General features: G+C 36.6%; 1 protein-coding gene and 1 pseudogene across 1 annotated transcript; both read left to right on the plus strand.

The window, feature by feature from the left end:
• The first annotated feature begins 21,857 nt into the window (after positions 1-21,857).
• On the plus strand, positions 21,858-30,595 carry LOC149159272 (cyclin-dependent kinase B1-1-like; annotated as a pseudogene).
• Positions 30,596-31,866: 1,271 nt separating this feature from the next.
• LOC149159273 (E3 ubiquitin-protein ligase Os04g0590900-like) lies at positions 31,867-32,461 on the plus strand. Its single transcript, XM_089434245.1, has 2 exons — positions 31,867-32,010; positions 32,231-32,461. The coding sequence occupies exons 1-2, from the start codon at positions 31,867-31,869 to the stop codon at positions 32,459-32,461; spliced, it is 375 nt and encodes a 124-aa protein (XP_089290371.1).
• Positions 32,462-72,089: the final 39,628 nt, after the last annotated feature.

Here is a 72,089-nt window from a genome sequence, read left to right on the forward strand (position 1 = left end):
TCAATTAACCATGTTTATAACCAACATAAAACCATGGAAATAACAGTGAGATAAGAACCATTAAATACACATATAAACAATTACAAAAGCAAGAGAACTTACCTTTTTTTAACCATAGTCAAATCCGACCAGGTTCAAGGCTTCCACATACAACCCGACCGTAGACATGGCTGAACCAAATCTTTCTTTCAGCTAGTCACCCCCATGCCATATTCCAAGCATGAATGTGGGATCTCATGGATAAACCAATCCAAAAAAAACCAAGGGAATCCAGAGGTTAAACCACCTCCACCCTCACCAAACCGTGATCACACCAAAACTGGTGCTCCGATCACAAAACCGAACCAAACTTGGAATGCCATTCAGAATCCATCACTATCCTTGAGGAATTGTTTGTCTCCTTGTCTCTCAGGTTTTACCGCAATCTAATCATGGATCAAAAGGCCCTAAACTAAGACACCAGCCTCTTAGGCTTTACTGCAATCCACACTGGATCACTATGCCCTAAACCGAGCCTCCTCCCCCATTCTTTACCGTGTATCCTGTCAAAACTGGTTAAGGGATTCCTAGGCCTTTGGGAATGAACCTTGGGACCACCTCCGCCCTAGATTTAGAAATCCATCCGGAAATTCCAAATATCAAAACCGAGATAAACATCCCAACACACCATGCCATCTGGAAAGGGCAAGGCTAGGCTAAAAACCAATGTCATAACTCGACAGAACCATGCCACCAACAATAAGAGAACCATACACCAACATGCAAAGTTATGCATGTCAAAACTAGCTAGGAAATCACACATGCAATATGTTACCCGCAAGTATTCTTTTTGAAGTTGCTTCATCCTACTCTTCCTTCCTTGATCCTTGCTTTCCTTCCTTCCCCTTTGTTTTCTTTTCCTTCCTTGCTTCAAATCTAGAGTGCTCCAAGAAAACTTTGTGTCCAAGAGTGAGAGAGAGAGAGAATAATGAGAGAGCTCTAAAACTAAACTGCCAAAAGGTTTTCGAACTAATCCTCATAAGCCTTTTTATTAATGAGGCCTCTATTTTCTTCATTTTCCAGTATTTTCCTTCATTTTCCTCCTCACATGCAACCTGTGACATTTCACCTTACTTTTCTCCTATTTTTCTTTATTTTCATAAATAAATGTGCCAAAAATGCCTTTTTGCCTTTTTATGCCTTTGCCTTTTCCTTTGCCAATTTAGTTTAGCCATAAACACATCCAGTGATGCCCACTAGGATATCGTTGCCCAACATTCAACTTGGAATATATGTACATTACTCATGGTCTTATTTTTCCCTTTATTAACTTTTATGATATGGAATTTTGACCAGGGCTATTACATTGATTTTTCAAATTTGCATTTATCACCTCCTTATAATATCTTAATTTTCCTTTTCCCTCTAATTCCTTATAACACCACAATTTCTACTTAAACTTTGAAATAATAATATTTTTAAACTTTACGGTAATAATATTTTTAATTATTCTTATTCTACAAAATAATATCTTCCTTTACCCCCCAATGGTCTAGCTAAGATTGGGCATCCTTATGCCATCCCCACTAGAGTTGAAGGTGTTGGCGGTGGAGTTTGATTATCTTATTTATTTAGAGGCGTCGCCACGTTGGACCCTAGTTCGTAATGTGGTGGCAACATCGCCCATAAAATGTAAGTTGCAAGGGGGGTCCAGGGGGACGGTTGCGATCTTTGGGAGCCCCCCCCCCCCGGCGGGGGACTAGGGGCAACACCCCCGAAGCTAAAAATAGATGTAAAGTTGCCTTGTAAAATGTTGTAATTTCGTAGTCAATCTGGGTCGTTCATTAGGCGGAGATTTGACGGTAGAAGTTATGTTTAATTTAGGGTTTTTTGCCCTAATAGGCGAATCCTCACTATATATGACAGAATTGTATTGCGTCTATGTAGATCTATATTCTGAGCGAGAAAGAGAGAGGAGATTGTGTGAGAATGAAGAGGGAATTACAACGGATCTGTTGTAGGTTGTATCTCTTCATTTTGCTAGATAATATAAAAGGAAGGACTAGCTGATTCTCCATGGAAATAGCTCAAATTGGGTGAACCACGTATATCTGTGTCTCTCTTGTTTTATCCATTTTATGTGTTTATATTTCTGCAATATTTTATGTGTTCCATTTCTCTGTAATATATAATTTTCTAACAATTGGTATCAGAGCCGAAGGTCTATTTGCCTGATAAACTCACTGGAGAGAAGGGTTCCTAGTTCGAGTGGGAGAAATGGTGGAAGATGGTAGGTTTAGGGTTGAAAATTTAACGTCCAAAAATACTAGTTGTGGAAAAAGCATATGGAATATTACCTGTATCAGAAAGATCTGTACCTACCATTGGGCGAAAAGGCAAAGAAGCCGACGAGTATGACAGACACAGAATGGGATATTCTCGACAGAAAGTTACTTGGAACAATACGGCTATGCCTAGCAGCGTCAGCAACCTTTAATATTTCAAAGGAAACGACAACAAATGGTTTAATGTCGGCATTGGCCAAACTATATGAAAAACCTTCTGCCTCAAATAAGGTATTTATTATGAAGCGTTTATTTAATATGAAGATGTTAGAAGGTGGATCTGTTGCTGATCATTTAAATGAATTTAATACAGTTTACCAGTCAGCTAAGTTCTATAGGGGTAACTTTTGATGATGAAGTTAGGGCTCTTTTATTTATATGCTCATTTCCAAAAATTTGGAATGGTTTAGTTATGGCCATTAGTAACTCTGTCTCTGGATCTAATACTTTAAATTTTGATGATGTTGTCGGTGCAATCCTTAGCGAGGAAATGAAATGGAAAAGCTCTGGTGAGACATCAGGTAATGCTTTGACTGAAGAGACAAGGGGAAGAAAAATGGAAAGAGGAAAGACCCCAGGATATCGCAGTAAGTAAAGGAAAGGAAGATCCAAGTCCAGATCTGGGACAGTGTGCTGGAAATGCGGGAAGAAAGGACACCTGAAAAAAGACTGCAAGTCTTAGAAGGGAAAAGAAGGACATGCGCAACAAGAAAACAATCATGAAGCGAATGTGACAAGTGATGTGTTGCAAGATGCTTTGATTCTTTCATTAGAAAATATTATTGATACCTATGTGGTAGATTCAGGGGCATCATTCCATGCCACACTTGATAGGAAACATTTTCATGATTATGTTCAAGGAGATTTTGGACAGGTTCGATTGGGTGATTATAAACCCTCTAAAATCATTGGAATGGGTACAGTTTTCATAGAACAACAGAATGGAAATCAATTGATATTGAAGGAGGTAAGGCATGTTCCAGATCTTGAAGAAAAATATGATTTCAACAGGGCAGTTGGGAGGTGAAGGCTGTGTGAATACTTTTATAGATAAAACCTGGAAGGTCACTAAAGGAACCCTAGTAATAGGAAAAGGAGAAAAGGTTGGTACATTGTATTTATGCAATGGTATTTCTAATTTTGTTAATGATTTAACCTCTACATGAGAAGATATGGCATTGTGGTAGAATAGGCTTGGGCACATGAGTGAGAAGGGGATGCAGATTCTTCACTCAAGAAGTTTGTTTCCAGGTTTGAAGCATGTTGATTTAAAATTCTATGAGAATTGTGTTTATGGAAAATAGAAGAGAGTCAGATTCCTCAGAGTTGGGAAAGAAAAGAAGAGTGAAAAATTAGAGCTTGTTCATACAGATGTATGGGGACCTGCTTAGGTATCATATCTTAGTGGCTCTTGTTATTATGATACTTTTATTGATGATGTAACCAGAAAAACCTGGATTTATTGTATTCGAAATAAATTTGATGTATTTGATACTTTCAAGAAATGGAAAGCTTTGGTTGAAAATGAGACAGGAAAAAGGTTGAAGTGTCTCAGATCAGACAATGGAGGTGAATACTGCAGCAAAGAGTTTGATAGGTACTATTCAGAGAATGGAATTTTCAGAGAGAAGACAGTTCTAGGAACACCACAAGAAAATGGTGTGTCAGAAAGGATGAACAGGACAATCATGGAGTGTGCAAGGTGCATGAGATTGCATGAAGGATTGCCTTTACAATTTTAGGCAGATGTTGTAGATACTACTGTTTATCTAAAAAACAGAGGGCCTTCAAGTTCCTTGGATGGTGGTATTCTAGAGGAGGCATGGACAGGTAAAAAGGTAAACTACTCATTTATAAAAAAATTTGGTTGTGAAGCCTTTGTCCACATTAATAAAAAAAATAGAACAAAGCTTGAGGAAAAATCAAAGAAATGTACCTTTATTGGATATGTTGTTAATGATTTTGGTTGTCGCTTTTATGATTATGAAAAACACAAAATCATTAAGAGCAGAGATGTCATATTCAATGAAAAATTTTTGTATAAGGATCAGATGCAGGAAAAGAAACAGGAAAAAGAAAATAGAGAATACATAGTTCTTGATGACATCACAGAAAAAGTGAAGGTGCCTGAAAATCATACTGATCAATAGTAAGAACAACAACAACAACCACAATAGCAACAAGCACCTCAAACACCTGAAAGTGGTGTTAGAAGATCCACCAAGATAAGTAGACCGCCTGAACGATACTCTCTGTCATTATATTATGTATTGTTGACTGATTCTGGTGAACCAGAATGTTATGAAGAAGCAGTGCAAGTAGAAACCAGGAAGAAATGGGAGCAAACCATGAAAAAAGAGATGGAATCCTTAGCACATAACCAGACTTGGGACTTAGTCAGGTTGCCCACAGGTAAAAAAAAATTGAAGAATAAATGGGTTTACAGGTTGAAGCAAGAAGATGGAGGTAGAAAAAGGTATAAATATAGACTTGTGGTGAAGGGGTTTACACAGGAAAAAGGGTATAGACTTTGATGAGATATTTTCTCCTATTGTTAAAATGACTTCAATCAGAACTATTTTAAGTCTAGTAGGAGCTGAATATTTGCATCTTGAGCAGTTAGATGTAAAGACAAATTTTCTCCATGAGGATTTGGAGGAAGAGATATATATGCAGTAGCCACAAGGATATGAGGTAAAAGGGAAGGAGAAACTAGTGTGCAGGTTGAAGAAGAGCTTGTATGGCTTAAAACAGGCTCGAAGGCACTGGTATCTAAAATTTGATAGGTTTATGTCTAAACAAGGTTATACTGGATGTCACTTTGATCATTGTGTTTATCTCAAAAGGAAAAATGATGGCAGCTATATTATATTGTTATTGTATGTAGATGACATGCTTGTTTCAGGTTCTAACATGTAGGAAATAAATGTGCTCAAAATAAAATTTGCAAACTCATTTGCAATGAAGGATTTGGGTGCTACAAAACAAATCCTTGGTATGAGAATAACTAGAGACGGCAAGAATCGAAAATTAACATTGTCTCAAAGTGAGTACATAGAAAAGGTGTTGAAAAGATTTAATATGCAAAATGAAAAACCAATTAGTATACGTTTGGCTAGCCATTTCAAACTGAGTAAGGAGGTGTGTCCAAAGACTCGGGAAGAAATGGCTTATACGTCTAAAGTTCCATATGCATCAGCAGTTGGAAGTTTAATATATGCAATGGTTTGCACAAGGCTTGATATTGCACATGCAGTGGGAGTTGTAAGCAGGTACATGAACAATCGAGGAAAAGAACATTGGATGGCGGTGAAGTGGACTCTCAGGAATTTGAGAGGTACCACAAATCAAGCATTATGCTTTAGTGGTTCAAACATTGCTCTATAGGGATATGTTGATGCAGATATGGCGGGTGATAGAGATAACAGGAGGAGCACAACAGGGTATGTGTTTATTCTAGGTGGAACAACTGTCAATTGGGTTTCAAAACTGCAAAGTGTTGTTTCACTCCCAACAATGAAAGTAGAGTATGCTGCTGCTATAGAGGCTAGTAAATAAATGATTTGGTTACAAAGGTTTCTGGATGAATTGGGTAAGAAGCAGGAGTTGGGTAGGTTATACAATGACAGCCAGAGTGCCATACATCTTGCAAAGAACTCTGCATTTCATTCCAAGATTAAACATATACAACTCAAGTACCATTTCATACGGTCAGTGTTGGAATATGGACAGTTGAAGCTGGAAAAGATACACACTAGCCAAAATCCTGCAGATATGTTAACAAAAGTTGTAACCAGGGAGAAACTAAGATTCTGCTCAGTTTCAATTGGCCTTCAAGTATGATGAAGAAGATGAGAAATAGCCAGGTCCAAAGTGGAGTCATTGTCCAGCAAATGAAGCAGTGGTGGAGTTGCTATAATCAGTCTCCAAGTGGGAGATTGTTGGGTGTGGAGCCTGATTATCTTCTTTATTTAGAGGTATCACCACATTGTATGCTAGTTCGTAATAAGGTAGCAACACTTCCCGTAAAATGTACGCTGCAAGGGGGGTCTAGGGGGGGTGGTTGTGATCTTTGGGAGCCCCTCCTTGGCAGGGGATCGAGGGTAGCACCCTTGAAGCTAAAAATAGATGTAAAATTGCATTTCAAAATGTTGTAATTTCATAGTTAATCTGGGTCGTTCATTAGGCAAAGATCTGGTGTTAGAAGTTATGTTTAATTTAGGGTTTTTTGCCCTAGAAGGCAATCCCTCACTATATATGAGGGAATTGTATTGCGTATATGTAGATCTGTATTTTGAGCGAGAAAGAGAGAGGAGATTGTGTGAGAGTGAAGAGGGAATTACAACGGATCTGCTGTAGGTTGTATCTCTTCATTTTGCTGGATAATATAAAAGGAAGGACTGGCTGTTTCTCCGTGGATGTAACCCAAATTGGGTGAACCACGTATATCTGTGTTTCTCTTGTTTTATGCATGTTCTTTGTTTATATTTCTACAATATTTTATGTGTTCCATTTCTCTGTAACATATAATTTTCTAACTTGAGGTGGTTTTAGCTACAGTTTGAAGCAATTTTAGCAACCCTCTTACCTTTAATGTCATTTTAACCTCTTCTTATACACTAGATACTTTTTGATAGCCATGCTCTTAATGGGTGAAACAATTGCTTCGACGAGGAGGATAGGATAAGGTGTATTTCTTTTAATTTTGAGATTATGGGTTATGGATTGCTTTTGGATATAGTCTATATTTCTCCATGACATTATAGAGGTACTAATTTGTCAAACCTCACATCAATATAAAATAATAGGATTAATGAGTGTGTCAAAGAGGAGTTTTTTTCTTATCCCATATCCAAAGATTTTGTTGATCTACAATAGTTTTCGGGTCCATAATAAGCTTTCGACCCCCCATTAATCCTTTTCTTAATGCCACAATTCAAGCTAAGCTTGTGATGAATATCAATTCCAAGATATTTGTAGGACAACACTTCCTCCAAATTATTGTTGTCACGTGCAAAAGTATCATACATAATCTTTTTGGATTTAATTTTCATGACTTTTGTGTCGTCAATCTTAACAACATTATGTGGAATATAGTGACTTAGTAATTATGTGGATTATAGTGACTTAGTAGGTATATTTTTCAATACAATATCAGTATGACCATTACACCATAAATTACATTTAAACTCAAAACAATTTGAATTTTCATTGAAAACAAAAAACAAAATTACATTGAATTATAGGCTTTTAGTTAACTAAAAATATTGTAGGTATCTACAAAAATATTTAAAAGGACCCCCATAAAATTTTAGTTTTCATTTAAAAAAAACATTTGCATTGGAATATAGGTTTTTAATTAACTAAGAATTGTAGGCACCTAAAAAAACCTTGAATTTGGGTATTACCAAACAAGATTTTAAATATTTTAGTTTCTCCTTTAAAAAAGAAAATTGGCGTGAATATGATGAAATTTGCACAAAGGTAGGAATATTTGCAAGCTTTCCATTAAAAAGTATATCTAACAAGCATATATCTTGCTATAACACCAACATGATCATGATGACATTTAAAAAAAAAAAACTAGTAGGATTATTTCTTGCTATAATTTTGGCATCGTTGCCATGAAACGAGTTACTTAAAAAATATGGCATTCCAAGGAATTATGGATGGAATTCGTAGTTCTTTCTATAATGTCAGCGTCTTTATCATGACATCAATTACCTAGAAAAAAATAATTTATGTTTCACACTTTATATTGGATTGTGGAATTTGATTTGGGGGACTAACATTCTGGATTCATAATTTTCATGGGATCATTGGTGGGGTGGGAGTTCTTTAGAGCACATTGAGAAGTTTACAACAAAACAAGAACAAGAACAAGAGTCTACTGTACACAAAAATAAATAATTTGGTGGGTTTAGCTGATTGTATTATTTACTTCCAATCCAATTACTAGAGTTGGAGTTTGAAGGAAACACAGAGTGCACCACTTCCTTTCCGAGCACCATTATAAATGGAATGCAAAGTGAAATTACTGGTGAAAATACTAGTAGAGTGGAACTACTATAAGGATCAAAAGTAAGCTAGTGATGATATTTTCATATGGAATGTGGCATTGAGATTAAGGATGGAATGTAAGCAAAGAAAATGGAATGCATAGTAGAGCCGAGACTAACTATGGAATGTAGAGAAAATAAAGTAGATGTTATGTGGAGCCAAGAACAAGGATGTAATATGGAACTAATGGTGAGTAGGGAAACTGGAGTGTGGAGCTAAGACCAAGAATGCAATATAGTATCAATAGTGAGTAAATAAATTGGAATTCAAATATGTAATCCAAAAATAAATAAAAGGAATAAAATTGTGCCAACTTCAATTTGAGAAAAAAAGTATATAATAGAATTAATCGATAACAACAATACTATGTACCTTTGGAGAAAATTAGATGTAATATTGTAAAATTTAAATTCTATTATGTAATACACATAATATGCATCCATCAACATGATGGGAGGGAGGGAGTGCACAAATTTTACATAAATTTTTTTGATTGGTATTAATTTATTTGAACTTTTTCTCTCATGGAAAGGATGGGTTTCTTGAAGGTAATGACAAGGAATGTGCATGTTGTTTATGTTGAAAATTGGTAGTTTCAGTTAATATTTTCATTGGAAAAAAAAAAGAATAAATTATGTATTTTTATGTTGACCAAGTCGGCCTCATTTGTATAAGTTGCCCCCACCACATGAAGGAGTTTGATCCTACGGTCAAAACCCACCTCCTAGTGCACATATATATTGGGAATCCGTTGACCTCATTTGGCATCTCACATCATTCATCCATTCAATCTGAAACAAGAATATTTGTTCACACATGTGAGGAAAATAAGAAGAATATGTGTCATTGTGTTGACCATCTACTTGACTTTTTTTTACTAGTGTTAACTTGGGATTATCTGCTACTATTTAATTGATATTTTAACTGATCTTGGAGGCCGAAATTATCTATGGTTCGTTGACTGTGGTTAACCAAATATTTTCTCATGTTTTGGCTCTTGGTTGAGAGTTCACTGCAGGTCAACTTCTGTGATTTCACTGAGACTTTGACTGTGGAATTGTAGGCAGAATTTCGACCCCTTTGACCAACTACCTCAAGCTGAAATTTAACACTCTATTGCAAAATTTGACAGACTTTGACTTGAACAATGTGTTGATTTTTGTCTCTCGTTTGATTGGTTTGACTTGGCATTTTTTGACGTCAAAGATTGGCAATTTAACTGGAATATTCTGATGTACATTTTGATGAATTGAATTCTCTCTCATAAGGAAATATTATTGGGTTCCCCCTTGTGTGGTTTTGTTCCAATAAATTTTGGTGTTTCTTGTCTCATTGTTTAATGTGATCTTGATTTCTCTATTGAAGAAGTTAGTGGTTGGAATTTTTCATGTGTAACTGCTTAATGATTGGAATGCTCTAAATTGTATCATTGGAATTTGTGATCACTTTCAAAATTTTACTAGTCTTGATTGCACTAGAAAATCAACATGGTATCAGAGCTTTGGTGAAGGGAAATAGCATTAAGATCAACTTGAAGAGCATTGAGATTCTACATCTTTTGTTTTTATTTGTCATCTTCACCATGAATACCTTCATGAAGATAGAGAACAAGATTGAAGGAGCTACAAACTTCAGGGCATGGAATACTAGAATTGACCTAGTGCTTGCAAGGCATAAGATCTTGGGTATTGTTTTGGGAAAAGTTATTAAATCAGATGATCAAGTTGAAAAAGACAAGTTTCAAGAATATGACATCTTGACAATGAACATCATTTTGGAATCTATTAGGGATCATCTAATTCCTTATATTACTGATAGAAAATATTCCAAGGAGATGTATGATGCTCTTATTGGATTATATACCATCAAAAACATCAATCAATATATCTAGGTCTAAGTACTCATATTCATGATGTTAATATGACCAAGAATGATATTTTGGCATCATGTTTTGTAAGAATATCTAAAATAAGAGATCAACTCAAAGTTATTGATGAAAAAGTATCCGACAAAGAATTAGTAGTTGAGGTAATGGGTGGTTTTCCTAACTCCTGGGATTCTTTTGCAGCAAACATTAGTGGTAGAGAAAATCCACCTTCCTTTGATAAGCTATGGGATTCTTGCACTTAAGAATAATCTAGGCTCATTTCCAAAGGCAATATTCCAAATCTAGGTGAAGATTCTCAAGATTTTGAAACCCACTCAAAGAATAGCAAGGGAAGAAGAAACTTTGGAAGATTTCAAAGAAGTTCAGGTAGAATACCTACTTCAAGATCTGCTCCAAGAATTGTTCCAGTGATACCTTGCCAAGTATATGGTCATTATCAAAAGTGTCCTTAAAGGAATGAACCTCAAAGGAATGATGAGAGAAAAAAGAAAGGGAAGCACCATGCTTCTGCAGCTAACCTTAATGAACCATCTCATAAGAGGAGGCCTAGGAAGAAAGATTCTGATGATGAATATTCATTCTATTCTACTTTTACAGGTTCCATTACATGTCATGTTGAAATTTGGTTGGTGGGAAGTGGTGCCTCTAGGCACATGACTCGAAGTCATCGGAATCTCTCTGAATTGGTTGGAAAATAAGATAACTCAAAGGGTTGAGCTTGGAGAAAATGACAAGTACAAAGTCAAAGGCAATGGTTCATCATCCTTCTAATTGGAATCAAGAGGTAATGTCTCTATTAATAATATTTTATATGTTCCTGGTTTGAAGAAGCATTTTTTGTCTATTTCATCTCTTGAAGATAAAGGTTATAAAATTGCATTCGTTGATGGAAAAGTTCTAGTATGGAAGGACTCCTCCTTTAAATTTGCCAAGGAAATTAGTGTATGAATAAGAGGCCTATATCATCTCCTTGGACGCTTAATTCAAGCCTTAATACACAACACATCTGATCTTTGTGAACTATGGCATCGAAGCTACGCTTATATTCATTATAAAGATTTGTCTAGAATGAAGAATTTTGTTAAATGTATACCTAAAATCAAGATTGAACATGATGAAGTTTTAAAGGATGTTATCTTGGGAAAAATGTCAAAGTACAATGTACTATCAGGGATAGTAAATCCAAAGGAATCTTAGATCTTGTGCATTCTGATGTTTGTGGGCCTATGTTTGACAAATCCTTGGGTGGTCATTTGTACTATGTCACTTTCATTGATGATTATTGTTGTAAAACATGGATTTATTTCTTGAAATCCATGGATGAAGTATTTGAAAAGTTTTAGGAATTCAAGGCATAGGTTGAAAATGCTACAAGAAGAAGGATTAAGACTTTATGATCTGATAATGGAAGAGAGTATGTATCCAAAGAGTTGATTGCTTTCTACATGGATGTTGAAATTAAGAGGGAGTTGATAGTTCCCTAGTATCCACAACAAAATGGAATTTTTGAAAGGAAGAACAAAACTATTATGCAAGATGCCAAAGCCATGCTTTATGATCAAAAGTTGTCAATGTTTCTATGAGGAGAAGCTTCAAAGAAAATTGTTTATGTCCAAAATAGATGTCCACACTGAATCTTGGATTACAAGACTCCTGAAGAAGACTTCACATGTGAGAAGCCCGATGTTGAAAATTTGAGAATTTTTGGTTGTCATGTTTATGTTCATGTGCCTAAGGATAAAAGGACAAAGTTGGAGTCTTATGGGAAGAAGGGAACATTTGTTGGCTACAGTGAAAATTCAAATGCTTTCAGATTCTATGAACCAAGGTAACGATCTATTGAAACTTATAGGGATGTAATTTTTTATGAGGATGTTTCTTTCTAGAAGTCCAAGGGATCAAAATTTGACTCTGATGATGAGATGTAGGTGGAATATAAGAATGTGGAATTGAAATCTAAAGAATTTGATCATATGGAACAAGATCCTCAAGAAGAGTTTGATGATCCACATGAATTTATTGATTCACTTAGAGTCACTTTACCTGAGGCAAGAAAGAGACTAGCTTGGCTTGAAATAACTTTGAAAGAAGTTGAAGGATATACATCACCTTGTGGGACCTTCAGAGAAATAAAAAGGCCAAATAAGTATTAATGTTATGCAACATTGATGAGTAAGATCATTGAGTCTGATCCATCCACCTATGAAGAAGCAATCAAACATCAAGTTCAGAAAGATGCTATAATTGAAGAATACTAGTCCATATTTAAGAATGATGTATGAGAAATCATGCAAGATATGAAGGAAAATCTGTTGTGTTTCCCAAGTGGATATACAAAATCAAGCATGTAGCTAATGGAAGCATTGAGAGCACAAGGCAAGATTTGCAGCCCGTGGATTCTCCCAGAAAGAGGGAGAAGATTATGAAGATACATTTGCTCTAGTTTCTAGGTATTCTTTTATTAGATCTATTATTGCTCTTGTTTCTATTACAAGTTAGAAATTTCATCAAATGGATGTCAAGACTACTTTTCTGAATGGAGTCATTGAAGAAGAATTTTATATTGAGCAAAATTAAGGCTTTGAGATTCATGACACAGAGACGCATGTTTGTAAATTGAATAAATCCTTGTTTGGGATTAAGTAGGCTCATCCTGCATGGTACTCTCATATTGATAGCTATTTGTTGAGTATCAATTTTAAAAAGAGCAATGTTGATCCAAATTTGTAGTTCAAAGTTGTTGAAGGTGAGCCCTTGATTTTTCTATTGTATGTAGAGGATTTATTTATGACAGGGGATGAGAATCTCATTTTATATGTAAGAGGGAGATTATTTCTTAATTTTATATGAAGGATCTTGGTCTTATGAATTACTATTTGGGATTGGATATAAGACAAAATCTTGCTGAAATATTTGTTGGGAAAGGAAAGTACATCATCGAGATCCTTAAAACTTTTGGCATGATGGACTGCAAGTCCATGGACATTCCCATGGTGAAAATTTTGAAGAATTTTTGATATTGTGATTCTGATCTGATTGATCCCTCAACTCACAAATTGATTGGCTCATTGAACTATCTGGTGAACATCATACCTGATATTTGCTATGTTTTGAACACATTGAGCCAATTCTTGGTTAAGCCCCGACATGTGCATTAGGTTGTAGAAAAAAATATATTGAGATATCTGTGTGACACCATTGATTATGGTTTGAAACATGTTTCTAATGGAAAATAATAGTTGCATGGTTTTACTTATATTGATTAGGTTGAATGCACTGATGATAGAAAGAGCACTACTGATTTCTATTTTAGCTTGGGATCTACTATGATTTTGTGGTCAAGTAAGAAGCAAACTTTTGTTTCTCTTAGGTTGAAGCTGAGTATATAACTGCTTGTTCAGCATATTGTGAATCTATGTGGCTTCTAAGATATTTGTTGGTTTGTTTGATTGGGCGCTGGAATAAACCATTGTATATTGTGATAATCAAAGCTATGTAAAGCTTTCTGAGAACCCAGTTTTTCATGACAGGTCGAAGCACATTGAGATCAATTATCATTACATCTAGAATATTATCCAGAGAGGATCTGTGAAGATCAAATATGTACCTACTAATGAGCAAGTTTCAGATGTTTTAACGAAACCATTATCCCGGATGAACTTTTCTTATTTCAAAGAACAACTTGGACTCTTTGAGAATCCATTTCTTGGAGAGAGGGAGCATTGATTGTATATCATCATGTGATTGACAATATTCCTTGGGATCAACTGAGAGACCAAAGATTATGTTTGGGAAGATTGGTTCGGTTACTCCCCTAGGTCATTGATTGACTAAGAAACCAATTTGGTTAGGGATTTTTTGCTTTGAGACTTGGAGTGATCCCTTAAGTCATTATGTTTGACTAAGAGACCAGTGGGTTTGGTCGGGGACACTGATTTTATTTCTCTTCCTCGAGTCATTATGTTTGGCTGAGAGACCAAGTGGACTTGGTCGAGAATATTGATTTTGTGTACTCCCTTGGGTCATTGTGCTTGATTGAGAAATCATGGTTGGAGAGGTTGAACTCATTGATTGATCCCATTGGTAGGTTGGGTGCTGACCTTAATGCCATTGGGTTTTGGATTATTGGATGAGTTCGATGTTATGCATATTTCCTTATGATGATACTTGTACATCTGATCTCTCCCTTGGGTTATTACTGAGAGACCAATGGATTGGTCGATGAGATTGATCTTGAGAGAGAGAAAGAGATAATGAAGAGTACCTCCCTAGCTAAGAGGGAGAGTTGAAAATTGGTAGCTTCAGTTGGTATTTTCATTGGAAAAACAAAGAAGAAATTATGTATCTTTATGTTGATCAAGTCAACCTCATTTGCACAAGTTGACCCCACCACATGAAGGGGTTTGACCCTATGGTTAAAACCCACCTCCTAGCACACATATATATTGGAAATTCATTAACCTCATTTGGCATCTCACATCACTCATCTATTCGATCTGAAGCAAGAAGATATGTTCACACATTTGAGGAGGAGAAGGAGAAGAGTTGTCTTTGCATTGACCAAATATTTGACTTCTATTTGACTAACATTGGCTTGGGAATATTTGTTGTTTGATCAAGCTTTTGACTGATCTTGGAGGCCGAAATTATTTATCGTTCATTAACTATAGTTGACCGAAGATTTAATCTTGTTTTGGCTCGTTTACCAAGAGTTGAACGCATGTCAACTTCTGTGATTTGACTAAGAATTTTACTATGGAATTGCAGGCTTAATTTCAGCCCCTTTGACCAACTACATCAGGTTGAAATTAGGCCCTTCATTGCAATATTTGACTTGAGCAGTGCATTGAATTTTTTTTATCTAATTTGACTGGTTTGACTTGGCATTTATTGAGGTCTAAGATTGAAATTTTGAATAGAATATTCGGATGTACATTTAGATGAATTGAATTCTCTCTCAAAAGGAAAGATTACCGGGTTTACCGCCTTATGGGGTTTTGTCCCAATAGATTTTGGTGTCTCTTGTCTCATTGTTTAATGTGATATCTATTGCTCTATTGAGGAAGTTAATGGTTGAATTTTTTCATGTGTAACTACTTAATGATTGGAATGCTCTAAATTGTATCATTGGAAGTAGTTATTAGTTTGAAAAATTGTACTAGTCTTGATTGCACTGGAAAATCAATAATTTATTCCTTGTTTTCATGGTGCAAAATTGTTACAAGAACATCAAAAATGATCTATACATGTGGATTGCATATTTGAGAACGACGGATCATTCAACAATTGATAGATACAAACATAAATAAACATAATGATAGCAACAATGTGACTTATGATTACAAAACAATATAAATCATTATGGAAACTTAGACTAAGATTCAAAATCTTGAAATCACTAGAAAAATAAAGTAAATTCATAACTTTTTAGGAATAATACTTGGATTTGGTGACCCATTTTTTTAAATTTGATCTTTTGAGTCTCTAAGCAATTGTAATATTAAATCACTCCTCAATGGACATCGCTTTTTATTTTTATTATTAAGTAAAGTGAACAATATAATCTAGATATTTTATAAAAGAACACATAATTGACTTATGGTATCAATGACCACGTGTGCTTCCATGCCTTCAGTTTTTTTGAAAAAATAAAGACATGCATGCACTTTTGTTTTTAACTAGTTTCAAATTTTTAACCACTCCCTATATTCTTCCTTGTAAATTGACAATTGTTTGAACCTATGTACACACATGTAATATGTTAACTAGTTTTTTTTATTAATGATTCCCTAGTGAAATGATAACTAAATTTACAAATGCATGTAATACATTAGTTAAAATCTAGAATGCAATTAATCATTGGAATTACACTCTCTTTAGATTTTTTCTTCTCCCTAAATTATGAGTTGTATGAAATTAAGGAATAGAACTTGAAAATGCTAGTTCAATTTGAATTTTCTCTACCCATATGAGTATCCCTTTCAATCCCAACTTTCATGGCAATGTTAGGTGATAACTTTAAGTCAATAAAAAGGCAAAAAATATGTTTAGTTGTATGAAATCAACTGTGGATCTGTCAGTTTAAGAACCTTTAGTTGCAAAGCTACTCATAGATGCACTCATTGAATTGTCCCCAATAACATAACATGGTGAAGCACTAGTTGAATTAGAACCATAAAGATCGATCGACACTAGCAAAACAAAAGGTACCAATGGAAAACACATTTAAGCATGTGTTTCATATATATTCTTTGGAGTCCCAGAGGTTACAAAAGTAAAGCTAGAAGGGAATGTAGTTCCTTGCTTGGTTTTCCAAGGTCAAGATAAAATTGGATTTTATGTGGTTTCATTAACACAAAAGATAGTAGATCCTAATCTTACATCCTAAATAAATGCATGGGTAATCTATTAGCTATCCCAATGTCTTTACTAATAAGGGCTTGTATCTACTATAGAATAGGTTTTGAATGGTTTGAAAAGGGAGTCATGTAGTACAAGAAAAATAAAGAGATATTGCTAAATATTCTTTCTTATGTTCCTAGTTTAACTTATAATTGCAACACCTATGTAACTGGGTTGGAGCATTTGTATTATGTGGGGTAGTTCATTATTAATGAGGTGTATGTGGTTCTCATAAGACTCCGTGAAGATCTCTCTCTCCAGTGAGGAAAAAAAGGCACAACTTGAATTGAATTGTATGGAGAATATATAGTTCTAGGAAATTGAAATCTGAGTATAAGAGGATAACTTCACTATCTATGTTGTGCTTGTCAACCTTATTCTTGGTTGAAAGCAAGGTGGGCTTGTGATGCAACATGATAAGTTGAGGTAATGATAACAAATTGAAATATTGATAGATGGGTAAGAATTATTAAAGTAATTATAAATCTTTACTACAAGAAAGCACTTGTAGAAGATGATTCTAGAGTGTGTTGAGAAAGCAATTTTCACCTCCACATATAATCATAGTCTATGCCTAAACCCGTAATGAAAGGTAAATTGTTGTTATAATTGATAAAAAGTATTATGTCAATAATATTACTTACTACATTGACAAAAAATTATAGGCATAATTTACTATATAGACGAAATAACCTTTTTCACGATATATTTTTTGGTTAATTTTAATTAAAATTTTGCATAGATTTTTAAAAACTTGAGTTCAAGTTGTTTAATCTGTAGAATTCAAATGTCCCAGGTTTTTTCCAGGTGAATCCATTTATGCATTCAAAAATGTTTTTTAAGCAAGAAAAAATCACATTCTTGCTCGAAATTATATTGCTAGATTCAGATGAAAAATATTCTATAAATTAAACTACACCAAAGTTATATACCAAATCAGGGAAGATGTATCGAAAATAGCAAATAACTATCCTAACACACTATTCCTTAAATCTATAGTTTATTTTCTTTCAAAATTCATTATTGCAATCAAATTTAATAAGTTCTAATGATAAAGCATAAAATTTGTATTATTTAAATACAAAATTAATAATTTAACTTATAGTTAAATAATTTAATAAAATCTAATAAAATTTAATTAATGCAAAATTCAATAATTTGACTTATAGATGGTTCCAATATTGTTGAAGTATTGATGGACTCCTCCACATTTACTTTTTACAAGGTAAGGAGTCATGTGAAGGAGAGGGTGAAATGGTTCGTCAGAGAATCGAATAATACCCTTGACAAAATATAAAAACACTACACACTTATTTGTTTCTTTGGTAAACTTGTGTTAACATTGCAAAATTATTTAAAATTTTAGAAAAATGTAGTTGAGAATTCCATTACGATATTATACTAATGTTTTAAATATTATAATAAATAATAATTTTAAGTAAATAATTTTTTGAGTTCAGAGGTTCATTCCACACTTAGTATGATGTGTAATTTTGCTAGTTTGTTAATAAGTCTAAATTTTGTTCATGTTTGCCAAAACAAAAATTTTAAAAAGTCTAAAAAAAAAACTCTACAAAATATTTAAATAATGTTAGCTCATAAAAGTATTGCACCAATAAAAATTAGATCCCTCTAAGCTCATGTTAAATCTGATAATATAAAATATTTAACCAAATAAACATGATCATGTTAGATTAATATTTAAATCTATATTAATATAAAATATTTACCCAAATAAACATGATCTATATTCGAATTGAAATTTTTTTTTTCATTAAAAAACTAGTTCAAATTTCATTATGAACGAATATTCTTTGTCTAATAGGGGCAATGGATAGTGAGGGAGACGTACCGATCTAGTGCCGATGGATATTCGTGCGTCCAAACATGATTGGAGTTTGCTAAGTTTGATTTGGAGAGGTTTCATTTCAAGATTGTTTTTGACCAATTTTGGTAATGGCTATTCCCAAGACCATGCAATGGAAATCAAACTTAGTAGAGATAGTGCACCGCAACATCTAAACTAACGCCAATCACATTATTAAATAAATAAAAATTATTAAATAAAATTGTATCGAGGACAATTTGTGAATCTACATTAAATATCATCATTCCATGTTTATTTTAGACCAAGAATATTAGTTCGTAATGAAATATGGACCATTTTTTTAATGGGAAAAATAATTTTTCCAACCCCAATTCTAATACAGAGTTTAAGTATTTTAGAAATTAAACTGTTGATAAAGATAAGATATTACATTTAGGATGATCAATAAATAACATTAAATAAACTAGTCTAGATCCATCTTAATTCTGAATCTATTAAGCACCGAGATTTGCTTATTAAGAGATTTTAATCCCTTGATACACAACTCTATTTTCACTGTAAAAAAGGTTTGTGTATCAAGAGATTTAATCCCTCTTAGCACTTGGTAGATTTGAAGTTAAGATGGTTCTAGATTGGTTTAATTTCCCCCTTTAAATAAGCTATATTCTACATGAATACCATGTGTCATTTCTATTTTTATTATTATATTATTTTTATTTCTATTTTGATCAAGTTAAAATGCTTACATTACACTATTTTAATTTTTTATTTAATTGTAATTTTTTAATTTAATTTAATTTTTATTTTTATGTAATTTGACTAGTTAACCCCAAGGGTTAACTCAATTGGTCGAGTTCCGTTGCTAAGTACCTTGCCAGTTGGAAGGTCACAGTGGGGTTAGGCTTTGCTTGTTTGGCTGTAGATCCCTTGGGGTTGATATGCCTCTATTTTTCCTATGGATGTAATTTGACTTAGTCAAAATGTTAAACATTACATTACAACATCTCTCTGCCTGGATTTTTCCTTGTTCCTCAATTGGTTATTGCCTTGTTCCGAAGTCATGTGTAAAGCAAGAGATTCAATGTTCAATTCCCCGTGGTTCGACCAACAAAAAAAATAGAAAAATAAAAAAGAAAGATAATAAATTGAAATACAATAGTAAGAAAATAACTTATATTTTGTCTCTTCGGAGACATCTGATAAAATTTGACTTATTCAAAATGTTAAACATTACATTACATCTCTCTCACTTGGAGAGTATCAAATATGCCTGGATTTTCCCTGTTATGCACAATAATTTTAAATGTAATTTTATATTTTATATTTTATATTATTTTTAGATTTATGTAATTTGACATGTTTAAGGTGCATTATAATATCTCCTTCATACTTTTTTCTTTTAAATTTAATTTTAAAAATGTTATAAAATAAAATTAAAATAAAATATTTTGATTTTGAAATGAGTTTTGGTTTTTGGGGATCTAGTATTGATGATAAACTATGGTATTGGCCCATGGTATCGTAACACAATCCATTTATAAATTAATAATATCCATGATTATAAATCTTGCTATATTATAAGTTTATTGTAAGAACTAATTTTTTTATGTTCTTATTAATTAGATCTAAATATGGTTATATAATCATTATTTTACACCACTACAACTGCGCATACCTTTTGCTTTTACATTAAATTTTAAAAATGTTATAAAACTATCAATTGCTCCTAAAGGTGCAAAGATACACTGAAGGAAATGAATATTTGGGAACATCAATTGAAAAACTAAATTATTTTCAAACTTTAGATAAACAATTTATCAATTATTTTCAATGTAATTCAATTCTATATTCCAACCACATATTTTTTTTTCTATATAAATTTTGTAATTATCAATTTTAGATAATGCTATATTGAATAATTATGGAAATTGTCATTTACCGTTGCCAACACCCATAACCAACACTGTCAATTCTCACAAGTGATATGTTGGACTTAACTAACACTGTCAATTCTAGCGCATGATATGTTGAATAGACATACTTTGTTTATATAAAATATAAAAGATATTTTTCATGGAAAAAAAATATTTATAAAAAAAATAAAAATAAACATAATTATAGGGAATAAAATAACATCTAAATACAAATTTGATGTGATCCATACTTTCTTATCTATCTAAAAGTGAGTATGAATGAATCAAATACACTCTACATTCCCATTTCCATTGACGTCAAAACCTGGCAATGGATTGACCATACTACTTCATAATACATTATGATCTATACACTAAATCATTAATGCTACATCCTACTAAATAAAAATTTAATTTGATCCGTACTTTCCCAACTATAAAAGTGAGTATGAATGAATCCAACACACTCTACCTTCCCATTTCCATCCTTGCAAGCATTAGATGAGTCAACTAGATACCCATCCTATATGCATTTGCAGAATCTAGCTAGCCAGATAATCTGGCGCCCAATACTGGGACCTCCTCTTGAGCCCAAAGGCACATCATAATCAACTTCTAGACCTTTTTCAAATAAATATTGCTCAATAGGAAATTCAACTCTTATAGTACCTCTTTGACATAAACTAATAATTTGAGATGTGAAAGTTTTTTATGGGTAATAATTAGTAAATCTACAAATAAACTAATAATTTGATATGTGAATTTTTTATGTGTAATAACTAGTAAGTCTACACCATTATAGTTTGATTCCTACATTACACCATTATAGTTTGATTTCTACATGAGCATCTGATGAAAATAATTACACGGTAAAGCATTTCCCTTTAAAATCAACTTCCCTCTAATATTATCTGTCTAGTATTATATGTCTGATCCAATATTAGACAATTAAAATGTTTACCACCATTAAATAAAAGCTCTCTTTATAACTGGAACTCAGTGATATTCTCCTCCTTGAAACCATATGAATAACAACTTCTGTAGGCTTTCTAAAACATTGCTTTACGATGTAAGTAGATTTCGGAATTTTAATGCATCTTCTGAAACATTGCTCTATGAATAGCGCGACTGTTAATGGTAAGTAGATTTCGAAATTTTAATGCGTTTTTAGCTGTGCTTTTTCGTGTTGGCTAGCTAGAATTAGAGGCATTTTAGGGCTCTCTAAGATTTGCATGGGCGATGGCTTTTTGGTTGTTTTTAAGGGCTCCTGCAGCAACAATACAGGGTCCTTGAAAAACCGTATCTATCTTTCCTAGAGTGTGCGTGGAAGCATCTATATTTGATCTTTTCTCTGCAATTGATTGAATCAAGCGACCATGAGTAGTGTGCGTGGAAGCATCTATATTTTATCTTTTCTCTGCAATTGATTGAATCAAGCGACCATGGATCAGTATGAAAATCTTGAAAAGATTGGGGAAGGAACGTATGGGAAGATGTACAAAGAAAGGGACAAGATCACCCATGAACCAGTTGCCCTCAAGAAGAATCGCCTTAATTTGCAGGAGCATGGCATTCTTGCTTTTGCGCTTCGTGAAATATCGCTTTTGAAATTGTTGTCAGACTGTTTATATGTTGTTCGATTAGTTTTTCCCAGCCTATGAATCTTAGCTTAACAGGATTTAAATCCGGGCTTTAGTGATTTCTGTTAAGTTTTTTCAGAGAGTCTGACTTTTCACTATTTAAAAGTATATCTTATGATATGTTCTACAACAGAAAGGGGATATAGTTATTTTGTTTTAGTGTCTGCTGATTTTCCTGCATCAAATAGCCCGCATTTGATCTTTGATTTTAAATGTCCTAATTGTGAAAACTATTATCACCGTAATTAACAGATTTTCTCCAAATGTTATGTTAATTTGATCATGGAGTCACTGAGATATAATGTGGTTTCATCCCTCAACTAAGATATAATTTCGTTTTTTTGGTTCAGTAAACACTTGGACTGGAATTTTCAGGCTGCTTTCTATGGAGCATGTGGTCAAGAATGGAAAACAACTCCTTTTCCTCATATTTGAGTACTTCTACACTGTAACTGATCATCTTGCTTCTCATGATTCTATAAAACATAATCTTGTGTGTGTGGAGAATTATTTTTCCTATAAGCTCCATGACGGAGAACATGATGATTTTTTTCCATATTATTTAATATTACACATGCCTATATAACCACATTTCCCTGAAAAGTAGGTCACCTTGCTTCTCATGAGTCTGGAAAACATTATCTTGCTTGTATATATGTGTACATATTTAGATATATGGAGAGTTCCTTTTCCTATAAACACCATGAATTTTTTTCTCAACTCACCATTTTGTTTTTGGTATTTCTTGTTGCAGGAGTATGGTATCTGCACTGTCATCTGGAGATTCATTTGACATGGGGTATCTCAATGGCGTTCTAAACCTTGAATAAAAATTGACATAATCAAACACTCCCTCCTCCCCCATTAGACTACCCTAAATGTTAATATGATTTGAATTCAATCACTGGATAAATTCAGACATTCTACATTATTGATTCATTACCACCTATCTCCCATATATTTAAATTAGATTCATGTAATAACTCTAATGAGTTTATTCATGATAATTGGTTGATCCCGGGGCTTCTGTCCCATATTCCCCACAAGTTATCAATTAATAACCCATTGTAGAAGTTATAATTCAATCATTCTATAAATGATGTCATCGAGCTCATTGTTCACAAAATAAACTTCTGGAAGTTGTAATTCGATTATTTTGTAATTGATGACATCGAGCTTATTGTTCACAAAATAAACTTATGTAATTCTGTTCTCTGTTATTGTTTGAGATTGACTGTTTGATACCTCATGTGAAAAAAAACAATACGAACATTCCAGTATTTGGAATTTCTTAGCACAGACCAGGGTAAGGTTCTGATTTCGAAGTAGAACTAGAAAATAAGGTTAAAAATGGTTGTATATATGTATTTTAAAGTACAATATTCTAGAATTAGATTATATCTATAAATTTAATATATACTGTAACTAATTCTCTTGGATTATCTTCAATAATTTAGTACTTTAAGCTTCAATCTTCAGTAATTTAGTACATTAAACTTCATGCTCGAGGTTCTCTAGTATAGAGCATTCTACTTACGAAAAGGGGATTACGCTCAAAACGAACAACCTCTAACATCCAATTGAAATCAATGTAAACTAACTCACATTCTATTGTCAGGGCAAACTCTAAGCACTAAGAGTATTGACAAACTCCGTAATTCTATTGTCGGGACAAACTCTAAATACTAAGAGTAATGACAAACTCTGAATACTATGACTAACTAATTACAAAGGCCAAACATCTAAATTCAGTTTTCAGGCCAAATGCTGAATATTAAGACTATTTCATAGCCCTCCTTTTCCTATAAACACCATGAATTTTTTTCTCAACTCACCATTTTGTTTTTGGTATTTCTTGTTGTAGGAGTATGGCATCTGCACTGTCATTTGGAGATTCATTTGACATGGGGTCTCTCAATGGCGTTCTCAAACTTGAATGGAAATTGACCTAATCAAACACTTCCTCCTTCCCCACCAGACTACCCTAAATGTTAATATGATTCGAATTCAATCATTGGATCAATTCAGACATTCTACATTATTGATTCATTACCACCTATTTCCCATATATTTAAATTAGATTCATGTAATAACTCTAACGAGTTTATTCATGATAACTGGTTGATCGTGAGGCTTCCATCCCATCTTCCCCACAAGTTATCAATTAATAACCCATTGCAGAAGCTGTATTTCAATCATTTTATAAATGATGCTATCAAGCTCATTGTCCCATCTTCCCCACAAGTTATCAATTAATAACCCATTGCAGAAGCTGTATTTCAATCATTTTATAAATGATGCTATCAAGCTCATTGTTGACAAAATAAACTTCTGGAAGTTGTTATTCGATTATTCTGTAATTGATGACATCGAGCTTATTGTTCACAAAATAAGCTTGTGTAATTTCGTTCTCTGCTATTTTTTGAGATTGACTGTCTGATACGTCATGTGAAAATAAGCAGTATAAACATTCGAGTATCTGGAATTTCTGACACATACTAGGGTCCGATTTCGAAGTAGAACTGGATAGTCAGGTTAAAAATGCTTGTATATATGTATTTTAAATTCCAATATTCTAGAATTAGATTATATCTATAAATTTAATATATACTATAACTAATTCTCTTGGATTGTCTTCAATAATTTAGTACTTTAAGCTTCAATCTTCAGTAATTTAGCACATTAAACTTCATGCTAGAGGTTCTCTAGTATATAGAATTCTACTTATTAAAAGAGAATCACACCCAACACAAACAACCTCTAACAATATCCAATTGAAATCAATGAAAACTAACTCACATTTTGCTGTCCGGACAAACTATGAATACTAAGAGTATTGACAAACTCTATAACTCTATTGTCAGGACAAACTCTGAATACTAAGAGTAATGTAGAACTTCTGAAAATTCTCTACAAATCTAGCTCTAAAACCATGTAGAAAATCTGACTGTAGATTAACCCGTTAGTGCAATATAGATCAAAGCAAAATACTATAACCTACTTCTACTATCAATTTGTGGAAGCTTAAAGATCGAGCTGAATCAGAGTTGAACAATATAACCAGAAGAATAAGAATCAATGCATAATACATATGAAAATACTTGGGGAAAGCCTTAGCTAAAAACCTCACTATCTGTATTATCATACAAGGTGGAAATACATAGAGATTATACAAAGCCTTAGCTCTCATAGCTAGCCAGCTCTCAGTACAATCCTCACAGATGCTCACAGGTAATCTTGGCTTCTCACAAGCCTTCTCCTCTTCCCTTCAAGCTCCTATTTCCTTGCGATGTTCCTAATGGATGATTCTCACCTCACCAAGTGGAATACTGCTCTAACACACTGTCAGAACTGCACAATCCTCAAGGAATGATTCCTTCTACATGCATGAGTTTTCTTTATAGGAAAACACATGCAACTGATAGTACACTGTCGTTGACATTTAGTTCAACTGGGTCTTTCTCATAATAGACATGCATGAGTTTCTGATGAGGGAATCTTTAGTTAACCGGAGTAGCACTAGTTGAGTACATGCATGCATCAACTGACTGTTAACTCTCTATTGGTTCCTCAACTAGTTTGGAACTAATTTAACTAGACTTAACTCAGTAAACTAAGTTAACTAATTACAACTCAAATATAACTCAATCTTATCTCCTTGATTAAGGGATAATCTCCTTAATTTAAAGGATAACTCTTGCATGACTTCAAAAAGACTTCTAACTTGAATTTCTCCAACTAATTAAGTCAAAATAACTTAATTAATTATTTCCAAGTTGTTGGTGAAACTAAATTCGATTTTAATTCACAATTTTAATTCAAGGACAAATTAAAATTGGAATATTCTGGATTCTATTTTTATCATTTCTTGTTGCTATTTTCAACACTCCCTCTCAACAAGAAAGGAATTCAACTTGATCCCGATCGTGAACCTTTGGAATGTTATGCATGCAACACTTCTCTCTAGTTTTGTTGCTTCAGCAACTCCAAAAAAAAAAAAAAAAAAAACCAAAACAAACAAACATCCAAATTGAATTAGTATGATGCATCTGTCATCAAAGTCTCTGACTGCTATTGCCTCTGTCAACTAAAAATTTGCGCTTCTGCTAACTCTGCCATTCTGCACTATTGTCAATCCTTCTCTATGCTCTTCAGTATCTGACTTCTATAGCCTCTGTCACTTTGATCTCTGACTGCATCAATCCCATTGATTCCTCCCGCTACTATGTACTTTGGTCTCCCATAGCAAGGTATGATCCATGAGATAAAACCTCTCAATGGACCCTAACCAATTTAAGCCTTCTTGGGACTATCACTTCACATCACCCCACTTCACACCTGGAGGTATGGCTGCTTGTGATCCCTCTGCCCACTTGAATCGAAATACCCCCCTAATGGAGGTATCTGCATGAGTGAATCTCTTCACTCAGTCTCCTCTCTGCTTCTCCAATTGTGGCTCCTCCACAATTGTATGAGACTTCTTCTGGGACTGCATGTTGAGAGGTAATTTACTCTCCCTGTCAACCACCAAGTCTCTAACATTTGCCTTGCTCCTCAAGGCTTTGCATGCATCTTGAACCTCAAGAGCATACAGGTTCTTAACTCGTGAACCGATCTATTTCACCTGTCTCGTGGTGATGTGTCTAAGGAAAACATTTCCCTTACTAAAAACAACATCATATCCTTTGTCCTCCAACATCGCGACCGATACCATGTTCTTCTTCAGTCCAGGCACATACTTCACATATGTCAAGGTGATAGGAGCTCCATGCTCCTTCTGAAAAGCAACCGTGCCCACTCTTGAAACACTATACCTTTAGTCATCACCCATCTCTATGAGCATCTTGAAGTCTTTCTCCTCTAAGGCACTGAATAAACTTTTATCGCCAGTCATGTGGAATGAGGCTCCACTGTCAAGATACCAAACACAACCCATCATTGATGACATCATGCATGCGATGAGGGTAAAGTCCATTTGGAACTGAGAGGCTAATGCCTCACCTTCCGATCCTTCCAATGATCCCTTCTTGGACTTCTTCGATGGGAAATTAGTCGCATAATGTCCCATCTTGTGACAATTAAAGCATCTCACTTTAGACTTGTCACCCTTCTTCCCTCCATGAGAAGAATTTGATTTGGAATGGAAAGCCTTCCCCTTTCCTTTCCTTGCCTTACTTTCTAAGGCCAGATTTTCTTCATCATCATCCTTGGCTGAAGAACCTTCTCGTGTGCTCCTCTTAATATCCCCCTGCATGAGATCTGACCACAGTCGTTCCCAATTTGGCAGTTTCTCCCTTCCATTCATAGAGTCTTGGTAGCTATTCCAGCTCTTTGGAAAGCCAAGGAGAGCAAGGCTCACCATATCATCATCGGCAATAGTTATTCCCACACTGCTAAGCTCATCTTTGTAGGTGGTGAGCTTGTTCAGATATGTGGAAATAGTATTGCCCTTCTCCATCTTGATTCTTTGAAGCTTATCCTTGAGCACCAATTTCCTCTAGTCGCTACTGTTCTAGTAGAGGTCCTTCAATGTCTTCCACATTGAAAATGGAGTATCCTTCCCATGGAGACTCGAGACAATATGGTCTCGAACTCCCTTAAGGATGATTCGTCTCACCTTTGCCACACACTTCTTCCACTCAGCCAACTCTTGTGCATTAGTTGAAGCTCACTTTTGGATTTCTTGATTAATGAATTCCTTCAAGCCATGGTCTTCTAATACAGCCTCCATGCGATCTTTCCATGCTATGTAATTCGAGCTACCTTCCAAGGCATACTCGAGTCTTAAGCCATAAAACGCCATTGGCCAAACTTTAAGTATGATATGAATTCGATTTGCACTTACAACCCCGAACTTCAAACTTCGAATTCTCTTCTTTGTATACTATTCACAGCGCCGAGAAACTTGGATCTGATACCATGTAGAAAATTTCTACAAATCCAGCTCTAAGACCATGTAGAAAATCTGACTATAGATTAACCCGATAATGCAATATAGATCAAAACAAAATACTATAACCTACTTCTACTATCAATTTGCGGAAGCTTAAAGATCGAGCTGAATCAGAGATGAACAATATAACCAGAAGAAGAAGAATCAATGCACAATACATATGAAAATACTTTAGGGAAAGCCTCAGCTAAAACCACACTATCTGTATTATCATACAAGGTGGAAATACATAGAGATTATACAAAGCCTTAGCTCTCACAGCTAGCCAGCTCTCAGTACAATCCTCACAGAAGCTCACAGGCAATCTTGGCTTCTCACAAGCCTTCCCCTCTGCCCTCCAAGCTCCTATTTCCTTGCGTTGTTACTTGTGGATGATTCTCACCTCATCAAGTGGAACAATGCTCTAACACATTGTCAGAACTGCGCAATCCTCCAAGGAATGATTCCTTCTGCATGCATGAGTTTTCTTTATAGGAAAACACATGCAAATAATAGTACATTGTCCTTGACATTTAGTTCAATTGGGTCTTTCTCAGAATAGACATGCATGAGTTTCTGATGAGGAAATCTTCAGTTAACCGGAGTAGCACTAGTTGAGTGCATGCATGCATCAACTGACTGTTAACTCTCTATTAGTTCCTCAAACAGTTTGGAACTAATTTAACTGGACTTACTCAGTAAACTGAGTTAACTAATTAGAACTCAAATATAACTCAATCTTATCTCCTTAATTAAGGGATAATCTCCTTAATTTAAGGGATAACTCTTGCATGACTTCAAAAAGACTTATAACTTGAATTTCTCCGACTAATTAAGTCAAAATAACTTAATTAATTATTTCCAAGTAGCTGGTGAGACTAAATTCAATTTTAATTCACAATTTTAATTCAAGGACAAATTAAAATTGGAATATTCTGGATTCTATTTTTATCATTTCTTGTTGCTATTTTCAACAAGTAATGACAAACTATGAAAACTATGACTAACTAATTACAGAGGCCAAACATCTAAATTTTGTTGTTAAGCCAAATGTTGAATACTAAGACTATTGCATAGGCCACAATTTCATTAATTACTTCAACATCTTACATAGATTAGAGTGGAGTTGCAAATAAAGGATCAGGAGAATACAATCCTAACATTTGAGGAGAGTGAAGTTGCAAATAAAGGAATAACCCAACTATTGTGTGCTTTCTAGTGAAACTTTACTCGTCTATTGGAAAATTACCTTCTAAGGAAAATTGGTTCCTTTGAAGTAAGCCAGGTGAAATTTGGAGGACACTCTTTTCTTTGAAGAAAAATTTGAAGGACTACTGAAAATGACGTTAACAAAAACAAGGGTGAAGTTGGAGGACACACAATGTCTATAACATATAGATATACAAAATTGAAATGATTGGACAAGGTTGAGATAAGTCAATCTATATAATTTGATGGACAATCTTTTTGAAGGAGAACTGTCAAACAGAAGCAAGATTCTTCTCACACAAGTGATTCCAATCAAATAGAAGCAAGATTCTTCCTACACAAGTGTTTCCAATCAAACCCAAAACCTGACTGACCCTCAACATCCCTCTCATATCAAATGCCAAATAAATAAATAAAAATATGTCAGAACCTGAAGCTCTAAAGAAACAAACGACCTCACCAAACTTATTAATTACGCACTCACAATGTTTGTAATTTTTCCTGTTGGCATTATATCTTGCTAACTATAATACTCGTGCTCAGGAAAAATAAAATGAATGCCATGAATCTCTTCCATGCAAATGATCCACTGAACAGTTTCTTGTGTGACCTTAATAAATTCATAGACTCGTATCGAGACAATGTCAATGCTATTCATTTACCACTGAAAATTATTCAAGAGTTTTTTTCACTCAGTTTGTCTGTGCTTTCAATGTTTATTCTCAATATTTCATTGTATTGGTAGTCTATCAAAGAAAGGGATCTCATTCCCGCGTACATTTTTTTGGTGTACAAAGCTTCATGTATAAATTGTGCAAATCAATAGCTCATTTTCATAGCCATGGAGTTATGCATAGGTGACGCTTGAGATATATTCAAATTATAGTTTCAACATCCTTCTGGGATTTATTTACACCATTATAGCACATATTTGGAACCATTTTCTAGCAATTTAAACATATGAAGCTATGAGGTTGTGTGGGTTTATATTACTAAGATAAAGATAGAGACATGGTATCTTTAGTATTATACTTCAATTAGGCTTGATTTTTTTTCAGGGACTTAAAGCCAAAGAATCTATTGGTGGACCAGAGGAAAGGGTGGACCAGAGGAAAGGCTTACTTAAAGTTGGAGATCTAGGTCTTGGGAGAGCTTTTGCTGTGCCTGTGAAAAGTTATACCCATGAGGTTTTTTCTTAAAGTCTTTGTCATTTTACAAAGCAGGTCTCATTTGATTTATCATGCTTTGGGTTTTTGGTTATTATTTTCTATGTTTGTAGATTGCTACCTTGTGGTATAGAGCTCTAGAGGTATTGTTGGGATCCACTCATTATTCCACACCTGTAGATATTTGGTCGGTTGGTTGCATTTTCAGTGAGTGTGGCACTACAATAGAATGATTTAAAAAAGCACTTTTAATTTTCCCCCTTTTTTCCCATAATGTTATTTTTTATAATTTGAAATTATGACAACACAACCACTCTTCTGTGGTGATTTTGAAATAAGCCCAATGTTTCGAATCTTCAGGCACCAAAATATCCAAGTACCGACTTTCAACCTTGCGAAGGAGAGAGACAAGGGATGGAAATCTAAACTTGAAGCTCTTGAAACACAACACACAATCAATGTGGCTGCCCTGCTTTCTACTTCAAGAGCTGGAAAGGGTCTAGCCGAAGTTGTTTGAAATAATGGAAGTTCAAGGAGTTTTTCCTGACAGGTGATTCACACACTTGCAAGTTCAGGACTTTTAGATGAATCAAAACACTTTATTACTAAAATGCAGGATGCAGGGTTTGTGCCTAATTGTTCACCATTTTTTGTTTTTATTGCCACCAATAAAAGATTGGGTTGAGAAATAGTGGCAGAGAAAATGTTTGAAAATATTGTTAAAGCAGGTGTGGAGACAAATATTTTTGTTTATGGTGCCTTGATAAATGCATTTGTTGAAGCTAGATGTTTGGAATAAGTTGTCTACAACTTTCAAATAATGAAAGATGCTGGTTTTGCAGGGAACTATGTGGTTTTTAGTTCTTTGATTAAGGTTTATGGTAAAGATGGCCTTTTAAAGGGAGCACAAGAAACATACAAATGCATATAGAAATTGGGTGTTGATCTGGATGCCTTTTTATTTGGTTGTATGCTTGACCTGTGAGATGTAGAATAAATTGGAAGAGATGTTCTATTTAGACAACTCTTGTATGAAGCTCACCAATCCCATGGGCTCAAAAGAAAATCCAAGGTAGGATACTTGGTAATTTTGATAACGTTGTAACTTGGATCATACTTTCACAACCAAAAGTTAATCTCATACTTATTTAACTAATTGTTAATCTCAAAAATATAAATAAAGTGACGAACTTATTAAAAAAAATACACAAAACAGACATTTATAATAATTTTTACTTTTATTTTATTGAAATTCATATTTACAATTTAACCAGACTGAAAAAATAAAAACCCAACAGTGAATTAACCAAGTTGACTCATCTCTCCCAACATCTTGGGCATACTTTTATTATAGAGCGTTTTGCTTTGTTCATATTACTGGATTTGGAAAGTTTTTTTATTGATAAAACAAACCATCAATCCATTGAAAAGAACAACTGAGAGTAATTTAATTGCAGAGTTGTGTTGAAGACTGATGTCTCCTCTTTTAGTAATAGTAGAGATCATGCAAATGGCTATGGTGATATCAGATGTATTTCTTTTCCTTGGTATTGGAATTATGATTTCAAATCATCTATGTGTTGTGGGTAGAGCTCTCAGTAGAAGGTTGAACAATAGGGCGCTTGCACAAATAATAATTTCTTATTCTGTTAGAGACAATGGTGGAGGGGTGTCTTAGGGGGAGGTGCAAAAACTGCCTTCCTTTGAATATAAACATGGTGGTATGTATATTATGTTACATAGAATGCTTTGCAATGATGATGATAATAGTAATAATGATGATTATAGTACTAGAAATATGAATTTTAGGATTGAGAGTGGATGAATTTGATTGTTCAGTGTGTGTTATTTGCTTGGATGGATTTCAGAAAGGTGAGATATGTCATTTGCTCCCTGTTTGTAGGCATACTTTTCATGCAAATTGTGTGGATTCATGGTTGTATAAGAATCCCCTGTGTCCCATTTGTAGGACTACAACTTGGCAGCATGGTGGGGAAAGAGGGACAGTGGTGTTGGAGAATGTGTTAGAGTTGGCCCAAGTTGAGGGTTGTGAGATTGGTAGTGGGACTAGAGACATTGCTACTAGGGTTGTTGTGTAAGGAGGGGTAAGGGAAGGGTGGGGTCTTGCTCTCATCAGCATGAGATGTCTAATTTGGTGTGCAATCCACTAATGCAATAAGGGACACCATGAACAAGAACCAAAACCCATATGTACCAACTCCCAAATGATAAGTAAATCCCAAGTTATTACTTCAACATGCATTAACTACACCATTATTTAATTTCTAAACAACATAACTGGGGATTTATTTATTAATTGGGATTTAGGACATTTGTGTTTGCATACAACACCTCCATTTAAAATAAATAACTACCCATATTCCTCAAGACATATGTGTATAGCTTGTTTTCTAAGAGACCATCATTAAAAAAGAGAGGCTAATTTCATAATTTGAATAATGGATCAATTGGTTTCAATGTCCCAAAATCAGGCATAAAAAAGGAATAATGATGTGGGTTCCTTTCACAAGTCAAGATCATACCTAAACTATGCTCTAATATGGGGATTTGAAGTGCAGATTAGATCGGTATTCAACCATATATAGCATGTCATTGTAATGCACAGAGAAATTGATAGGAAGAAAACTGTAAGGCCACAAAAGAGGAAGTTGAAAGTTGAAAATACACTAGTAACTCGCCATGCCAGTAACAATATTCCTTTGTTCCTTCAAAATCCCTATGGTCCAAACCATACATATATGCATAATCTTTTATTTACATAAATGGCATGTTTATCATTTCCATTCATTTCCATTCATAATTTTTGAACATTGTAGTGTATTATAAGTTTGATTACTGACTCGCAGTCTCTCTATATGCCTTCCAAGATTTGTCAAAATATGCTAGTGTTTCTACTAGCATGAAAAATTATTCATAAACTCAACATAATTATGATTAATCATCCATAGGTATGATTCATATTAGTCCCCCTGGTCTTTTCTTCTCTGGGCAATTGTTTACAACATTCAAATAAACCAGGCTTTGCAACGTAGATGGCATGCCCCATCTAAAATTGATAATTGAATTGTCTCTCATACAAATACAATGTCTTCAAGGTTGTATTGGTTTCTAGAGACAAAATGAACCATTGATTTTGTAGTGATTGAATGTGACACCTTGTGGCGAGGGAAGAGCTTGGACTTGCTGTCAATCCCCACACACCTTGAGATAAGCTTTAGGAACTAGTGGGAACTCCAGGCAACAAGGCTTAAAGGGAAGGAAGAATAAGGCTATATGGTTAGGTCAATGGGAAATAACTCTCTGCATGCATAGGTCACATATCAGACTTATTACTTCTACTATCAAATATTGTTATAACTTTACTTAGATTATGTCTCTTAATACTTACATTACCCGAAATATTATTAGGAGGTATTTCATTATTTAGAAAGGTATGGTTGGTGAGATATAAGTAGTCTTCACCAGTAGTTTAAAACCATATTATTTCATATTTATACTTAATAGGAGAACATCTCATATCTCAGGTAGTGTTAGAGATTTTGAAAAAACATCAATACATAGAAAATATTAGGAAATGTGAACTTGCTTAGAAATCATTAATGTTTTTGTGGTACATGATCAATGGAGGGGAACTCAATTATGAAAGGTTACCCCAGTGGAAATATCATTAAGATTTCTCTCTTACTCAAATTGGGCTACATTTATATCACATAACATATCACATCACTATTTATCTATGCACTTTTTTCATATGCTATCCACATACATTGTTTCCTTTGCAACATTTGGTGCAATTGCTAGTATAATAATGGAGGCAAGTAAGTGATAGTAAGAATATTTATTTACATATTTATTTTGTGCAAAGAGTTTCTTAAATTATGGTGGGAAGTAAATGATGGTGAATATGTTATTTACTTGAGATGTTTAAATAATAATTTATTTTCCAAAATTAAACATCACAAGTAACATTAGTTAAAGCTTAATTAGTAGTCTTACCTTGTCACGTTTTAATAAAATTTATAAGTAAACCCATAATTGTTTAAAATATATGTGATGCATTATGGATATGTGACCTTTGAAAGCAACTACTAAAAACGAACCTAGTTGAATACTTTGAATTGGCATAGTAAGTCTTCAAGGAAATCCTCCAAACAACTTGTCAACAAATGTTCTCGATATCAATAACAAGTTAACATTGTGCATGCCAAACTATCAATTCCTTACAACTGCACTCAAGTTATTTGATTAGATGAAGGGAAAGCACAAGCAAATTGCTACTTAAAAAAACCACAGGAGCGAAACTTAAAATATAATAAGCTAACTGCGAATGTGGGGAAAGTAACTAGCTAAAGTAAATAGACATGAAGAGGAATATACTTACTAAATGGGCACGAGTAAGGATAATCAATATTCTATTTAATGACACAGTTTGCAATCACAGTCCATGTAGCTATCTATCTCTAACACAAACACAATATAAACTAGGTAGTTTTTTCGCAACCCTCGAGGCTAGCTTCCAGACTAGTCTTTGCTTCATTTGTGTTAGTGCTGCGAGAATTATATTTAATGTTTCTTTTCATTAATCCTCTTTGAAGTATGTCACCATGTTACAAGGTAAGTGAGAGGGTTTATTCTACTACATGATTCTCGTTCTTGTTTCTCTGTTCCTACTTCTTACCTTAACTTGATCATTGGATCTCTTGCAAGATTACTCTTTAGGAAGGGACAAATGCTAGCTTCGAACCCCACCTGGAAGTTTTACACATGTACAGGTAACCTATGCTAGCATAATTCTTTCATTATACCCCCTCTTGATTATAAAATTGCACTGTTATTTTATTTCTTGTTAATACAACTTGTTTTTGTGTTTCCAGGGTTATACCACTGTAAAGACTCTTATGGGTGTTCGGTACTTCAAGTCAGCTCTACAACAACTACTCCAGGTTCTCTTTCATTTTCTCTTCATACAAAAGTTTGGTCTTCCCTTTGGTGTCTCGGCCCCCTCCCAGGGTATGGTTATGTGATGATGAATCCCAACTTGTGGAAACCATTTAATCCCTTCAAGGGTTTTATCATCGATTAGTTGTTTTCTGGCATGGCATACAACCATACAACAAGTCATTATTTCTATGATGACTATTGGTGGCCATTAACTTATTTTTATTTTTCATATGAGACATCTGTTTTAAGTGGTTTTGCAGGTAAAGGGACAAACTATAGTCCTCTACTTGGCCTGCTTGAAAATATTGTGCGGTCCCAGAATTAACAATAGAGTTGGACTGGTTTTCTTGGTAATTTCATGTGAATATCTAAATACTTATTAAGAGCTTGAATGCTGAAGAGAACGAGATATTTGCATAAGTACATTTTATTTATTCCTATTTAACCAACTCTCCTCATGGTTCTTAGATTTGTGTATTTAGAAGTTAAATAACATCTCCATCTACAAACCCTACGGGTTCTCCTTCTTGAGGAATTATAAGTGTTAATTCCCTCTCGAATTATTCTGTTCTTTACATTTTCCTGTTAGTATCTTATTTCTTAGCTTGGCCTTTCTACAAGCATGAGCAATGTTTTCTTTCACTAAAACATTATAGTGAATTTTTCCAGCATATTTCTAAAGAAAACATTATCAGATTCGTTTCATATAGTCCTGAATCATTATTACAATCTATTTTATTTATAGGAAATCAATTTGCAGTATTTTTATCTATTTATTTACATGGGAACACAATGAACACAATATTTATTCAATTATTGTGTTTTTACTTGCATGAAAAAGAAGAAGTGTACACAAAATAGTCCATTTTATTTGCAACGCAAACCACACATATATCTTCATTCAAATAACAATAGCCACATGTATATACATTTAATTTACTGATACAATCCATTTAATTCATTCGACCCTTTACAGATTGTATTCTTTACTAAATGAAAACAAAATCAACGAATCATAGTAATACTTATCTTTTAGATGTACTATGGATTTAATCGAAAAGTTTCACCTCCCAATGGTGAGACTGCCTATTACATCTTGTCTCCCCCCGAGCCTTTCCTTGCCCAACAGTGTTTCCTCTGAAGGTATCCTTTACTTGGATCTCAGGACCTCCAATCCAATCCTGTACTGTACCTTTCTGAATTAGTTTAAGGTTCCACTGACTCTCCATTCAACTCAAGAACCTTAGTTAAGAAATACTCTTCCTATGTCCTTAACCATTTAGGTTCTAGTTTTTCCTTCCTTTCTCCATCACCTCCAACCAATATTTCTATCCTCGGAACTTCCACTGAGATGGGTATTCCCCCTCCCCTCTCTAGGAAAAAGAGAAGGAAAACTAAGACGTAACTAATTCTAACCATGAGGGAACAATTAGAAATCAATTTCTTTTTCTTTATTATTATTATTATTACTCTTGGGTCACTACTATGACCTTTTTTTTTAATTTTACTTTAATGTAAAGTTAATAAACAACAATTCGGAATTACTAAACTATGTAAGTAAATTGATAATAACTGTTCAATAACAAAAAAATATAATTCAACACATCTGGGTGTTACATCTTCCCCATCTTGAGCGAAACATCGTCCTCTGTGTTTAGTCTCTTCCTCAAATAATTCTGGATATGCTTTCCACATGAATTCCTCATCCTCCGAGGTGGATTACTCCGGGATGAAGTGCGTCCATTGCACTTCAACCTAGGTGATGGCTCGTCTCTGCAACGTTGTTTCTCTTCACTCGAGAATGTGTTTAGGCTCGACCAGGAATTCTCCATCTGCTTCAACCTTCCAATTCCACCATCGTAGGCTGATAATCTGCTTAGTGATCCTCCAACGCTGCATTAATCCTGGTCATACTCGTTGCCACCTCCCCAACTATATATTTTTCTTACACATTATTAACTGGTTCAGACCTAACACAATGGGGACAATTCTTATAGTAGTGGGGTTCTCCACAGCCCCAACATTACAAAGGAGGTTTTTGTCCTTGGCTAAGTTATGGATTTCTAGATGCTTTAGTGGCTTTGTCTTCTATTTTCCACTTGGATTTTCACTAGTTTCTTCCCTGTGCTTTATTTGCTTGACCTCTCTGGGCATTTCTAAAATTGGCAAACTTGGTGCCTCTAGAGTTTTGATAGGTTTTTTTACTCTTCTTCTGGGGATAACTTTTATTATTGTCTCCCTTTTGCTTCACCTATTGGTAGCACATTAGAGCCTTTCGAATTACCTCATCCATAGTTTTAGGATTATAAAATTCTATTCTTTCTTTCATAAATATCGGCAATCTACTCAGGAAGCATTGTACTTTAGCTTTTTCCTCTCAGATATATGGCACATAATGTAATAGTGATGTAAATTTAGTCACATACTCATCCATAGTTAATTGCCCCAACTTTAATTCATGGAATTCTTTAGCCTTTTCATCATAAAATCATTTTTTTTAAATATTTATTCTTAAATTTATTTTGAAATTCATCCCAAGTTACATCTTGTTTATCGATTCCCTACACTTCTTTTAACTCCTCCCACCACAGGGTGACTTTTCCTTGGAGCTGATAAATAGCTAGTCTTGCTTTAAGGTTATTGTCATACTCATAAACTTGAAAGTATTTATTCATATTAATAACCCAAGCTTCTACAACTTCCTCAGCCTCCCCATCAAACATTGGGGGTTTTATTTTTCTAAATTCCCCTTGCATTTCTAATTTTTGTTTTTTTCGTTTTCTTTGATCAGAAACATTTCATGGCTCCTCTTCGTGATTATTATACTACTGTAATTCCCTTGAGCGTGGCTTCCTTTTGGAATCTCCTCATCCTTGTGCTATTGTTCTTCATCAGTCATGGTCTTGGGGCCAGGACTGGGTCCAGAGGTGTGATGGTTCTACTTGTCATAAAGACTTTTCAGAATTTTCTCTTATTCACGCATTAACCTTTCATTATCTATTCGTAACCAAACCATTTAAGCGTGCATTTGTTGCAAAATTTCCAGCAATGTACTAGTCTAATTCTGCTAATCTGCCCCTAATTGCACCCACATTCCAGAAGCTACTTTAGGATTTGGCATGGGACCTGTTATCACTCCAAGAAACTCTCCTAGGTTGTAGCTCGGAGATGCTTGGTAACATATAATCTTCAATATTGTTCTCTGAACTATTGGAATAAATGATGGTTTGGATCAAGTTAGATAACCATTTCAACTCTATTTTCACACAATGCATGCATGAACACTCTCACCAATACAAGGCTTTAGACTACTAATGCTCAATAAGTTATAAATTCAATGGATAGATGGAGAATACTGACTATACCAGTAGATTGCATACATAAACATACATCAATGGCTAGCTACAGGCAGCAAAAGAGAATATTGACTGTACTAGCAAATGCATATATGACCACATATGGATGGCTAGCTGCAGGGAGCAAAGAAGCTTGAAAATCTAATATATCAAAGTAGAGATAAGATGACAGTTATCTGGCCTCAAACACAAAGAAAACATGAAAAAACGGTTCAAGTGAAAGCATAGAACAACAAAGAGTATGGGTATTGAACATGTAATGGCAAAAGAAGCTTATATTGCTAGAATGAAGATGAGGAGCTTGGATGAATAGAGGAGGAATAATCTCCAAGAGTTGAACCTCTATTACATCTTTGCTTTAGCTATTTATAGCATGTTTACAATGCTCCTGAGCTCTCTAGAAGGCTCGAAGTCTTAATCTACCTGATATGCATTGTTAACTGATTTGATCCCTTGAGGGCAAGCATGGCTTGAAGGTTTTTCCCCTTCTGACAGAGGAATAACGGCATTCAGATATTTTGGATAGTCTGTTGCGCTGTCTGGGAGTTTTCCTGTGCCAGAGATGCTCCATAATGTTTGTTGGGGTGGCTGTTGCACTGTCTGTGTTGTTGATGCTCCCTGATCTTGTTTGATTCGGGTTGCAGTGTGCTGTGGCCCTTCCAATGATTTAACAAGGCATGTTTCTGTTATAGCAGAAGAGCATTACCCCTGTGGTGGACCTCTGTTGAAAACAATGTGTATTTTTGTTTTAAATAGAAAACATAATCATCACTGCTAAATCCCGCCTTCTCTGTCCTTTCGAACTTCAAAGGTCTTCAAAAATGGTTTATTCTTCTCTCGGGTCCGCCCCAGTCGCCCTCGCAATTCGTAAAAGCCTGCATCCTGTGTGTTTTCCTTGTATACGGAAATCCACAAAAGACACTAAAAAACACGTAAAATTGGCTTTGGCGGACCTGAAACAGTATATTTTTTAGCTCTGAAACCCTTTCGGGTTTAGGCTGTATCGCTATCGGAACTGCCAAGTTTCCTTTTTATATTTTGTTAAAATAACGAAAATACGTAAAAACATTAAAATATGGCTTTCCCTGGATTTCAATATATATATATATATATATATATATATATATATTTATCTCGAAACCCTTTCGGGTCCGGGCTTTATCGCTATCGGTGCTGCCAAGTTTCCTTTGTATTTCGTTAAAATAATGAAAAACTGCAAAAAATGTTGAAAAAGCTTGGGCGTGGACTTCAAATATTATCAAACATTGTATTACATAACCGTCAAGTCCAGTTATCGCATCGCAAACATATATGTGCATAGCCTCTGGTCCTTGGTATAACGCTGATGTGATATCGGCGATGTGATCCAATCGCAATCGGTGATCGCTCCATGCCCGGGCCTTATATATATATATATAAATGCATATGTTCCCTGCCGATCCGATCGTCGGCGTTCGCTGATCGGTGTTGTCATGTGCCCGACTGTAAGTCCTCCTCTGTAATAGCGCCAATTGCGATTAGCCGTTAGATCTGGGCCATTGATCGGCCAGATCCAATGGCTGTTGTGCCTTGACTGTTAAAGCCTGCGTTTGTGGGGTTTTTCATGGTTTTTAAGCGTTTTTTCCTCCCGATAGTGTATTTCCACCCTTCCAAGGGCTCTCCTCTAGCGCGGATTTTGATCATTTGATGATCTTTGAGAAAACGTTGAAGATTTCAAGGCCATTAATGGATCCATTGGCATGTTTTTAAACAAATTTGGAGACTTTTAGAGCCTATATGGATCAATTTGTGGGCCTTTTGCCAACAAAGCTAACACTGGCTCCTGCTGGGGTTGAAATCCTCCTTGTGAGGTTTCAAGGATCACAAATCAATGCCTTTCCTAAAAGAGCAAATTCAAATCTTCCTTCTAGTGTTCCATTTGGCATGGAGTCTATTTTGTAATGAAATAAAAAACTTGAAAACAACATATTTACAATACCAAGGCTTGAAAGCCTTAACTGAAATAAAGTTCAAAGAACAGCCTATTGAATGGGCCATCAAAAACATCTCCTCCTTCCTTTGATGCATTCCTTTTGAGAAAACAATCACCAAACTGAAAATTGACCCTTGTTACCTTTCTATGAAAGGTTTCTTTCTCTTGGTCAATGTGTATATCAACCAATTCATCAAAGACTTACAAAAGCCTATTGATTTGATCCTCTACTTCAAAAACTTTCCAGCATTTGATATTATCAGGCAGAGATGGTCTATATTTCACCTCCTCTCTATATGCTTTCAGCCTTGGATGTTTTGATTGGGAGGTTTTGTACACCTTCTGAATAATAAGGTCTGCTTCATACTTTGTTGTGTCATTTGTGGCCTGAAAAGTTAATATGAAAGATGAATCAATGCATTCTTTTGTGGGGGACACAAGGACTTCACCTGTTCCTACAACTTCCTAAGAGCAAGCTCCATCAAAGAACATGTCCCAAATCTGTGGGCCTTCTTCCTCTGTGGTTTGGCAAACTGATTTTTTAAGCTGCGTAGAGGCCAACTGATAAGGCTTGGTAATGTCAAGACCGAGCTTATCCATGACAGCCTTGGGCATTGAATTATGGCTGGCTCCAGTGTCTAGAGGGTAATTGTGAAGGATCTCATCATGAATAGACAGAGAAACATAGAATGATGGGGATCTATCTTCACAGTTTTCAATCATTGGGCTGAGAATAATAGCTGGTTGGTCATCTTGAAGATTTACATAGTCAATGGAAGCTTGGATGGTTTTAGGCTCAAAAGCCTCAAGGATAGATTTCTTGAAGGACTCATTCTTCACTAGTTCAATCAGAGGCATAGGTATTCTTGGCTTCTGAATTTCTGATTAAAAACTGAAAGAATAAGGGGACTTGTCAAGGCCTCTTACCTTTATGGTTGGAGCTTTGAGGATGATAGGATCAACTGTTCGTTGCCCCTGCTTATTAGCTTGTTGTTCTGCAGGGACAACATCTTTATGAATATGAGTGTTGATCTTCAGTTTGTAGAATGGCTTCACCATCCCATTCTTGGGTGATCTGGCCATTGAATAATGACTTCTCATAGGCAGCTTTGGTTAAAAAGGTGGCGCTGCCTTTTTCTTCCATACAATGGATCTCATCTTCTTCTTCAAACTGCTCTTCTTCCATGACTGCATTTTGAAGAGGGGACTTCACCCTTTGGTCTTCATTGGCATCTTTGTTTCTTTGCAAAATCTACATCTGCTCATTTGCTCTTCTATATGGATTTGGATTTGGAGGAGCAAAGGTATCAGGAACCATTCCTTTCACAGAATTCTACTCAACCTTTAATTTGGAAACTTCAGAGGCTAATGATTCTATCATCTTGGCCATTTTATCGATCTTGGGATCTGAAGATGATGAAGGCTCGCCCCTCTGTCTTATTCTATCAGCACCTTTGAGCTTTTTTGCAGCCATGATGTTTGATTCTACTTCCAGGGCTGCATCTTGCATATCAGCCAAAGAAGCACATTGCCTCTCCCTCGACAATAAACAGAAGTTAGAATCAAAGGCACTGGCATAGATGAGCCTAGTAGAGGTAGTGGTGGGTTTTACTTCAGTCGATATCTTGTTGTACACGCGGTTAAATCTCTTATTAAAATCAGAAAGCAGCTCCCCATTTTCCCTATAAGTTCCCAAACTCAGTGTGGTAGTAAAGGAGATCCTTCTTATCCCCCCAATGCTTTAGTAATGCATCATCTAAGGCCTCAATATCTGCTATAGATGCTGGGGTCAGTTCCCTAAACCATTTTCTAGCCTCTCCATCTAGGCTTTGGACAAAGACTCTCATCCAGACATCATCTTCACTAATGTCCAGGTTATCAGCATAGTTATAGAATGACTCGAGATGTTCTTCAGCTGGACACCTTCAGTCCCAATGAACTTAGACATATACTTCTGATATTCTCCATTAGGCATGGCATTCAAAGGAGTGGGCAGTATTAGAGGTCCATACCTAGCAGCTATGATTCTTTCCATTTTGGTAGGTGCTTGTGGACCTGCCATAGCTGTGGTGGCTAAAAGAGTACTGGAAGTCTGAATGATAGAGGGTTGAGGAGTGACTGACAGGACTAAAGGAGTATGATGGATAGGAGGTGAGGTTTCCTTTGGGCTTAAAGCAAAAGGAGAACCTAAATAACAAGGACTTTTATGAATCTCTGAGAGTTTTTCTTCACTGCTAGTATTAGATGCTATACTCTCAACATGTATTTGTTTTATTACAAGTATTTCTTGAGGAGATATAGAAGATTGTTTAGGTTTACCTGAACTTGATGCTCCTTTCTACAATACCTTTCTCTCTTTGATGATTTTTTCAGGGTTAAGCACTGGGTCAACTTGTAGCTTCTGAGGATTTCTCTGAGTATGCCTCACAAACTGAGCCAGAACTATGAAGTGGAGTCGCCAAGAGGTTTGGCCTCCAGTAGAGTCACCAGATAGATGATTACAACCAAAAATGTGCCCAGACTTTGTCTATCATCAAAGCTGGATCTATGTCATTTCCCAGGGAAGCTGAGATTCAGTTTCCTCTCCCTGGCAACGGCGCCAATTATGTTATCAATCCAAGAAACTCTCCTAGGTTGTAGCTCAGAGATACCTGGTAACGTATAATCTTCAATATTGTTCTCTGAACTATTGGAATAAATGATGGTTTGGATCAAGTTAGATAACCATTTCAGCTCTATTTTCACACAATGCATGCATGAACACTCTCACCAATAAAAGGATTTAGACTACTAATGCTCAATAAGTTATAAATTCAATGGATAGATGGAGAATATTGACTATACCAGCAGATTGCATACATAAACATACATTAATGGCTAGCTACAGGGAGCAAAAGAGAATACTGACTATAATGGCAAATGCATATATGACCACATATGGATGGCTAGCTACAGGGAGAAAAGAAGCTTGCAAATATAATATATCAAAGCAGAGATAAGATGACAGTTATCTGGCCTTAGACACAAAGAAAAAATGAACAAACGGTTCAAGTGCAAGCATAGAACAACAAAGAGAATGGGTATTGAACATATAATGGAAAAAGAAGCTTATATTGCTAGAATGAAGATGAGAAGCTTGGTTGAACAGAGGAGGAATAATCTCCAAGAGTTGAACCTCTATTACATCTTTGTTTCAGCTATTTATAGCCTGTTTACATTGCTTCTGAGCTCTCTAGAAGGCTCGGAGTATTAATCTGCATGATATGCATTGTTAACTAATTTGATCCCCTGAAGGCAAGCATGGCTTGAAGGTTTTTCCCCTTCTAACAGAGGAATAACCGCATTCAGATATTTTGGATAGTCTGTTGTGTTGTCTAGGAGTTTTCTTGTGCCAGAGATGCTCCATAATGTTTGTTGGGGTGGTTATTGCGCTGTCTGTGCTATTGATGCTCCCTGATATTTTTTTATTTGAGTTGCAGCGTGCTGTGGACCTCCCAATGATTTAACAAGGCATGTTTCTGTTATAGCAGAAGAGCACTGCCCCTGTTGTGGACCTCTGTTGAAAACAATGTGTATTTCTATTTTAAATAGAAAACACAGTCATTACTGCTAAATCCCACCTTCTCTGTCCTTTTAGACTTCAAAAATCTTCAAAAATGGTTTATTCTTCTCTCGGGTCCGCCCCGGTCGCCCTTGGAATTCGCAAAAGCCTACATCCTGTGTGTTTTCCTTGTATTCGGAAATCCGCAAAAAACACTGAAAATTGGCTTTGGCGGAGCTGAAACAGTATATATTTTAGCTTTGAAACCCTTTCGGGTCTGGGCTGTATCGCTATCGGTGCTGCCAAGTTTCCTTTTGTATTTTGTTAAAGTAACGAAAATACATAAAAACATTAAAATATAGCTTTCCCTGGATTTCAATATATATATATATTTTTATCCCGAAACCCTTTTGGGTCTGGGCTTTATTGATATCGGTGCTGCCAAGTTTCCTTTGTATATCGTTAAAATAACGAAAAACTGCAAAAAAAATTGAAAAAGCTTGGGCACGGACTTAAAATATTATCAAATATTGTATTACATAACCGTCGGGTCCGGTTATCGCATCACAAACATATATGTGCATAGGCCCCGGTCCTTGGTATAGCACCGATGCGATATCGGTGATGCGATCTGATCGCAATAACTGATTGCTCCATGCTCGGGCTTTATATATATAACAATGCATATGTTCCCCGTCGATGCAACCCGTTGATCCGATCGTCGGCGATCGCTAATCGGCGGTATCATGTGCCTGACTGTAAGTCCTCCTTTGTAATAGCGCCGATTACGATTAGCCGTTAGATCTGGGCCGTTGATCGGCCAGATCTAACGGCTGTTGTGCCTTCACTGTTAAAGCCTGCGTTTGTGGGTCAACGGCCCAGATCTAACGGCTATTGTGCCTTGACTGTTAAAGCATGCGTTTGTGGGTTTTTTTCATGGTTTTTAAGAATTTTTGCCTCCCAATAGTGTATTTCCGCCCTTCCAAGGGCTCTCCTCTCGCGCGGATTTTGATCATTGATGATCTTTGAGAAAATTCTGAAGATTTCAAGGCCATTAATGGATCCATTGGCATGTTTTAAAGCAAATTTGGAGACTTTTAGAGCCTATATGGATCAATTTGTGGGCCTTTTGCTAGCAAAGCTAACAGGACCGGATTCTATTGTTGTTCTTGGCTGAAATGGGCCTCCTACTCCCCTCCTCATCTTGATCTATTTACTTTTTCTTCTCTCCCCTCTGCACATCAACATAATAAACTATCATTACATTTGTCCCTTTATGGCCACAATGTTGATAGTCGTGCTCTGATACCACTTGTAAAGTGTACCACAATATAAACACAAACTTTACCACCTTTGATTTTATTATTATTATTATTATTATTTATCTAGGTATATAATAAAATGAAACAATGATGAGTTTAAGTCATGACCTTACTGTACATTTATACTTGCACACTTGTATCATGTTAATGTATATTACAACTAATTTATCAACACACACCGAGGTACGCAGACATATATCCATGGTTATGTGACTTATTTAATACAAGAAGAACTTTGGCTAAAGCCCACAATTTGGGGTTATTTAATTTTTGGGGCAAGTCTAACCTACAACTTTTAATGTTGGATTTAATGGCATATATCCTATCCACAGAGGGTCTCCTCTTGCTTTTCTTTTACCAGCAGTTGTCAGGAAAAGCAACCAATAGGTGGTGTTGTTTCTACCATGCGATCTGTGTAGGACATGCAACAATCAGGATTACCCTAGAGCTCATTAGGGTAACTAACCCCAAATCGATTCCCTCTTGAATCATGCCATTTTCTTGGTCACCTGTGTGATCTAGGGCCCTGCAACGAACTCGAGTTTTCTCTCTCTTGCCTTTGGAATTCTTCATTTTTTGACTGCTCACAGGTGTGCCATCCTTTCTCATGGACTTTTTATGTTGATACACTTATTTTCGCCTGATTTCCCCTTCAGGTATGATCATCTGAGGGAAAATTGGATGATGCGGGTGAAATTGTGCCACAACCCTAGAGGCTATCTTCCAGACTACTCTTTTCTTCATTTGCATTAGTGCTGTGAGATTTCTATTTACTGTTGCTTTTCATTAATCCTCTCTTGAGTATGTCACCATGTTATGAGGTAAATGAGAGGGTTTATTCTACTACATGATTCTCATTCTTGTTTCTTTGTTCCTACTCCTTATATTAACTTGATTATTGGATCTCTTCTAGGATTACTCTTCAGGAATGGACAAATGCCAGCTTCGAACCCCACCTAGAAGTTTTACACTTGTACATGTAAACTATGTTGGCAGAATTCCTGTGTTATGCCCCCTCATGATTATAAAATTCTACTGTTGTTTTCTTTGTTGTTAATACAACCTATTTTTGCCTTTCAAGGCTATACCAATGTAAAGACTCTAATGGGTGTTCTGAACTTCGAGTCATCTCTACAGCGGCTACTCCAGGTTTTCTTTTGTTTCTCTTCATACAAAGGTCTGGCCTTCCCTTTGGTGTCTTGGCCCCATCCCAGGGTATGGCTCCATGATGATGAATCCCAACTCGTGGAAATCATTTAATCCCTTCAAGGGTTTTAACATCGGTTAGTTATTTTCTGGCGTGGCATACAACCATACAACAGGTCGTTCTTGCTACAATGATTGTTTTTTACCATTAAATTATTTTTTATTTTCATATTAGTCATCTGTTTTAAGTGGTTTTGTAGGTAAAGATATGAACTATAGTCCTCTACTCGGCCTACTTGTAAATATTGTTCGGTCCCGGAATTACCAAACATAGTTAACTTGGTTTTTGTTATTTTTGTGTGATTCTCTAAATACTTATTAAGAGTTCTAAATACTAAAGGGAATGAGATAATTGCATGAATGCATTTTATTTATATCTATTTAACCAGTTCTCTTCATGGTTCTTAAATTGGTGTATTTAGAAGTTAAATAACATCTCCCGTTACAAACACTACGGTTTCTCCTTCTTGAGGAAGTATAACCATTAGTTCCCTCTTAACTTATTATGTTCTTTACATTTCGTGTTAGTATTTATTTCTTGGCTTGGCCTTTCTATAGGCATGAACAATGTTTTTCTTTCACTAATACATTACAGTGAATTTTCCATCATATTTCTAAATAAACTCTATCAGATTCCTTTCATAAAGTCCCGAATCAATATTACAGTGTATTTTATTTATAGGAAATCAGTTTGCAGTACCTTTGTCTATTCATTTACATGGGAACATAGTGAACACAACCATTATTCAGTTATTTTCTTTTTACTTGCATAAAAAAGAAGCAATGTACACAGAATCATCTATTTTATTTCCAATGTCTATTTATTTGCAAAGCAAACCACACATATATTTTCCTTTGATTTCCTTCAAACACTAATAGCCACAGGTCTATAAATTTAATTTACTGATACAGTCCATTTAATTTATCCGACCCTGTATGGATTGTATTCTTTACTAACTGCAAAAAAATCAAAGAATTACAGTGATACTTATATTTTAGATGTACTGTGTATTTAGATTGTTTGGAAAGTTTCACCTCCCAACCGTGAGACTGGTTATTACGTCCCGTCTCCTCCCTAAGCCTTTCCTTGCCCAACAATTTTTCCTCTGAAGATATCCTGTACCTGGATCTCAGTACCTCCAATCTAATCCAATATTGTACCTTTGTAAATCAGTTTAAGTTTCCACTAACTCTCCGTTCAGCTCAAGAACCTTAGATAAGAAATCCTCTGCTTGTGTCTTGAACCGTTTAGGTTCTCGTTTTTCCTTCCTTTCTCCATCACCTCCAGCCAATCTTGTTATCCTTAGAACTTCCACTAAGATGGGGATTCCGCTCCCCTCTCTAGGAAAAGGAGAAGGAAAACTAAGATGTAACTAATTCTAACCATCAAGGCATAATTAGAAATCCTTTTTTTTCTTTTATTATTATTATTCTTGGGTCACTACTATGACCCTTTTTTTATTTTACTTTAATGTAAGGTTTCTAAACAAAAATTTAGACTTCCTAAACTATGTAAGTAAAATGATAATAATTGTTTATTAACAACAAAACATAATTCAATGCATCAAGATGTTACATATTCCCCCTCTTGAGTGAAACACCATCCTCGATGTTTAGTCTCTTCCTCAGAATAATTCTAGATATGCTTTTCAAATGAATTCTTCATCTTCCCAGGTGACTTCCTCTGGGTTGAAGTGCTTCCATTGCACATTAAGCTGAGTGATGACTTATCTCCGTAGTGTTGTTTCTCTCCACTTGATTATGCGCTAAGGCTCAAAGAGGAATTCTCCATCCGGTTCGAATTGTTGTATTTTCCACATTAAAGTTAATTCAAGAGGAAGAAGCAAATAAATTCTTAAACTAAGATCACATTTTATTTTTACAACTAAAAGAAAATTAAACATCACTTGAACATCTTGCCAATGAATCACATTTCTAGATTCATACACATACCATTTCAATAAAGAAACATGAAAGACATTATGAACTTTAATATGGGATGGTAAGGTTAATTTGTAAGCCATGGGTCTAATTCTTTCTAATATTTGAAAGGGACCGCAAAAACGAGGAGAAAGCTTAGGACAACTAGTCCACCTCAGGGTGATTTTCTTGGGTTTGATTCACACATATACATGATATGCCACTTGAAATTCTCGATACGTCCTCTTTCGATCTGCATATACTTTTTTCCTATCCTCGGAAACTTTTAATTTTTGTCTAACTTTCCTTACGGTATGCTCCATTTCTCCCAACATATTATGCCCTAGTATAAATATGTTCTCAGGATTGTTCCAATTTGTAGGTGTCATACACCTTCATCCATAAAGGAATTCGAAGGGGCTCATCTTCATAGACTCATGATAACCATTGTTATACGCAAAATCCACCAAGTGCAGGCATTCCTCCCATTTGCCAGGTTGATGCATAACATACATATGAAGCATATCTTCTACAACTTGATTCACACACTCAATCTGCCCATCCATTTGTGGATGGTATGTAGTACTGAACTAAATTTGAGTTCCCAACCCGGTGAATAGGTCTTTCCAAAATTTTGATGTAAATTTCACATCTCTATCGGATATAACTACCTTGGGAATACCATGAAGTCAGAACACTTCCTTCATAAAAATATTTGCGATTTGGACAGTTTTAAAGGTTAAATATACCAGAATGAAATGATTTTCTTTATTAATATTATCCACAACCACCATGATTGAATCATTGTGCTTCTTTGACCTCGGTAATCTGGTAATAAAATCGAGGGTAATGACCTCCCATTTCCATTTGGGTATGGGTATTGGTTGAAGAAGACCAGCAGGGTGTTGATGTTCAACTTTAACTTGTTGACATTCTATACATTTCAACAGATATTTTGCAATATCTCTTCACATTCCCGACCAAAAATAATCATTTTTAATAGCAATAAACATTTTCTGATATCTAGGGTGGGCATTATATGGGCTTATGTACAATTCATCCAGTATCAACTCCCTAACAGAAACCTGGTTTGGAACATATATTATGTTCCTATAAATGAGCAGTTGGTCTCTATTTATCTCATAATCTGAGGTTTTTCCTTGGTTGTTAGCTTGATGGGTTTGCTGCCATAGGAATTTATACTCGAGATCTCGTTGGGAAGCTTCTTTAATTTGATCTACAAACTTAAACTCTATTTGATTAAAGCACAATTCATAAATGCAATATATCCTTCTGCTCAGTGCATCCACTACCTGATTTTCTTTTCCTTTTAGATGTTTAATCTCAAACTCATATTCATTAGGGAAGGCACTCCACCTAGCTTGACGTGCATTTAAATTTGGCTGATTGAAATAGCTTGTCAAGCTACTGTGATCTGTTGACAACAAATATTTTGTACCTAGGAGATAATGTCTCCATACCTTCAGTGCATGGATTATGACATTTAATTCTAGATCGTAGGTAGAGTATCTCTACTCATGATCTTTCAGTTTCTGTGACTCATATGATATTACTTTTCCATATTGTGTTAACACGACCCCAACTACTTCCACACTGGCATCCATGCAAACCACAAATTCTTTATTTGGGTCAGCAATTTTTAATACAGGGGTTCTAGTCAATAAATGTTTCAATTGATCAAACCCTCATTGAGAAGAGTTAGTCCACTTGAAAACTTTCCCTTTTTCTGTAAATAGGTGATAGGGTATGCAATCCGAGAGAATCCTTCTATGAACTAGTGGTAATACCCGACTAACCACATAAATGACCATATATCAGCTACATTCTTGGGTACTAGCCATTCCATGATGGTCTTTATCTTTTCAGGATTGACAGTTATTCCCTTCACCGACATAATGTTCCCTAAGTACTGGATTTGATCTTTATAGAAATCGCATTTACTAAATTTTTCATATAGCCGGTGATCACATATTGTTTGCAATACTATTCGAAGATATTCCTTATGCTCCTCTAAAGTTCTTGAATATACTAAAATATTATCTATGAAAAGCAATACAAACATATCCAAGAAAGGATGAAAAATGTCATGCATCAGGCTCATGAATGTAGCTGGTGCATTAGTTAAGCCAAAAGGTAGTACTACAAACTCGTAATGTCCATAATGAGTTCTAAAGGTTGTCTTACAAATGTATTCATCCTTTAATCGAATATGATGATACCCCGAATCGATTTTAAAAAATACATATGCACCCTTCACTTGATAAAAAAGGTCATCGATTCAGGGAAGGGGATATTTATTTTTAATAGTTAATTTATTAAGCTGCATATAATCAATGCACAATCGCAGCGTACCGCCTTTCTTTCTTACAAATAACACTAGAGCTCCCCAGGGTGACACACTAGGTCGAATATATCCTTTATCAAGAAACTCTTGTAGTTGCATGTTAGTCTCAGTTAATTCAGGCACACTCATATGATAAGGGGCTCTTGAAATTGGTGTTGCTACAGGAATTAATTTGACAGTAAAATCAATATCACGTTTTGGAGGTAGTCCTAGTATATTTTCAAGAAACACATCAATAAATTCTTGTACTACGGGTATATTTTCCATGGTGATGGTCTTCTCCTTGGAATCAAAATACCCGACCTGAACTGCATAAATTACACAACCTTTTCTTATACACTTACCCAACTGAGAAGCAGTAATGGGACACAACTTCATGGGTTTCCTAACCCCTTGGATCTCTTGTCGAGATCCATCCTCAGCTAAATAACTAATGGATTTTTCATTACAATTTACTAAAGACCAGTGTCCCTTCAACTAATCCATCCCAAGCAGTTGGTCATATGATCCTAAAGGCAAAACATTCATTTCGGCATTTATATGCTGATTTCCTATTTCAATGGAGCAGTTGGGTACTTTAGCATTTACCCTCCTTTTGGCTTCGGTAGCTAGTTGTACCAGCCAAGGATTTTTAAATTTGGAAGTTTGCAAACAACATTTTTCAACTACTCTGGGGTTGATATAACTTAAAATTGCGGCCGAATCTACCAAAATAGATATAGGTTTATTAGTTATCTTACCTTCTAGCTCCACCATCGTAGGTTGATAATCTGCTTGGTCATCCTCCAGCACTGCATTAATCCTGGGTATACTCCTTGCCAACTTCACGACTGTAGATGCTTCTTGCACATTATTAAATGGTTCAGACCTGACACAATGGGGTCAATTCTTATAGTAGTGGGGTTCTCCGCAGCCCCAACATTGCAAAGGAGGTTTCTATCTTTGGCTGAATTCTAGCTTGCTAGACACTTCAGTGGCTTTGGCTTCTATTTTCCACTTAGGTTTTTGCTAGTTTCTTTCCAGTGCTTTATTTTCTTGACCTCTCTGATAATTTCTAAAATTGGCATACTTGGTGCCTCTAGAGTTTTGATTAAAAAATTACTCTTCTTCTGGGGCCAATTTTTATTACTGTCTCCCTTTTGCTTCACCTTTTGGTAGCACATTCGAGCCTTTCAAATTGCCTCATCCATAGTTTTAGGATTGTAAAATTCTATTATTTCTTTCATAAATACCGGTAATCTACTCAGGAAGCACTGTATTTTAGCTTTTTCCTCTTGGATATATGGCACATAACATAATAATGATGTAAATTTAGTCACGTACTCGTCCATATTTAATTTCCCCAACTTTAAATCATGGAATTATTTAGCCTTTTCATCATAGAATCGTTCTGTTAAATATTTATTCTTAAAGTTCTTTTGAAATTCATCCCAAGTTACATCTTGTTCATCGATTCCCTGCACTGCTTTGACCTCCTCCCACCATAGGGTGGCTTTTCCTTGGAGTTGATAAACATCTAGGCTTACCTTAAGGTTACTGTTGTACTCATAAAATTGAAAGTATTTATTCATATTAATAACCCGAGCTTTTGCAACTTCCTCAACCTCCCCATCAAACATTGGGGTTTTTATTTTTCTAAATTCCCCTTGCAATTCTAATTTTTGTTTTTTTCATTTTCTTTGATCAGAAACATTTCCTGACTCCTCTTCGTGATTATTTCTACTACCATCATTCCCTTGAGTGTGGATTCTTTCTAGAATATCTTCATCCCTATGTTGTTATTCTTCATTTGTCGTGGTCTTGGGGCTAGGACTAGGTTGAGAGGCTCGATGATTCTATCTGTCATAATGAATTTTCAAAATTCTCTCTTGTTCATGCATCAAACTTTCATTATTTTTCGTAACCGAACCATTTCAACTTACAATTGTTGCATAATTTTAGGCAATGCACTAGTCTGATTTTGCTAATCTGCCCCTATTTGTACCCACATTCCAGAAGCTGCTTCAGGATTTGGCATATGACCAGATTCCATTGTTGTTCTTGGCTAAAACGAGCCTCCTCCTCCCCTCCTCATCTAAATCTATTTACTTTTTCTTCTCTCCCCTGTGCACATCAACACAATCCATTGTCATTACATTTGTCCCTTTCAGGTCACAGTGTTGATAATCGTGCTCTAATACCACTTGTAACGTGTACCACCATCTAAACACAAACTTTACCATCTTGGATTTTTTATATATTTATCTAGGTATATAATAAAATGAAACAGTGATGAGTTTAAGTCATGACCTTACTATACATTTATACTCGCACACTTGTATCATGTTAATGTATATTACAACTAATTTATGAACACACACCTAGGTAAACAGACATATATCCATGGTTATGTCACTTATTTAATATAGGAAGAACTTTGGCTCCAATGCACGAATTTGTGGTTATTTAATTTTTAGGGTGGGTCTGACCTATAACTTTTAATGTTGGATTTAATGGAATATGTCCCATCCACAGAGGTTGTCAGACAAAGTGACCGACAGGTGGTGTTTTTTCCGATGTGCGATCTGTGCAGGACATTCAACGATGAGGATTACCTTGGAGCTCGTTAGGGTTATGAACCCCAACTCGATTCCCGCTCGAATCATTCCATTTTCATAGTCACCTGTGCAAGCTAGGGCTCTGCAACTAGCTCGAGTTTTCTCTCTCTTGCCTTTCGAATCATCCATTTTTTCACTACTCACAGGTGTGCCATCCTTGCTCATGGGTTTGCTTCGCTGATACACTTATTTTCTCCCAGCTGCCCCTTCAAGTATGATCATCCGAGGGAAAATTGGATGATGCAGGTGAAACCCTATCACAACCCTGGAGGCTAGCTTTTGGATTACTCTTTGCTTCATTTGCGTTAGTGTTGCAAGATTTTTTATTTACTATTGTTTTTCATTAATCCTCTCTAGAGTATGTCACCTTGTTACGAGGTAAGCGAGAGGTTTTATTCTACTGCATGATTCTCATTCTTGTTTCTTTGTTCCTACTTCTTACCTTAACTTGATTATTGGTTCTCTTGCAGGATTACTCTTCAGGAAGGGACAAATGACAACTTTTAACCCCCCTGACAATTTTACGCATGTACAGGTAACCTATGTTGGAAGAATTTCTGCGTTATGCCCCCTCTTGATTATAAAATTCTAGTGTTGTTTTCTTTATTGTTAATACAACCTATTTTTTCCTTTCTAGGGTTATACACTGTAAAGGCTGCTATGGGTGTTAAGTAGTTCAATTCAGCTCTACATTGGCTACTCCAGGTTCACTTTCGTTTTCTATTCATACAAAGGTTTGGTCTTCCCTTTGGTGTCTTGCCCCCCTCCCAAGATATGGTTCCATGATGATGAATCCCAACTCATGGAAATCATTTAATCCCTTCAAGGGTTTTAGCATTGGTTAGTTGTCTTTTGGCATGGAATAAAGCCATACAACAAGTCGTTCTCACTATGATGACTGTTTTTTTTTTTTCTCGTTAAGACTATGCTATTCTATTATATACATAAACAGGAAAACAGTTACAGTCATGAGGTCATATTGCCAGAGGCCATGGATGGCACTCTGGACTGACAGTGATAAAAAAAACAGCCCACGCAGGGGCCACACCACTGAGACAAATCACCCGCGCAGGGGCCCTACCACAGAGACAAGTCACCCGCGCAGGGGCACCACCACTGAGACAAATCACCCACGCAGGGGCACCACCACTGAGACAAATCACCCACGCAGGGGCGTTAAACCGTTGAGGTGCAGTAAGAGCAAAAATTGACATCCCACGCAGGGGCTCAAAAAAGAAAAAGAAGACCTTCATAAGGATCCCTTGCAGGGGCATTGACAAACATTGAACAGGATATTTCTCGAACCAAACAGAAACAACCAAAACATACAGTAAGCCATTGTAGCAAACGTAGCAAATCATGGGAGAACCTGAGCAGCGTCTGAAGGGGAGAACCTGAGCGAACGGACAACTATTCGTCCGGCTCCTCCTCGATGATCCAGCACATACCTTCCGGGAGAGAGTCCCATGCGGCCTTGTCCTTCTCTGGAGAAGGTGCTGCCTGAGTCGAAGGTGGAATGACAGCAGGCTCTGGGCTAACCTCTGGCAAACCCTCAGCATCCCTAGAGCTTCCAGCCTGGTGCATCTTTGTGCTGGGTTGTTCCTCGCCCTCCTCCTTCGGTTCTTCAAGAAAAAGGACCGAGACATGGGCGTTGATGCGAGAATTGCCCTGGGAACTGCTGAAGGAGAAGACTGCAGTTCCAAACGCAGGTAGCGGAGCCGAGTCCGAATCTGGATTGCTGGAGTCCAGGAAATGGCTCGACTGGATGGGATGGGCCTCTGCAACTTGATGGCATAGACATCGACAGCAGCGGGAAGGGGGAGTTGCAACTGAGGGACGAGAGGACCCGCCTCTGCTAGAGCCTCGACGGCTGAGAAGGCGCTGTCGAGGCCTGACCATGTTTCCACTGATAGCAGGAGAACGAAACAGAGCAGGATAAGAGGAGTTGGAGAGATTGAAACACCCTTCACCCACCCTTGCAGACCTGAAACCACCGTCAATTGCCAAAGGGGCGACGTGAGCACTAGCTCTGTGAGCCGTCGACCATAAACCCAATTCCGAAATCTGAGCTCGACCCAACACATTACATTCCATTCCCTCACCATTCTTATGCTCCTCTGCTCTTCCTCGAACTCCGCATGCCATAACTGCACTCTGAATTCGCATTTGAAACCCGGACAGAGCAATGAATTGCCGTCCCTTATCGCACCTGCACCCACGCTTAAGATCCATGGCGGCGGATCGCAGTAAATGCGAGTCTTAGGCTTGGGGCCGCCCATGGTGACCATGTGGCACCTCATTCTCAGCCATCGTGTCACCCGCATCCGGGGAGGCAGCATCGCTTTGGACCAGCCTATCAAAGTCCTGAGCCTGGGCATTATCTGGTATAATGGCCGAGGTTCCTGTGAGGAGATTATGATCATTATCTGCTCCTATGTTAGCTAAGAGGTCTGCGACCTTGTTTCCTTCTCTTTTTGTGTGAATGAAGGTGATGGCCCTGTTGTTGCGGAGAGCTTGTTCAATGGCTTCTAGTCTGGCTGCAAGTCTCCAGCTGTTTGTGATTTTTTTCGCTTGTGAGCCATTCTGCAGTCTCTTGGCCATGTTTATGAGAATCTGGGAGTCTCCTTCCACGATCAGGGGTTGAAGATTGAGGTTCCAACCGAGAAGGAGTCCTTGCCATAATCCTTCAATCTTCGCCGAGTTGTTGGTGTCCCAACCCAAGGATCCGAAGTATATCTGCAGGGGGGTGCCTTCGTGATTCCTAAGGATACCTCTGAAACCTGCCATTCCAGGGTTGACTTTGGAGGCCCCATCAAAGTTTAGCTTATAAGAATGCTTAGGGGGGGCGATCCAAGTGCCTCTGATTGCATTACTACTTGTGGAGGTACTGAACTTGTGTTGAGTCTGGGGTAGGAGCAATTGCCAGTTGCTTAGAATGCCTTTTTCGACATCCAGAGATGGAAGATATTCCGGGGTCCAGGAGTGGAGTAGCAGCGTCTCATTGAGGTTCCCACATAGTCTGGTCCATATGTCTTTGATCCTTGATCTCTGATTTTTGAATATATGTTTATTCCTTTCCTTCCATATACCCTATAAGATGATTCCAGGGAGGAGGTTCCACAAACAATTGAGAAGCTCGCTCTTGTAAGGATTCTGCGGCCAATGTCTTAGGGAGTCGGTTATATCGTTCTTTGTTCTGCATCTTTTTTGACATCTGAAGCTAGCCTTTTCCCATAGTTGATTGGCTAGGGGGCAGGAGTCCAAGAGGTGTTGGAGCGTTTCCTCATTTTGATTGCAATTGGGACATATCGATGGTCCATGAAAATTTCTTCTTCTTAGTTTGTCCCAAGTGAGGATTCTTTTGTGACTAACCAGCCATAGGAAGTAAGAGACTTTGGGCCAGGAACCAAGACCCCATATTTTGCTCCAGATTGGATCAGAAGGGGTATTGATGTTGCAGACTATCTTGTAGGCTTCTGAAGTGGAAAAGTCACCTTTTGGTCGGTATCCCCATCTTAGGATGTCATTGCCTTCGTCATGTCTGATTCTTCTTTTTCCAAGCTCCTTCTCCAATTCCCCTATATCCTGTAGGTTTGTGAAGTTAATTAACTGATTACCCTGTTTCCATTTCCTGAATCCGTGCTCCGTTTCCTGCATCCAGTAGTGATGGATCTTTTCTTGCTGCTGCTCCGGCCTTACATGATCCAGAGGTGAATGAAGAATGTGGGTAAGCTTTGGCAGCTGGTTCCATGCATCTGTCCAAAATCTAGCCGTTTTGCCATCCCTGACCTCCCAAAAACTGTGTTGCTGTATTAACTGGAAGTGCTGTTTGGCCGCGTTCCAAATTAGCGAACCTTTTTCCGTGGGGGTGAACCGGATGAGCTCCTCCTGGGGTCGGTTATTAGCATATTTAGCTGTCCAAATTCTTGCCCAGGGTTTTTCTGGATTAGTGATCCAGTGCCACCATATTTTGGCACTCATGATGGAATTACTATGCTCCGGGTCTCTCAGACCAATACCCCCTTTATCTTTTGGTTGACAGACTGTGGGCCATTTGACTAACGCCCATTTACGATTAGTTGCCGAACCGCCCCATAGAAAGCTGCGCTGAAGATTCCTGATTCTTTTTAAGACCCATTTGGGTGCAGCAAGGATTGAGAAAAGGTACAGGGGTATTGCCTGAAGGACTGACTTAATGAGCACAACCCGGCTGGCCAGATTGAGAGATCTGTGCGTCCAAAGGTTGAGACGAGATTCAAGCTTCTCAATGAGGGTACGCCAAGAGGAGTGCTTTATAGCTGAGGCTGTGAGGGGGGCTCCTAGGTATTTAGAGGGAAGGGAGGCTGTGGGAAAGCCAAGGATTCGGGTAACTGCCGATTTAACAAGAGGAGGCGTGTGAAAGAAGAATATCTGCGATTTGGTACAGTTAACATCAGTGCCAGACGCTTCAGCAAAGTCATTGAGCAGGGATTTGAGGCATGCGGCTTCCTGGACCGAGGGATATCCAAATAGCATGGTGTCATCAACAAACTGCTGATGAGATGTGGCAGGGGTGTTGTGAACTGAAAGACCTTTGAGTTGGCGGGATTGGAGGGCTTGCTTAATGTGATGGCCAAGCCCTTCTGCCATGAGAACGAAGAGGAAGGGGGATAGGGGGTCCCCTTGCCTAATTCCTCTTGATGGTTTGAAGGGTCGGGAAGGGATTCCATTCACAAGGATGGAGAATTGAGTGGAGTTAATTAAGCTCATGATCCAGCGAATCCACATAGTACTAAAACCAAAAGCCTTTAGCATTTGCTGAATGAAAGTCCAGCTGAGTTTATCAAAAGCCTTAGAAAGATCTAGCTTAAGAAGCATACCTGCCTGTTTTGATTGTTTGAGGGAGTGTATAATCTCGTGCGTAAGGAGAATACCGTCCATGATCTGTCTTCCTTCCACGTAACCCGACTGTTCCTGAGATATGAGCAGCGGTAGCAGGGGCTTCAGCCGGTTAGCCACAACTTTAGAAATAACTTTGTAAATGACATTACAAAGTGCAATCGGCCTGTATTTGTCGGGAGTAATTGAGTCCTCCTCTTTGGGGATGAGGGCAATGAAGGTGGTATTGAGAGAAGGCAGCAGCCAGTGGAGAGCTCTCGATTCTTCAACGATTTGCCAGACTTCCTGTTTTATCAACTCCCAAAAGGTGTGAAAGAACGTGGTGGTAAATCCATCCGGTCCGGGGGCTTTTCCTTCCTTAAGCTGGGACATTGCCTCATCCACCTCCTGAGGCTGAATCGGGCAGAGGAGAAGCTCATTGTGTTCCTCCGTAATGATCCTTGGCACATTGTTGGTGATTCTTTCAATTGCCTGTCGTCTATCTCCTTCCGGCTCTTGAAGGATCTGGTTGAAGTGATTGCGAAATTCTTCCTCGATTTCCTCATGCGTTTCTACTTTCACCCCTCCTTGCTTTTGGATAAACGGAATGCTGTTGTGCATTCTTCTTTGAATGGTGGTTCTGTGGAAGAATTTGGTGTTGCGTTCGCCCTCCTTCAACCATCTTATTCTGGATTTTTGCTTCCAGTAAACTTCCTCCTGCTTCTGCCTTTCCTCAATCTGTCTGTGGATACGTCGTTCCTGTTCCAAGGTCCCTTCAGTGTGTCCCTCTGTGGTTACTCTTTGTTGGAGATCCGTCAGTTCCCGATTGAGGTCTTGCTGCGCTTTGAAAATATCTCCAAAGGTTTCTCTGTTCCAGCGCTTTAGGTGGTTTTTAAGGAACCAGAGCTTCTGTTGGAATTTATACATCTTAGACCCTTCTGGAGGGATAAAGGATGTCCATGTGGTTTTGACAAAGTCCTTGAACTCAGGGTGCGTGAGCCAGAATCCTTCGAAGCGGAAGGGTCTCCGAGTCTGATCACCAGGTCGTTGCCATTGGAGGGCTATCGGCCAATGGTCCGAGCCGGTATGCGGAAGAATTGCAGCTGTGATATCTCCTCCAAGGTGAATCGCGTTATCTGAGATAAGGAAGCGATCTAGTTTGGAAGCGATTTGGTGTTTTCCCGCTCTGCGATTGCTCCATGTGAAGGTTCCATTGCAAAAAGGCAAGTCTATGAGGGAGGCGTTTTGAATGAAGTCCTTGAAATGGATGTTTTCTTGTTCCAGTCTATATCTCCCCCCAATCTTCTCCTCTAGCTTGGTGATCATGTTAAAATCCCCTCCGATGATCCAGAGTGGGTGCCTCCTGTTACTGTTCAATGCCTCTATGGTGTCTAGAAGCGCAATTTTGCTCCCTGTATCCTGCGGGAAATATACATTTGAGAGATTTCCATGGACATTCGTACCCAAAATGTGGAAGGCTGCCTGTATGAGGTGATGAGAAGCATGGAAATCTGAGAGATTTAATGCTTGAGTATTCCATGCAATGGCCAACCCCCCTGATGCTCCAGATGCATCTACTGCTACTGAGCGACATCCTGGCCAAGCTTTTGTGAGAATGCTACCTAATGTAGATCCGTTACATTTGGTTTCCTAGAGTAAGCATATTTGCGGCTTTTCCTTTTTAATCATGTTTTTTAACATTCTAAGTTTCCCTGGGCTATTGAGCCCTCTTAAGTTCCATGATACCAGCTTCATGGTTCAACTATTTGCAGAGGGTTTATAGTACTTTGTCAATTTCGCATACCTGCCTGAGTCTACCAGGAGTTTCCCAATCTCGATCGTTCTCTGTAGATCTGTTCTTCGTCCTCTCTTTTTGGTTTCTTTTGGGGGGTGGCTTCCATCCCACTGGCTTCCTGGTTGAATCCCTAGTTGCTGCTGCTGGTAAGCTCTCGAAATAACCACCTCCAACTTGCTGAGTTTGGTTTCGGTTATGTTGTCATACGCTTTCGTTTTGCATGCTAGTTTCAGTTCCAGAATGTCTAGGCCATGCAGATCTATGCTTTCTGGTTCTTCTTCCATCTGTTGCACATGATTGCCTTCTGCCCCATTTATCTCTGAGCTAGAAGGAGGGTCTAGCTTTCCATCAATTTCCATATCCTTGTCTTTCTCTGTCGGTTCTTTCCTATCTCCTGAGGGGAAATCATGGAAGATTATGGGGGTTTGGCGTTTGGGGGAGGAGGCTGAGGGAGGGAGGGGGGGGGGGGGGGAAGAAGAGGGATGGGAAGGGTTAGACTCAGAGATCGGGGGAAGATCATCAGAGGATTGAGCCAGGATTTCGAAACTGTTCTTAGAAGCTTGGCCGATAGTGTTGTTTTGCTGGGGCTTGAGCCCATTAGAAGGTTTCTTGTGCGCTCGTCTTCGGCTTGGGGCTTTGGTGAAGCCATCCTGGGTAGCAGAAACAGAAGGGTCAGGTGAGGTGGCTTTGGTGTTCAGGGGACAATCACGGAAAAGATGCCCAAGAGCATGGCATCTCCTGCAACGGAAGGGAACATGCTCATAGTCCAAGGGTTGAATCCACTCTTCGTCATGGTGGGAGAGACTTACTGATTCTGGTAATGCTTCATTCAGTCGCATGAAGACGCAGATGCGAGCATAGGAAATGAATCTGCACAGTTTGGTCTCTTTTGCAGTCCTGATGTACTCCCCTAGTCCATTTCCTATGTTCTTGAGTATGTCCTCGTCCCAGTATTCGTCTGGAAGTCCATACATTCTGATCCAGACGGGCACCCATGTGAGATCTTCCTTATCCGGATTGAATCTCGGTATCCAATCTCTCATATACAAGCCCGTTGCGTTGAAGAAGTGAGGCCCTGTTCCCAGTACCCTGAGTTTGTCCTCAATACAGTAAAAAATTACTGTAAAGAAGCCCTTCGGCCCTAGCTGCAGGGTAACGTCTCCTTTTGGCTTCCATTTCGCTGCGATCCACCCGTATAAGGCTCTTTCCATCGGCCAAAACCCTATAAACTTCCCAATAATGGCATGATCCCTCATGAACTCGATTCGTGCATCTATCTTGTGTCCAAGTAGCTCTATTCGTGGCCTTTCTGTGGCTATTGGCTTGCATGTTGTTGAGGATACTTTCAGCGTTTCCTCCGGATTTTTCCCTCTGTCTTGAGTGATGCTGGCTTGGTCCTTTCGTCCTCCTGTCTTGGTCCTTTCGTCTCCCTGTCAACCGATCCAAAGAGGAACGCCTGCTCCGGATCATGCTGCATTGGGGAGGGCTCTGACGCCCCCCCCTGAGGATATTCCATAGAGCCGCTCTAGTACTCTGCTATTCTGCTACGCACCAGTGGATTTGGTCTGGTTTGTGAGCAGAGCCAGTGCTGTACTGTCTGCGCCGTCGATGCTTTCCGCAAAACCCTAATCGCTACGGCTTCCCAGAGCGAGAATTCGACAACGTCTCTTCTCACTATGATGACTGTTGGTGACCATTAAATTATTTTTATTTTTCATATGAGACTTTTGTTTTAAGTGGTTTTGTGGGTAAAGGGATGAACTGTAGTCCTCTACTCGACCTGCTTGTAAATATTGTTTGGTCCCAGAATTAACAATAGAGTTTGACTAGTTTTCTTGGTATTTTTGTGTGAATCTCTAAATACTTATATTGGTGAGACCGGTCGATCAATAAACCAAAGGATTTGTGAACATGCTGTGAACATAAAGCATGGAAGGTCTCGCTCCTCCGCTTTGGCAGAGCATGCAGAAAAAACCAATCATCACATTTGCATTTAAGAGGCTAGGGTCATTGCTAGGATTGACCACTTTCATCATCGTAAATTTAGGGAGGCCTTAGAAATTGGAAAGAGGCTTGTTAATTTGAATAGAGATGATGGTTGGAGTATTAACAAATGCTGGATTCCCACTCTTTCTTCCTATTTTTTATTTTTTATTTATTTTTATTTAAGAATATTATTTTTTTATTTTTATTTTATTTCTATTTAATATTATTACTAATTATTTTTAGAATAATATTTGTTAATCCACCTAACTATTTAGTTTATGATATTCTAAAATTAGTTATATATTAGTTAATATTTGGGGTTATGAATAGGCTTAAGCCTATTAATATTAATAGTTATTAGAATATTATATATAATAATATATAATAGTAGGGTTATAAGGGGCTATAATTTTTTTTAATAAAAATAATTATTTTATTAATAAAGATTAAGTTAACATATTATAACTACTTGGTTTATAATATTATTTTATTAAAATACTAATTATTAATAATATTATTACATAAAAAAATTTATAATATTAATAAGAATTTAATTCAATAATATTTTTATAAATTTAAATTCTTTAGTTAGATTCCCTTACCCTTCTTGGTCAAAACCTAATTACTAATTTCTGCCTTTAGTCAAACTAGTTGTTACTCCCTAATGGCTAGTTAGCATCTCTCTACATCTATTTATTACAATGCCTGGATCTGGTTCCTCATCTTGTCCTGAAGATGAACCACACTGGCTGGTTCGAAACATGTCGACGAGAATATCTCTTATGTGATTTTTACCTAAAGATGTTGTTATAAGAGTTTGAATACTGAAAAGAATGAGATATTTGCATGAGTACATTTTCTTTCTTTCTATTTAACCAACTCTCATCATGGTTCTTAGATTTGTGTATTTAGAAGCTAAATAACATCTCCAGCTACAAACCCTATGAGTTCTCCTTCTTGAGGAATTATAAGTGTAATTCCCTCTTGACTTATTTTGTTCTTTACATTTTCTTGTTAGTATCTTATTTCTCGGCTTGGCCTTTCTACAGTCATGAGCAATGTTTTCTTTCACTAAAACATTGCAGTGAATTTTTCCAGCATATTTTTAAAGAAACACTATTAGATTCCTTTCATATAGTCCCGAATCATTCTTACAGTCTATTTTATTTACAGGAAATCAGTTTGCAGTATTTTTGCCTATTTATTTATATGGGAACACAGTGAACATAACCTTTATTCGATTATTGTCGTTTTACTTGCATGAAAAAGAAGCAATGTACACATAATCGTCCATTTTATTTGCAACACAAACCATGAATACATTTTCCTTCGAACAACAATAGCCAAAGATCTATGCATTTAATTTACTGATACATTCCATTTAATTTATCCAACCCTATATAGATTGTATTCTTTACTAACTGCAAACAAAATCAAATAATTACAATAATATTGTTACACCAGACAAATCCATCTTGCAAACAAGAGCGATCTCCCTAGATCCTTGACAGAAACTAGAAACAAACAGACAATTGAAATAAATCTTTCCCTAAGTTGGACTTGTTTGAATTATAAGTATTAAAGCCAATGGATGAGCCTTTTACCTATTTCATGAAATGCTCGATGAAGATCCCTTGTTGTAATGATGCATTTCCTCAATGCTTGATAAGATCTGCAACCATAAACAAGAAAAGGATCAAATGAACATGCGATATAATAATCCAAACAAACTTAACCTAATGATCATCATTCCAATAAGACAATTCAATGGGGAAAAGTGTTCATTTGTATTGATTAAAGATAAAGAAGAGCCTTACAACCTTCGCCTTGATTCCATGAGGTTCCTCCCAAATGCCTTCAATATCCTCCTTAGATGATAAGCTTTCCAATCCCAAACTAGAAGCATAATTTTATCTTCTCTTAGTTTTGACCTCCTCAATCCCTCTACCCTCTAGTCATTTTAGAGGCCAAGAGGAAGAAGTTTCAGATCCAAAAGAGGAGGGTGAGATCCTCTAATTGAGGGATTATGTTTCCTTGAGGAAATGGATTAGGATGCATCATCTGAGGGTTATAGCTTGAATATTCATCACCTGGAAGCTTTCAGTTGGGAAATATTTGACCAACTATGTTTCTAGAATGTACTTTTTATTTTTACTTTCTTTAATTCACCTGTGCGGTCTTATAGTGGCAATCAGAGTGCAGTTTTATTCCGTTCTCAGAGTTAATTACAGTGAATGCATGGGAATGTCTAAGAAAATCAATGCATGTGATACTTGACAAGGTGTGAAAACTATTTTTCCCAAATTTCCCATCTTCTTCAAGATATTTTTGGTTGTTTGACTTCTAAGGGAGTTCAATCAAACAATGTGTTTATAGGTGGTAAAAAGACCCATAAACTGATCAAGTGTCATGGTGACAAATTGATCTGTAATAGATTTCCCCCTAAAGTATGAAGTCTGTCAAATAAGTTTTAAATATTGAAGCATTTTATCACACCAAGGATCAGATCAAAGACAATGGCTGGAAACCCGCATGGAACATTCAAGGATTACAATGCAAATGTATATAAATAATCATTGTTGAGGTAGGCATTCCCATACTCAGAGTAAATCTAACTCAATGAATAAGTATAGAAAAACCAAAAATCATATAGATAGTAGACACAATATGGGCACAACCATCTGTCATGAATTTGTCTATATAATCATGAATATAAATCTCCTCGCAACCTGGATTGATGAAACTAGATCTAGGGTCTTGATCTTCATCTCCCGACCCATAGTATGAATCTAACCATGCAAGTGAATTTTTTGAAGTAAAACATGGCAGAAATTACTTGATTACTGGTCAATGATGTGAACTGTTAACAAGTGCGAGAGAAACCACAATAATGGCAATGGTCTTCAAGATACTTCCAGTACAATCTATGAAGTGTGAATAAGTGATCTGAAGTCGAACACTCATAGAATCGTTTGATCGAAGGCCAATGATGAGAACTTATCATCAAAGGCGAGAAACCTTCCATTAAGGAATGCAGGCCTTAAGGTACTGAAGGTTTCTAGATCAACGTCCTAGATAATGAGCTGAAGTCGATAGGAAGTGACTTGTCGCAAGAAAACCTATGACACGAAACACAATGTCAATTTTATGAAAATGGTTTGCAAGGACTGACTCAACGATGGCCAACGTGATTGAAGGCTAAAATTGTAAAGGAACATGCACTGAGGTTGAACTTCTCTTGAACACATAATGACATGACAATTAACTTGGAAGCATTTGACTTAATGATAATACCCAAAACCATGAATACTTTCAATGAGGTCTGACTAACTGTAAGACAAATGGATTTCCCAATCTGGACAAAAAATGTGACAGAGTGTCGTGTTCAAGATCGACTTGCTGCCTTTATAATAAAATGTAAAATGGAAACCTTTTCAAAATTTCCCCCACCATTACTGGCAAGTACCTCCTTATTTTTTAAAAGCTTGAGTAGGATAACATATGCTTGTACTATTTAAAGGTCATCCTTTGAATGAGTCCATCGAAGTATTTTCAACGAACTCTAAGAAGGAATGGTTTGGTCCTGTTATGCTTAACGAGTCCTATACTATTTAGTTTTTACGAGTCCAGTAAAGGATTAAATCGATGTCATTTTCTTCTAAGAGTTTGAAAAATACACAAAAAGGAAACTCATTCAGTTCTTTTACCGTAAAATTTTAACAAGCCTGGTGAAAGTAAATCTCGGTGTTTTTAAGTTTTAGGGAGTCAGAAGAAACACATAAGTGAAATCCATCAGGTTCTTTTTCGTAATTTTAGTCCCTCGGGTCCGAAAAAGGATAAAATAATGCAAGAGAGAACTCTATTGATCATGTTTGGTCAACGTATACCTTTTTTGTAAATAGCCCTAGCTTAGTCGGTAAAAGGGGTAAACTTATACTAAGTGGGAGACTGTTCATTTACTTTTACGAGTTCGAACAAACAGTTACTCAGAAATATTTTCATTTTTAAAGAGTTTGAAAAGGGCTTAAAAGAGGACTCTATGATTTTCTCTTTTCATAAGTTTCTAAGAGCATGAAAAGTGATAAAATTCTGTTAATAGTCAAAATGATTTATTATTTCTTTGTAACTTGTTCTGCACATTTAAACTCAATGAATTATTATAACTGCTCAAAAATATAAAGGTTTCCCTCCTAAAAGGTCTTAATTATAAAAATAATATTTATTTTTTGCTCAAACCCCCTATAAAAGTGGAAAAAGTAAATTATTTCTCACCATTTGCATTTTTACTATTTGAGAGTAGAAAAAGGAGTTTTTTACCACCAAACTTTTGGGACTGATTCTGAGCTAACCATGGACAAAATCGTAAACCGCTTCCTCCAAGTAGAAGATCTCTTCCTAATTAACCTTTTCATCCATTTAAATTTTAGTTTTAAGCTTTCAATTAATTTTTTGGGGAAAAATTTTGTCGAAAATTCCGCCCTCGGCCTTGTGCTGATATTCTAGATAACCTTTTTTATATGAATGAGGATTCACGTTTTGATCAAATTGAGCTTTGAATCATCTTTTATGAGCCTCGCTAGACAGTGTGGCATCATGGTGAGTTTGATCTAAACATTCTAAGTGTACAAAATTCTCTTCGTCCTTAGAGGTAGCGGGTAGTCTTTTGATAGCTAGTTCCAAAGATGGGATTTTACATTCAATGGGAAATACTGCTTCCAAACCATAAACAAGTTCGAAAGGAGTAAAACCTGTCGATATTTTTGTCGTAGTACAGTAAGCCAACAGTGACAAGAAAAGCATAGTATGACAATTTCCTTTATGAATACCAACTATCCGTTTAATCATATTTATTAAAACCTTATTGACAACTTCGACTTGACCATTAGCTTGTGGATAATAAGGAGTAGAGATATCATGGCATAGGCTAAGTTGTGCTGATAGTTTAGTCATCATAAAGTTACAAAAATGGCTACCATGATCCGTAACAATAGCTTGTGGGACACCGAACCAAGCAATCACATGATTGAAAATGAAAAATGCTGCAGTTTCTTCATCATCTTTATATGTAGGCATCGCCTCCACCCATTTCGTAAAGTAATCAGCTGCAAGGATAATATACCCATGCCCCTGACCGAGTGAGGGTTACAGGTGACGAAATCTATGTCCCATTTGGCAAAAGGGCCAATAGCTATGATAGGGTGAAGAGGAGTTGGAGGTGCTTGCATTTTGCGATCATAGACTTGGCAATTATGGCATTTGCGGACTACAATAATGAAATATTTAAACATTGAAGGCCAAAAATAACTGACACATAATATCTTTTGGGCAGTAGCATACCCATAGATATGACCGCTAGATGCTCCAAAATGGCAATCATTTAATGCTTTTTCGGCCCCTTGGAGAGTCAAACAACATCGAAAGATAGAATCGGTACTGCGACGGTAAAGAGTGTCACTAACAATATTGTATTGTTGGGATTGGTATCGAATTTGATGACGATCATTTCTAGATAATTTGGGCCTAAAAGTTTGGGTTTGAAGATATATCATGATATCTCCATACCATCGATCTAACGTACTAATAAGAAAGAGAAATTCATTAGATAAGGAATCTTTTGCTACAGTTTGTGTATCAGTATGGGGAAAGTCACAAAATAATTCAGTGAAAACCAAATATTTCTTTGATTTAGATCTTTCGAATTCTAAATCAAATTCTTGCAATATAACTATCCATTCGGAGTGTTTTCCTCCTAGCAATTGCTTGGTAAGAATGTACATCATAGGGCTTCTATCCGAAATGACAATTTTTTTTTTGAAAAAATATATAGTGATGGAATCGTTGAACAACTTGAATAGCCATCAAAGCTAACTTCTTCACATGTGTGCATTTAATCTCAATTTTAGTGAGATTTCTACTCAAACAATAAATCACATGTTCATTGCTAGAGTCATCTTCTTGGACTAACACCATGGAAATAGTGGCATCGGATGCAGCTAGGTATAGAAGGTAATCTTGATGATAATCAGGTGGATGCAGTAACGACGCATTAGTCAATGCGTGTTTTAATGCATCAAAAGATTTTTCAACAAGCTCATCCCAAAAAATGGAATGCCCTTTTTCAACAGTCGAGTAAAACCCTGGGTTAGTTCAACATAATTATGGATGAATCTACGCAAAAAGTTTGCTTTCCCTTGCAAACTTTGGAGTTGTCGAAGACTAGAAGGAGAAAAAAAAGTTAGAATTTCCTCTACCTTAAGGGGGTCAACACGAATGCCTTCTTTCAAAACAATGAATCCTAGAAGCCGACCTGATTGCACACAAAAAACACATTTGTGCGGATTCAAACGAATATTGTAATGCCTGCACCTAATGAAAATTGCTTTCAAGTGCAATGGGTGATCTTGCCTTTTCATTGAATGAGCTGGCAGGTCATCTAAATAGGGTTGAACAATATGCTTGATATCATGGAATGCATAAGACATTGCTCGCTGAAAAGTTGCACCAACATTTTTCAGGCCAAATGGGAGTTTTTGATAAGCAAATGTTCCCCATGGGAAAATAAATGTGGTTTTATGCTAATCGATAGGGAGTATGTTTATCTGATTGTAGCCGGAAAATCCATCCATAAAAGAGAAAATTTAATTCCCAGCACATTCATCAATAATCTGGTCGATATACAGAGTTGGATATTTGTCTTTGGGATAAGATTTATTAATATCTATGTAATCAACACATACTCGAATAGTTCCTTGCTTCTTATTAACAGGTACAATGTTTGATACCCAATCAGTTAAAGGAACGGGTAAACGAATCGTGCTTTCAATAGTTTTTTAAACTCAGTTTTGATAGTGGCAGCTTTTCGTGGATGTATGGGGCGTAATCGTTGTCTGATATGATTAGCATCCGAATAAGTTTTTATCTCATGTACAACTATACTAGGGTCGATTCCTGGCATTTCTTCATAAGACCAGGCAAAAATGTCGCGGAATTCCTGAAATAGGGCTTTATAAGTCTGAATTTCTTCTAAAGAACAAGAAGCTCCTATATGAATATTTTTAGTTATCCCTGGTTTCACCAAGATGTTTATGGGTATCATTGCCGATATGTTTCCCAAATTATTTTTAGAATTAGAAGAAAGGGTAGATATTGGACATTGAGGATCACTAATAATCTCAGATGAAAACATAGATGAGAAATTATTCTCAATTTTGTCAAAAGATGGTAAGAAAGATGAACGATGATGAGAATCGTCCCATGGCATTTCGTCCAAAGTCATAACTTCCTTAATCCCTTCATCAATTATTTGTCAAAAGGATCAGGCATAGAAATTGGTTCCAAGTGTGAAAAATGAGAATATTCATCGATAATTGTATTCATTCGATTGTTTTCAGATGTTGATAGGTTGGAAAAAGACTGAATTTCCTCATAAGCCAACTCAAAAGGACTAAGAGGCATCTCACTGCCATATAAGACTAATTCTGACTCTAAAGGTACTTTCCATGGATCTTCTGATTCAAAAGTACTTGATGTAATCATATTAATCTGGGCAACATTATGAGGGAAATCAGGTGGAGGGAATGTGAAATTTCCCATCAAAGATGAGTCTTTGAGAAGACCAACACCAACTTCTTCATACAGAGTAGTTGATTTTCCAACAAAAGGCACACTACTAGTGGAATTAGGGTCTGAGGTATAATAGGACAATTGGTCTACCTTCACAATTATTCCTTTGTGAAGAAACATGATCATCCTAAAATATGACGAGACTACTGCTGACATGGAATAAGTCCAGTTCCTACCATGTAAAAGGTTGTAGTCAAATTTAGAATCAACAACCTCAACGTTAATTGCAATTGTTTTACCCTCTAATTCTATTGGTAAATCATTTAAAAGACCAAAAGGACGAAAACCTCTTCCATCAAAGGCTTTCAAAGTTGTGGGAGATTTATTGATCGTTGGAGAGCCTACGACTTTCCAACAGGAAATTGACATAATACATGTCAATGCTCCTTTGTCAATCACTATTCGAAAAACTTGTCGAGTTTTGACATGGACCCTGGTATCTGAAAAGCAAGTTGATATGGGAGACGTGGGACATCATTTTCGAGATAAAAAATAATTAAATTGGATTCACGAGGATCTACTACTCCAATGGTTGATAATAATAATAATTTCCTTTATGTGGGAAAATTCTGCAGCACTTCAAGAGCCAACATTTCCGAAGGTGACATAGCCAAATATTCGACAATGTTGTAATTCTGAGCAGCCCTAGCATGAGGGTTAAAGGCTGACTTTCAAAGAACACCCTTAGGAGGCGGTCGAATTATCATATCAGGGTTTGGTTTTTCAATGTGTAATGGTTCAAAAGAAGGAGGGGTAGATGTGGAAGTTTGACCAGGTGAATTGGAATCATCTCCATCTTCAATAGGACTCTTTGATCCATAGTCTTTAGATCTCATTTCTACCATAACTTTCGAAGACATCATCATGATATCTGTCGATGTGGAGGAGGAAGATTGGTTATGAGAAACCATTTTGTTGTCTTGAGGAGGGAAAGGATCCTTCAAAACAGTGGGAGTGGGTGAACTTTTGATAAATTTAGAAACTTCAGCGCGATGAGGGCACTCCTTAGTGTAATGATCTTCTTCACAAATTAAACAAGGATATCGAGGTTTCTTCTTTTCATCAGATGGTTCATTCTTTCTTGATTTCTCCTTAGAAGGAGTGTCTTGTTTAGCTTTTCCTTTTCCCTTTTTCTTACCTCCGGATTTCTTACTTTTTCCAGTAGATGATTCCATGGCATTTATTTCAGAAGTAATTTCGGGAGAAGGATCTTCTTCGAGTGAATCAGGTAAAGCCAAAATCTGAGTTTTCTTAGATTCTTTCTTTTTATTCTTAGATTTTTGGCTAACATAACCAATCATACCATCTGCGACATGTGATCCTGTAAGGGCTGGATTAGTTTGACCATGACAGGGTAAATCTGGGATCTTTTCATACAAAGTACCAAACTGAGTATAAACAAGATCTAGGTATTGAGCATGAGCAATAACTTGCTCCTTAGTTACTACGCCACCTTTGGAAACATCTTCAGTAATCACTGGAAAAAGAGATTTTATGAACCATTCGGCCAGAATCTGGTCCGGGATATAAAATTTAACCAAACGACGTCTTCGTCTCCATTTGTGAATGTGATCTGAGATATGGGTTAATGTTGACTGTTTTAAAGAGGTTAAAAGTTTAGTTCCATTATCGTATCGAATGGGTAACTGAAAGTGTGTCAAAAAGGCAGTAGCAAGGGCGTTGAATGTATTGAAGGAAGATCATGGAAATTATACATACCATTTGGCTGTCGAACTAATTAAGGTTCGTTGAAAAAGTTGTAATCTAATAGAATCATCAATTAATGAATTGGACGCGCACCAAAGATGATAAGTCATAACATGATTTGACGGGTCTTCTCCCGATTTACCTTCAAACTTACGAATGTCACTAGGCAACTTTGTAGGAATAGCAGCCCAATATGGTAGATAGTAAATCAGATCATTGGTTAACCGCAATAGGTCAGGTAAATCATGTTGCAATAAATGGTAGTTGACAGTTAAGATCTTGTTGTGTGTATTGATAACCCCAAGGTACAAATCCTATACCTGGAGGAGGATATCCAGGATATCCTGGAATAGCCTAAGCAGTTGGAATTTGCATACCTCCTAGATATCCAGGATGAGCCATACCGAATTGTGGTTGAAAAGGTACTTGAAAAGTATGACCTAGGTATGGTTGATTCTGGAATGGAGGACCTTGACCCATTTGACCTTGAATGAATTGTCCTTGAAAGGGTTGACTCT

Source organism: Pinus tabuliformis, chromosome 5_2, assembly GCF_031772625.1.
Source record: "Pinus tabuliformis cultivar Carrire ecotype Pingquan chromosome 5_2, CPIR1, whole genome shotgun sequence".
In the NCBI taxonomy this organism is placed as follows: Eukaryota; Viridiplantae; Streptophyta; class Pinopsida; order Pinales; family Pinaceae; genus Pinus; species Pinus tabuliformis.

Bases quoted from the DNA above. Each gene is read 5' to 3' on its own strand.
- LOC149159273 (XM_089434245.1), top strand. From the start codon at position 31,867: ATGCAAATGGCTATGGTGATATCAGATGTATTTCTTTTCCTTGGTATT. The intron at 32,011-32,230 runs GTTAGAGACAAT...GATGGATTTCAG, and splicing joins AAATAATAATTTCTTATTCT to AAAGGTGAGATATGTCATTT.